We start from the raw sequence: 72,089 nt of genomic DNA on the forward strand, positions 1-72,089 counted from the left end.
ATCCGAACCCGGCAAAAAGAACGAATTAACAAATTCGGTACAGTTTATTACTTGAAATAAACTAAATTATTTGGAAAAACTCTTCGAAAATTAACGAAAATTACAATAAAATTAGAAAATTAGATCATGAAATCAGGTTTATTTGACAAGTTAATTAACATATGGAATAATTACTTTAATTATATCCTCAAGACTATTCTCGTAAAGTTTATTACAGTTTTTATGCTTTTTAATATTGATATAATCAATATTAAAATATCAATATATATAATCAAAAGATAATTAAGAAATTACAGGTAGAACCTTCGATAACGATCACCTCTCAACAACGGACACCTCTAAGAGCGACCATTTTCTTCAGATATTTGTTTTAGATAAATACATACAATAACCTCTGAAAACCGGCTTCCATCAGTGGCCGTTATTAAGAGGTTTTCCTGTATTTAGATTTACTTGTATATAAATCTATTCAACACAGTATATTTTGTATAGAGTGATACTGACTTGTGAGTTTTTATGCAAGAGATTGTGTCCTAGATCCAGTTATTGATTGAGGCCCTGTATATAATTCAACATTACAAACTAATAACGTCTAGATATAGCCATAAAATTATTTATAACATACAATTATAACGGTAAAATTGCTTTCTTTTATCCAATTTTGGGGTTCCCGACACCAAAGGCTCTAGGCACACGCCTTACGTGTCTAGTATTGACTTAACCCCTGTCAGACACTACTTTAATTATTTCCAACCGTCAACATAGAAGAAAATATTCAGGAGAAAACGAGGAAATTTTCAAATTTGCGTACAGAAAAAAGGAGCACACAGATGACCACAGACGTACAAAGCTTATGGGGCCTTTATATAACGGCCTCTTATGCTCTTTTTCAACAAATAAAATACTAGAATGTTCCTTTATTAATAAAAAGCAATGTCAGAGATTTTTTTATTAAAAATAATATTAATCTATACGGGACCAATAAGTTCCCCTATAGGTAGGGAAACTTAGGTGAAGCTGGACCTGATAAACGTGGGGATTTTTCCTCTGGAAGGTCCAGGGTAAAAACTCCCACTCAAAACCCTGCAGGTGGCTTATAACTAGTACTAATAGGGACTTTGTGTCTACTCTAGATGCGAGATAAATAAGCTGAAGACCTAATTTTTAAAATGATTTTTAAGGATAACTCACCTTTTCCCCTATTTAATGGCTGTTATTATTTATTTATTTACCACTATTATTTTTACTAATGACGTAATTGATGTCGAAATTTGTCACGTTAATTTCCATGACCTCTAGTTTCATCTTATCTCACAGTATGCATATTGTTTCCATTATAATTCGGACATATTTATGTATACCTACATTATATCTGTTATTATAGATATGTAGGCCACAACAAACCTGTAAAACTATACAATAAATACGAAAAGAGCTGAATATAAAATATATTTTAATAAAATATTTATAATTAATTTAGTAAATAATTTTAAAGTAATATAAAATTATAAAATAGTCAAATCTCGATAGAGTACCCTCTTAAACAGCATCACCCTGATATAACGCCAATGAACTTTTCTCTTAGGTATTAAATAGAGAATGCTTCAGCTTCTGTAAATTACTAAAAGTTCGGTTTTGCTTATAAAGGGCATTATTAACGCCAAATCACGTGACTTTAAACCCCCTAAAACCTCAAAATTGTCTTTAAAGTTCATTTTAAAAAAATATAATTCGTATTATTCCAGGTCCTTCGGTTTAGCGCCACATTCTATTTAGTAGCAATTTTCGAGGGAAGAAGTGTGGTGACGTTACATCGAGGTTTAACTATATTTTTACAGTTAATATATATATATATATATATATATAGGCTATATATATACATACACAGAATATACAGTCAAACCTGTAAACAACGGACAACGGCCACTGACGGAAACGGAAAAAATGCCCGTTGATTGGAGGTGGGCGTTGTTGAGGTTATTTTTTATAATTTTTAAAAAGAAACGATCCTGAACATGTCCGCCGTTCAGAGATAGTCGTTATTTGAGGTTTTTATACAAGTTACAAAGAAAAATAATTAATTATTCTTTACAATTAAAACCCAAAAGAAATCAAACATCACAGAAGCGCTTGACATTGAACCAATTTTAAATGGAAAACATGAAAAAGTTTGAGGAAATTATCCCTAAAGGATATTAATTGGCACATATTATCCGTTACAATTACCCAAATCTGAGTGTATTTTTTCACCTGATTTATTTATCCGTGCGAAGAAAGCACTTGTTCTTCTAGTTAATTATCTGACTGATAATGTGCTAATACTTCTTAAATAACAGAATGTATCCATTGTTTCATTTTGCTAACAGTTTTTTTCTCCCTCCCTTCTTATAACACATAAATCATCCTGTTAAAACACTTCAATTTTTTTAAATTTTAATAACAATTCCGTCTGTAGATGTATTAACCTATTTTTAATTTACATTTTTATCTTATTTCCTTTATAAGAATTCTTAATTAGCTGCAATTGTAAAAACGTCAGTCTACCGCTCTGGAGAACCTCGGGAATTTTTCGGATTGAGGTCCATCCCGGATATGTCGGGCCCACTCTTCGTCATGGGCCTTAGAGCCGAGAGGGTAAATGACGCATATTGGGGACCCTACATCAATAAGGAATAAGGAAGGAAAAGCCATGGTATCATTTTCTGGGGCCCGATCAATTAGCTTCTTTTGTCCCCTCTAGGTGGGTCTGAACGAATCCATTATGGGTTCCTAGATCCAGTTATTGATTGAGGCCCTGTATATAATTCAACATTACAAACTAATAACGTCTAGATATAGCCATAAAATTATTTATAACATACAATTATAACGGTAAAATTGCTTTCTTTTATCCAATTTTGGGGTTCCCGACACCAAAGGCTCTAGGCACACGCCTTACGTGTCTAGTATTGACTTAACCCCTGTCAGACACTACTTTAATTATTTCCAACCGTCAACATAGAAGAAAATATTCAGGAGAAAACGAGGAAATTTTCAAATTTGCGTACAGAAAAAAGGAGCACACAGATGACCACAGACGTACAAAGCTTATGGGGCCTTTATATAACGGCCTCTTATGCTCTTTTTCAACAAATAAAATACTAGAATGTTCCTTTATTAATAAAAAGCAATGTCAGAGATTTTTTTATTAAAAATAATATTAATCTATACGGGACCAATAAGTTCCCCTATAGGTAGGGGAACTTAGGTGAAGCTGGACCTGATAAACGTGGGGATTTTTCCTCTGGAAGGTCCAGGGTAAAAACTCCCACTCAAAACCCTGCAGGTGGCTTATAACTAGTACTAATAGGGACTTTGTGTCTACTCTAGATGCGAGATAAATAAGCTGAAGACCTAATTTTTAAAATGATTTTTAAGGATAACTCACCTTTTCCCCTATTTAATGGCTGTTATTATTTATTTATTTACCACTATTATTTTTACTAATGACGTAATTGATGTCGAAATTTGTCACGTTAATTTCCATGACCTCTAGTTTCATCTTATCTCACAGTATGCATATTGTTTCCATTATAATTCGGACATATTTATGTATACCTACATTATATCTGTTATTATAGATATGTAGGCCACAACAAACCTGTAAAACTATACAATAAATACGAAAAGAGCTGAATATAAAATATATTTTAATAAAATATTTATAATTAATTTAGTAAATAATTTTAAAGTAATATAAAATTATAAAATAGTCAAATCTCGATAGAGTACCCTCTTAAACAGCATCACCCTGATATAACGCCAATGAACTTTTCTCTTAGGTATTAAATAGAGAATGCTTCAGCTTCTGTAAATTACTAAAAGTTCGGTTTTGCTTATAAAGGGCATTATTAACGCCAAATCACGTGACTTTAAACCCCCTAAAACCTCAAAATTGTCTTTAAAGTTCATTTTAAAAAAATATAATTCGTATTATTCCAGGTCCTTCGGTTTAGCGCCACATTCTATTTAGTAGCAATTTTCGAGGGAAGAAGTGTGGTGACGTTACATCGAGGTTTAACTATATTTTTACAGTTAATATATATATATATATATATATATATACATACACAGAATTACAGTCAAACCTGTAAACACGGACAACGGCCACTGACGGAAACGGAAAAAATGCCCGTTGATTGGAGGTGGACGTTGTTGAGGTTATTTTTTATAATTTTTAAAAAGAAACGATCCTGAAAATGTCCGCCGTTCAGAGATGGTCGTTATTTGAGGTTTTTATACAAGTTACAAAGAAAAATAATTAATTATTCTTTACAATTAAAACCCAAAAGAAATCAAACATCACAGAAGCGCTTGACATTGAACCAATTTTAAATGGAAAACATGAAAAAGTTTGAGGAAATTATCCCTAAAGGATATTAATTGGCACATATTATCTGTTACAATTACCCAAATCTGAGTGTATTTTTTCACCTGATTTATTTATCCGTGCGAAGAAAGCACTTGTTCTTCTAGTTAATTATCTGACTGATAATGTGCTAATACTTCTTAAATAACAGAATGTATCCATTGTTTCATTTTGCTAACAGTTTTTTTCTCCCTCCCTTCTTATAACACATAAATCATCCTGTTAAAACACTTCAATTTTTTTAAATTTTAATAACAATTCCGTCTGTAGATGTATTAACCTATTTTTAATTTACATTTTTATCTTATTTCCTTTATAAGAATTCTTAATTAGCTGCAATTGTAAAAACGTCAGTCTACCGCTCTGGAGAACCTCGGGAATTTTTCGGATTGAGGTCCATCCCGGATATATCGGGCCCACTCTTCGTCATGGGCCTTAGAGCCGAGAGGGTAAATGACGCATATTGGGGACCCTACATCAATAAGGAATAAGGAAGGAAAAGCCATGGTATCATTTTCTGGGGCCCGATCAATTAGCTTCTTTTGTCCCCTCTAGGTGGGTCTGAACGAATCCATTATGGGTATGATTAAAAGGGCCCCGTGTTAGTGTCTCATAGAGTCGATTTCTACTCTTGTTTTATCTTGTATAATTGATGTAACACTTAAAACTCAGAAACTCAATTATTTACCTTCATATTAAACAGAAAATAATGTATATGAGAAGTTTATTTATTTATTTCTACTTCCACTTCTGTCTAAATCTATAGCCCCTAAACTCCTATTTTGTTTTCTGTAGATAAGTAAACTTCGTCACTTATCTAATTCTATATCTAAGAACATAAAAAATAACTGGTTTTTGTTGGTTTTAAATAGGAAAAATGATATTATCTTCTTACATAAATTAAAAAACGATGTACAGTACAAGTTATTTTACTTTGATTTTATGCAAGTAAAATTACTTTTTAAAGGAAGATGTAAGAGAAAATTGGTGCATTTTCTTTCACACAAAATGACTTCTGTTTGTACTAAAATCAGTTTGTTTCATCTTATTTTTCATGCTGTGTTCAATTTAATTTCAAATTTTCATTATTTAAATGAATAAAATCAAGTTTTAGATTTAGTAAATTAAAAGTACTCCAGTTAGAAGGACGATAGATGTGAATATCTCATTATAGGGCCCGGGGCCTTACAACCATTGTATTTTGAACAAATGAAATACATAAAATGTTTCTTAATTAATGAATGACAGGGTTAACGATTTAACGAGTTATCAAAAATAAAATTAATTTTATAGGGGATGGAGCCCAACCCAGTGGCGTGTTATTCTACAGGCAAAATGTCAATTACCTGAGGCCCATCAATAGGGGTCTCCAACCAATATTTTATAATAAAATATTTCCCCAGAAAAATTTCTGAAGTCAACACTGTACAGTACACGGGCCCTCGTAATTCAAATTCGCCCGAGCCCCACGAAGCCATAAAGAACCAATGCCCAGCCCCCAAGTACAAAAAAACTTCGTAAACTAATATCGTACAACTGTAAAAACGTAAAAGTGTAAAGTGTTATCAACAGTGGTGTTGTTGCGGTTACAATAAATGTGGGTTCGCACCGCGTGGATTATAGAAGTCGGTTTTACGTGACGTCGGTCACGCGTGTCCTCGTTATCTACCTTGACAACGATTCAGTTTATATCCGAAAGACGAGTATTAATGGAAACTCTGACGATCTTTCCTTTTCGATCAGTCGTACATAAATAGCCCGGGGGTTAGCAAACAGGTTTTAACCTGACGTCGATGTATCTGTACCTGTCGGTCAAGTTCAAGGTACGGTTCTCGTCTTCTTAGTTAGGTGTTCGTCTGATTCCGAGGTCGACGTGCCTCGTCGTATATCCGTAATGGTTCCTTCATCACTGTATTCTTGCCAAAAGCGTGCTCTCGTGCAGTGTCCGATGTGACAAGTATGCCTATACCTAGTCTATCGAATTTCATACCTTCTATAGTACCACTCGCTGCTATCATTTACCTACACGTGTCGGAATGGAGTGTACCTTTGAGCACCGAAACTTGGGATTATGAATACGATTATATAATTGGTAAGTGGTTTATTTATTTATTTAATTAAATTATAGTAAAGACTGGGAAGGTTTTTCGGCGTAATTCTAATTAAGGTGTTAATTATCGAACAGTTTTCGGAGGGCCGATGCATATTCGGGGTATAAATTGCCTGTTGTAGATTTAGTATTAAGTTTAAATGGAAAATATTTATGTTTTTATCATAAAAATCAATCCCGAGCTGTATAAAATTAAGAAAAATCACCCGAAAATGTATTTAAAAACTGCAAATATGTAGGTTAAATTCTACTTGGGAGGGTAGCAATCAATTGATGTAGGCACGTTCAATCGTTTTTTTTTAATTTTTTAAATAAATTTAGAAAGTAAAAACGAAACGAGACAGTTATTTTCATCAATAAAGTAAGGAAAATTATGAAATAAAATAGATTTTTAATTCGATTTAATGTATAATTTCCGTTCGGCTTCGTAGTTTAGGAAAGACGGTGAGAAATTCCACTTTCGTGACGTCACGTAAACGTTCACGCTTCCCAAGTACGCGCTCGCCGGTTATTTTTAACTTCGTTAAAGAAATTATCTAACGGAGTGAAAATCAGCCATTTGGAAAAAATGTAATTTAGATGATTGCTGCTGTTATAATTGTCAGTGACAAGCCTTTGTATAGAGAAGAATTACGATTTGTTCAATTCAAATTTGTATCAGAGCATTTTTCCCTTATGAAATGACCGGTTTTTGGAGTATTCTGGATAATTTAGTCACGACGTGAGCCCCAAAAAATGAGATAAACGAAGAGTTTTAGCCAAGGAGTAACCTGTGATAAGGGGTGGAGTAGCTTATACTAACACACGAAAATAGCGCACGTTGTAAGCATTATCAGTGAAAAAATTTACATATATTTTTTCTTTTAAGAGTGCTTATTTATTATCGTAACGCTACGTCATTAGTCGGTTACGTATATTTAATAGAGAATAATTTTTTTCGTCATAACGTGACTTACATGAACTTCTGTGTAAACTCTCTTCACGAAGTTCTTATAAAACCGGAATTTCCTCAAAGACACGAATATAATTTGCATTTTCCCATTTACGATCGATTCAAATGACGTTTTTTGTGAAGAAAAAATAATAATTTGTATACGTAATAATCGAGTGAAAACAGCGGAAGGGTAAATTTTTGCACGTGTTCTGCTTCGATCGTCGTAATTATGCTGGTGAAGGTCGCTATGACTTGACACACAAATGAAAATCAACGGGCGTAACTGCTCGATAATGTTTTTACTTATTACAAAGCCAAACGAAGGAAATAACGGAATGTTACGCTTGGAAAATGCATGGAAAATTTGCGAAGTAACGTTGCTCAATAGAAGTTTGTTAGCGAGCAGGAAGACAGTTTTTCCTATACGTTTCCTGTGTTTCTCGTTCCTCTACGATATAGGTTACTTGGAACCATTCTTCTTCTCATCCCTCTCGATTCCAGGTTATTAAAAAAATGCTATTTTTCAACGTTTATAAATTAAATTAGCCTACTACTACGAGAAAGTGTTATGATCTTTTTTTTAAGCGTTTCTCATACTTTCTTATGAAACTAACTTCAGTTTTGAAGCGGTAAGTTCAAAGTTTATTTAACAAATTTCTTCAAATGATAAAAGAAATTATTTTTTGTAGGGCCATTAATTAAATTTTCAACAATTTTCTGAAGTGTATTTACCTTTGCCATTGTTAGACAGAGAAATAAAATGCCACTTACTAGGCTAATTTTATATACTATTAGGCCTATACAAATACATTAATGTTTTTTTTCTTGCAGAACTATCAGAATTTTCAATAGATTAAAGAATATTTCTTTCTTTTTTTGGTAAAGAACTGCTATTGTTATTTTAGAGGATGCTTCAGAACGAAACCTCATTATTTCTTCAAGCAAACTAGTTCTTTCAACATAGTTATGTGATCACGAGTAGTTGATATTTCCGGATACAAAACATCATATTTAAATTATTCAACCTGAAAGCTAAAGTTTAAAAATGTTCTAATCAGATAATTAGTCTTAATTAAGATTATAATAAAATTAATTACGTATTACTTAAGAAAGTTAAACTTATATCATCAAGCAGAAACATACAGTTTGCCTTATACATCTTTTTCTGGGTAGTCCCTATACACCGTTATGTATCAAAGTATAAAGATGGATCAATAAGTAATCAGTCAAAAACGACAGCATGGCTGGTTGCCCCTGCTGATTACTTATTAATGCACCCTTATATGTTTGAATTACTCCAATATAAAAGACATAGGGTTAGATTTATGCATAAATCAAACAAACTATACCTTAGGGCCTCACATTTAATGGAAGAGGAAAGACTAGGCCACAAGTTATAATCTAGCTTCAAGTAGTGTTTTTTTACCATATCTTATCTTCCTCGTTGATAATGATGAGCATAATATGCTAAAGAGAGATAAAGCATATGGAAAAAAGATTACAACCATGCTACATTTTAATCTTGATTAAAGAAGTTCCTATCTGACTTAAACAATGAAAAATCTATTCATTGCATTTGTAAGCTAATAGAAAATACATAGAACAGAAATAAAAAATAAAAGAAATATATGTAAAGGTATGCTGTAGATGAGGTTAGTGAAGAAACTAATGACATTTAGGCGTATGTTTAATGTTATTCCATTATAAAAAGAGAGAGAGAGAGAGAGAGAGAGCATATCTCCGGCATTGAAAAATAGTACTGTAATTTGAATGTAATGAGAATTTACTGGTAAATTTGCTATATTATTAGGCCCATATACTGGGTGATTACAATTAATGTATTCGTATAGGCCTAAATATCTCTCTGGATAACATCAATGATGAGCCAAGATGAAGATCCAAAGATCGAAGTGCCACAATTCAAAAGTGCCACAGTGGCGAGTTTTGGCACTGTTCTGAAACTTCACCGTACTAAATTTCAGGACAGTATCAAAACTCATCACTATGACACTTTTCGCGATTTGTATCCGAAACACAATTGTAAATTTTAGCTCCGGCCGCATTTAAAGAGTGTGGTTTATCGAAGATATTTTGCAAATTTGGCAATCTTAAAAGACAATATCGCTCTGCACGTAAGAAACATCACAGAGAATTAATTACGGTTTGCCGTTGAACACATTGTTAATCGCCTTCAGGTTTTACACCTTTAGAATAGGAAACACATTGAGTATTATTCTCTGCATGGTTAAGATCTTTGTATACCACAAGTGTCTTGCACGGATAAAATGTTCTTTGCTAGCAGCTCCGAAAGTACTAAAATTGAGAGGTTTTGGTACTAATATGCTTTATATAATGCCCTGAAATGTCACTATATCAAATTTAGCTGCATTTTGACTCTCAAGACAGCGTTCAATAGGGGTATACATCAATTACCATCACCCGATATAAATTTAATTTATTCATGCAAGTACTGTACATTTCAAGTTAGGCTTTACATGAGTAAGTTACATATTTTTATTCATTTTCTTTTATTAAACAGTAGTTTATATTATAAAAGAAGCATGTTTGGTTTAGTTACATATAATATAAAACCCAACTAGCCTACAATTGTATAATATTGTGCTTAGAACTTACACATGATATATTCATTTAGAAACATGACAAAGTATTAAATTAATGGATCTATTTTTCGTCAAATTTAATCTCGAAGCAAAGAAAATCAGGCCAACAATGTAACTTTAAATACGGTTATTTTAGCTAATAACTGCGATAAGTTTATAGAAACGACTTGAAAGATTTATCGTTTCATTCAGTTTTAGAATATCGATGATAAAGGACTACAAAAATTATTGAAATTATGAGACTGAGAGGATCGAGAACAGCAGATGCCTTAGTTAACCATAATGAGATACAACCCCAAAACCTATAAATATTTATTTAGGCTCATAGTAATGTACAGTATTTAACAGTATAAAAATCTATAAAAGCGTTCGATTAAATCTTGGAAAAGTACACCTTACTGGTTTGTAGCCATAAAAACAAGTTGACATACAAACAATTAACATATTTGTTTTTGAATTAATAAATAAAAGTCTATCGTGACCTATCCCCATTACCTTGTAAATTGCCTACACCACGACTAGTTTTAAAATATACGACGACTACGACTAACCTCGATATAAACACTGTCATTGTGTCATGATTCTGGTTACTCGCGAATTATATTTTATAAATAAAATTACGGCTTTCAATAAAATTTAAAAGGGGTCTTTAAATGAAATTATATATAAACATTTATTTAATTTATGTATTAAATTTCAGAAAGTAATTTTGTTATTGTTTTCAAGAAAATGCGTGAAAAGAAGAAAAGAATTCTAATTTCCTCGCTAGAAATCCTCGTAGTGAATCTCGTAGAACAATCTACATATTTCTATATATATATTTACACTAGGGTTTTTTAAATTATACGCATTTTCATTATTGATTTGCCTGTTATTCTTACTTCAAGCCTTGTCCATTAGTGACAGAGCGAACCTACGACGTGAACAGTGCTCGTGGGTTTGCTCTTCGCCAACAGCTGGCCACGTGCAGTTTACATAGGAATCAGTTTCTCTCAGGAGGCATCCCTCTTGGCAAATTGCCCGTGTGTGGCCTTGTCTTATTCCATCAATTCTATTTGAAGCATGTTTACTTTCGTTATATTAATTAGGAACTTATCTTTAATTAATAATTAACTAAATAAACACTAAATAACGTACCAAAGAAAACAACTAAATCGGCTATTAATTAAATGTATTCAATTCTTAAAGCTCAGTTTTTAACTTATGAATGAATATATCTTTCATTAACAAGAAATCTGTATCTTAAATATTCAATAAATTATTTTAAATCTAGTTATTTATTATAAATTTTCAGACAAAAATTCAAATTTCATCGCTTGACTTCATAAGAATTTCAAAAATAAAAATAATAATATATAAATAAAAATTCATCAATTTCTTAGGAGAGTAAAAATTTTGAGAAGTTTCTTACAGTAAATATACTTAATTTTAAGATTTAAATCTTAAAATTTATAAATTATTAAAATATTTACACACTGGAAGAAAGATAAACGAATTTTCATGTAAACGAGTAAGTTTGTACGCGTGACACATCACAGTTCGATGGATTCACGTGGTCGTATGTCGCGCTCCACCAATCAACAGATTTGCTTGACCAAATACATATAAATTTCTAAAACTAATAATTGCAAATATGAATTTATAAAATCCTGTATGTTTAAACTTTATCTAGAAACAAAAATGAACATCTTATCGTTAATATGTTGGCCTGTATTCCGTCTGGTATGTTGTAAAATATATTTGTGAGATGCTACAATTATTAATCATATGCAATTCACTTTCTATTCCTGCTCTATGAGTAAGAATAGAAAATATATATTATACATACACACTTACTCAAACATAAATGCAAACAAACACATACATACACATATTTACATACCATTGGTACATATCATATACCAATGGTATATACTTTATACCATTGGTAACAGTACTTCAAAGACCTGTTTATAATAAGATTAAATTCGTTTTTTCTGAATTTTTCTAACTAATATAACAATTTTAAAATAATTATTCATAAGAAATTCTTCAAATATTTTATCGTTCTTGTCTTGTTAAGCGGTGGGGAAAATTACGGCCGCTAGAATAGTAAATGGCGCCGTTTACAATTGAGACAATTTTGGATATCTTCTGCTCATTGTATTTCGTCAACACTTCCCCTTTTACGTTTGTCAACGTCAATACTAGCTGACGTCAAGTGCATCACCCCAGAGGTCAGTCACACTATTTGCATCACTACTGTCTTTGAGGCTCACTTTCTTATCAAGTCACGTGTTTTGACACAGTTGACTCTCTTTCAGTCCCATCTATCAGTTCTTTAAACCCGTTTCCACCCCTCTTCCCTCATATTATGTCAACTTTCCATTTGTCTTTCCTATATTTATATACTATATATTTATCTACACTAAAATTAGGGAATATATTTTATATTAAATTAAATTTTTACTGTCTATGAATATTTATAATTTGATAGAACCGATAAATTATTATTTATTCTATGATGATTTCAAAATAGTTCAACATTCATCATTTTCTAAAATCGGTTTTATCAATAAAAAAAGCTGTAAATACGCATAAATAATAAAGAATAAATATTAAACTTTAATATAAAATTTATTATTATTATTATTTAATTTATTGGGAAAATATAGTGTAGCTTAAAAGTCAGTTAACTGCGTGTTCTAGGTGCAGTTGTAAATGTTAATCTTGAACTGAGTTAAGGACAATGTAACAAGTTTGTAACGAGGAAACACAAACGTATATTATTTAATTAATTAAGAGGACTATTTGGTTTTTGTAATGATTAACTGATTTTTAGAACACCCTCATGGACCATTCTAAAAAGAGATAATAATAATAATAATAATCTGAATTTTTAACTAATTACCTTCAGAAGGATTTCAGCAAACCTTTATATAGAAAGAGTTAAAAATAAAAAACCGCTCATAAAGCGCCAGTGAATAGTTATGAAGGAATCTTTCCCATAAATATTAGAGACCCTTTAGTAAATTAACTACTAAACTGTTTTACATTGCAAATAACGTCGTTATCACCAAAATCTCAAGCTTGAACTTTTTTTGTGTACTGTACTTTAGTTTAGTGCCACACTCGATTTAGTGTCAATTGTTGGCGGTAAATCGAAGTTAGATCGTAGTCATATTTTTAAAATTTTTACACGGTTTCTTAATTAAAAATTAAGAAATTATCAGAAAAATAAGCTTGTAACGATTGTAAATAGTGCATAAAATACCATTAAATATACGATTTTATGCCAATTTGTATACGTTTAATTCGTTCTAATTCTGTGGTCGAGATTCTTGAGCTTATCAAGGTTTATAAATCAACACCAGTTTGCATGGATGCAACACTTGATTTTTCAATTATTTGAGTATTTTTATTCTATTCAGGTTTATATGAAGAAGTCTAGCACATAATTTGGAGGTGTTTTGGACATAAAGAAACGTAAGATCTCCACTTTTTTATACCATATGACACGGAGGTTATAATGAAAAATCGGGAGTAAAAATTAACTATTCGTAAAATAAATATTCAAAAAATTAAATGTTTATATAGCTAAAGTCTGTATTTTTTAAATACGGATAATGTTAGACACGTAATCCTTTAAAACCCGGAGACTCCGGGTCAAACCTAGACAGGTGGCAACTCTAAAGAGGCCTGAAAATTTGCTATTTTATACAAAAACAAGTGATAAAAATTAAAATTACTGTTGAATAATGGTAAAAAAGTCTATTATTTATTTATTTACTGCTTGTCTTTATATATTTTTACTGCATTCAGAGAGGGGAGAGGTTTGTGATCCGCGCTCAATCTCACTTTTTTCATTCTCTACCCGTGCATAAAAGTTTTAAATATATCATAGAGAATATGCTTAAAATTGAAAATTATATGATTTTCAATCAAATTATTTCTTCCATTTGTAAAATTAAGTATAAAAATGTTGGGCCCGTCTTTCATCACCCGGAAATCCATTGTGGGCCTGCACAACCCACGATGGTCTTGGAGAAAGGCCTCACAGGGCGTAACGAGTATAAATAAATAAATAAAAATTGATGCATAAATGATCCACAAGAGTTGAAAAGAAGAGACTGAATATTTTAATAGTTTCTCATCTTAAAAGATATTCTTCCAGTGTAAGATTAGGGTTGGATTTAAATTAATGGGATATAGCAACGCAACACGTGGGCAATATGACAAGGAGGAGTGAGTTCCAGGACGACTTTGTATAGAAAATTGGCCCTATTTAGGTGTTAGACACGTCTTGGGAGATTTTATAGGGGAGGAAATTGCTGCCTATTTAGGTCTTAGGCACATGTATTATTTTGTTTTCCAGATACAGTTGTAAATAGCAATCATAAACTGAGCAATCATAAATAGCAATCATAATCATATACTCTACAATTTAATTTAATTAATTTAAATTTATAAACAAACTTGAGAAACATTAATACAAGCGCTCTTATAAGAAATTGTACTTGATAATTTTATTCTTCTATTTATTAGAAATTCTATTAATAGATGCATATTAAAAGAATTTTAATAATAAAATTGTATGCTTTATTGATTCTGAAGAAGTTTTCAGTTTTTTAACGTCTGGAAAGTCGTCTGTTTGTCTGTACGTATGAATAATTTGTAACCTGTTTTGTCTCTATCGTTTCATTCACAAGTTCATCTTTCTATATAAAAATTAAAAAATCTCTATTTATAAAAGGAATCTTGGTGATCTTCAGGCTTTTCTTCAATATGTTCATAATATCGTAAGTGCATTTTGTATGATATTATTCTATATTAATTCCTGCTAGTTTAACTCTTGAATGGACCTGCCTCTCATCGAAAAACTTCCTCCTTGGCAAATCCCCCATGTATTGAGTTGCCTTATCTCATCAATCTATCCATTCATCCTAAGCGATTAAGGCGTTAGCCTACTGCTCTACGGAATCTTGTTTCGAAAACCCCAAGTAAGGGTAATGAAGGAGAGTCCGTGGCTGGGCTAAGTGCCTAACCAGAAAAACTCGGCGTATTTCTTTTTTGGCGGCTAATTCGTGCTTCGGACTACCTCATCGTCTTCGAAGGAGTTGGAGCTTGGGACAGACGAGAGAGAGGTGAAGCTCCGGAAAGGGTAAGGTGGAAACGGGAACGGAGGGTCAGAAGAAACTGTGGGTCTTTTGTGAAGAAGATGGACTCTTGATTAATTTAGAAATCTTAAGCAGTGGGAAGAGTCTGTAGTGGATTTCAGAAGATATTCTAGATGGAGAACCTGGGTCCTCTCCAGCATGGTCTTCAAGCCTACTGAACTAACGTCACATCTCTTCTGCGTGACTTAGTTTTCAAGGTTCGGCACGGACATCAGTTAAGTGCGATGGAGTAGTTGTCACCTCTATAAATGATACATCGGTTCTGTATATAAATCTTCTCAGTTATTTGTTAATAAGCCATACAATATTTGTAATGTTATCATTTGGTGGAAACTTCCCGAAAAGAATACGCAGCACACATAGCACGAGAAGCTTTCGGCTGAACTTCAAATTTTTACTGCTTTAAAAATTTGGGTGAAGTTTCACTCAAATTTTTATTTTGGCCTCTCCTAAATTTTCAATGATGGATGTTCAGTAAAACTTTTCGGATGTTTAGAACCTCCTTCTCACCACCCGGGTTCGGCCAGGCAATGAGCCTGATAAAATACCTTCTTAGTGCTCATAGGACGAAAATAGTTTAGAAATAAATAAGTGCAGTTCTATGTTATATTATTTGAAGAGAATTAAGATCACTTGTGATTAACAAAGTTAAATATGTACAATTTTCTTCTTCATCATCAAGAATAAAATTTATCGCTTCCTCATTTTTTGATAATCATCTTCACAGTTTTATTGATACTTATTTTCATCTAAATAGTTCCTCATATAAGTAATTTGATCATTAAATTATTTATATCTTACTTGTTAGTTTATATCAGTTACTAGGACAATGTCATTAACATATTTTATACGGCTTACATATCTGTTGAACATATGATTCCATTCTTTACTAGTTATGTTACTGTTATAGTTTGTAAAAGGTGAAAAGATAGGATGATTTAAGCTACCCTTGAGTTATTTTACGAGTAATTACTTTGTTACACTATATTATTGCATAGTTTATGAGAAAATATTTGATTTCCGTGTCAAATAACTATTTGCATTAACATTCCGATTAACTTATCTCTATTAAAGAAATGAAAATTTTCCTTAAAATATGTAAAATAACAGCATAAATAGCATTAAGCTATTCTTTGAATTGTATAGTATTACTATTCTAAACTAAGATCCAGTAACTAAGAATCGTTCATAAGTTTATTCAATTTCATTTTGAATGGCCTGGGAGGATAATACCAGTGAACACACGCCTGGCAAAATGGCTGGCCACGCGGAGTTTTTCGGGCATTTTAAAGATTTGTAAAATATGAAAAATGTAATTAGCCTGTATTTTGTAAATACAAATTAATATCTTGTTTTCTAATTGCTATTAGTGCAGATTCGACCACTCTTAACAGAAATCTGTTAGAAAGTTGTCCCCACTTCTCTAGTGTTGTATATATTACTTATTTGCCAAACCACCTTAAGTTTACTTTGTTTATTTATTTTGTTTATTATATTATGTTGCATTTTATAACTTCTTAAATAATTTTATAAATTATCATTGTTTGAAATTCTAGCGTTATGACTATTGTTTCCAGCATGATAGACCCATCTATAAACGAGTACCAAACACGGGTAGTTTGGTCGCGGGTTCTTATCTGAGCAAGGATTGGCTAAGTGAAGTATTTTGGGTTTTCTTTAAGTCTCTATCACCTAAATAGAGGCTATTTTCTTATAGAAAGTCCTTCTGATAGGCACCCCTTCTTGGCAGATATCCATGTGTTGAATCCAAGAGGAGATACCCTCCTTTGCATGTGAGCATGTATTGCGTTATTACCTTTTTATTGATGTGTTGCAGCTTTTTTAAATTGGAGGTAAAACCTACATAGTCACTAGCATATCCCATATTCTCCAGGATTTTGAAGATATATGAATGCTATATATGAATACTCAAGGCAGATCCAAGGGGGACCAAGAAACGTGCCTCTTGCCGTTTATCACAGAATTTTACTCAATTACCTCAGAATTATAGTACTCTATAAAGCTTAAAGTGAAAATTATTCATATTTTTTAGCTTATTTATTAAATATTAGCAATAAATTCCCGAAAATTTAGTCAATTCGCACGTTTTCTACCTTGAAAAGAGAGGTTTTCGCTTGATAACATAGAATAAAATGAATGAATATTTTAATAAATCGATTTTTTTTATTTAGTAAATAATTATAATAATTTTATTTATAATCTTCTGAAAACTTGCATTATTTTTGTTTTTATTACTTTTTTTCATTGTATTTTAGGAACTATTAATGCACAAAAAACTCAGAAAATTGACCTACATAAGTAAATAAGCGTTAAATGATAATATAAATTTCAATGATATAATGGATATAGAATTTAAGATAATACCTATAATTATTTAAGAATGTTTACGCTAAATAATTTCAATTAACTTATATATTCGAAAACAAATGAAGAAAAAAGATGTGTAATTGTAAGAAATTGCATTATAATTTACTTATGTTTTTATTTATTTCTTGGAATTTCTTGGTATTTTTAACTATTATCTTCTAATACTTAAAAAAACACTGTAGACCCCAGTTTTACGACCACTTTCTTAAAATCTCCGCTTTACAACTAATATAAATTTTCGATTTTGCATTTAAATACTACTTTTGTCCATCTTAATGTGATATTGTTTAGTTTAAATTGCATAATCTCAATTTGAGACACGGAGAATATGAAAATATAAAAACTCGCTTTACGACGGTTTTCCAGAATGGTTTGATGGTATGTGGCAACGCAACACATGTGCATGTGTAATCTACCAAGAAGTTATTCCTCTCTAGAGGACTTTCTACAAGAATGTTGGCCTTATTTTGGCGAAAAAAACTCAAAAAATGTCGTCACTAGCTCGTTGGTTAGTGCACGAACCCGCGCATTTAGTGATTTTTTATCCACCCACTGATGGGAAGTTGTCCAGGATAGTTTGTACGCAAACTTAATTTATAATGTAAACAAATAATTTGCATATCCATTTTTATTATAGATTCATTTAATAATTTTAATATAAAAACAATGCCAGAAGGTAGTGCTATTACATAATCATAAGATCATCTGATTAAACCAACGAATGTATTTTTGGGTCAATAGGATGCCAATTTAACGAGATGGATATCGAGCAATTGATGTCAACATTAAATACATTTTCCACTTTAATAATCCAATTCGTTTCCTAGAAAACTCGTCGTAAATCGAGCCATTCCGCTTTTCGTGGACTGTGTTGTGTACTGTACATCGGTCGTAAAACGAGGGGTTTACTAGATAGGTCGAAGGAACCGCTCAAAGTTTTGCTTTTAACATATAAATAACTATATTTATAAAGAATTAAACTTGAAAATCATCATTAAAAGTTTAAAATTATTAATAAAGTGCATACACAATGATCCGAAACTATTGTATTTAACATAAGATTTGATTTGATGAAGATCTGACAAAGGGATGGATTTTGAGGAAATTCTTCTAAGGAAGCTGGCCCTTATTTATGTGTTAGACACGTGAAGAAATCCGAAAAGTTCACGTGATCACGCAACCAGCTGCCAGTGTTCAGTGGTTTATCCACTGTGTCATATTTCAGATAAGGAAGTCATAGCGAATTCCATTTTAGAATTTAAATGCTTGTATGTTTTTATGAAATGCTGTTTCAGAGATAAACAAGATAAATTTTGATGACTTTTATAAAATATGTGTAGTATATGCACGACTTTAACTGTTAAGAAGACGAAACACTGCTGAAGAGATTCAAAATAATTATTATATTTTATTTCAAATAATGCCTCGTGTAAGGGGGACATTCCGAATAAATATAGTAATTTTCTTCGCTTGCGTAAAGCACATAAATCATATAAACAGGAACTGTTTCCATCAGATTTTATGCAATTTTTCTTTTATTCTAGAACAGTCTTTTGTTAAAAAATATTATGATTATATACACGACGTTTGGGATTATCTGTGCTTATAATCTTTTTTGGGAATCATTTATATGCGTTTTAAATCTTCAATATTGCAAAAAAGAAAATTGAATCACATATAGAAAACAAGATATAGTCCTCTGGATATCTTGTTATATCACATTGATAATTAAATAGGCTGTCTTCAACTGATAACGAACATGGTTCCTCAAAAAACTTAGTATAACACCAATGTTTTAAGTGTGTTTTATATGGCACACTTTGAGACAAACATATTCGTAAAAATTACTTAATACTGTATGTATATTCCATGTAAAGAAATTGATTTAACTATGATAGAGAAGCCATGTAAAGATAAGGTTAAATTAGACATTTTGCTTTTAATAAAAATTAAACAAATTCTGTAATAACGTATGAAAGAAGACATTGAGGAATTTTTTATGTTCTACGACATGTAAAATTCAGGTTATGCTAAGATATACTAATAAGATACATTCAGTTAATTTGCAATATGTTTGATAAATGAAGAAGATAATAATAATTTTCATAAATGTATATAGTTATTAAAGTATATTTAAGGAAAGAAATTCCTCCCTCTTAGCAAAGATCCCAGGTATTGCAGTTATTGCAGTCTTATTCTATCGATCCAATCCAACTTTAGCCAGTGTTTTTAAATAAATAAACATCGATATAGTTTCAAAAATTATAACTATTAATAATAATGATCCGTTATATATAATTTTAAAAATTATTCTAAACCTTAAATTAAATTCCTTCAAAGATGCCACAACCTTAAACCTATCAACAAATGTTGCGGGTTCGTTTCCTATAAAGTAAAAGTTTCTATAAAATCTGATCGAACTTTTAATTAAAATTCGTATATTTGTATGTTTAAATATGCTTTTAATATAGTCTCTATAATTTTCTTCTGTAGTATAAAGTCAACTCCCAAAAGAACCAGTTAAGGACCAACCGCTCGTAGTCAGTATCCGTACTCAAAAGAAATATTCATTAATCTTTTGTAAAAATCTCCCTATTTATCAATATTAAAAAATGTTATTTTTAGTCTTGGTTTCATCTATGCAATTGCCACTGTTCTATAGTTTGCTTAATGTGTAGATTCGAATGGAGTGGTGGTATAAGGTAAAGCAACACTTAAGCGATCTTCCAGAGGGAGGTACCTCCCGACAGAACTTTTATGAGAAAGTGTTGCCTATTTAGGTGTTAGTTGATAAGTTATGGCAACGCAACACTTGGACGATCTGCCTAGGGTGATGCCTTCCGGGAAGTTTTTTAAGGGAAACTGGTCCCTATTTAGGCGTTACAGACATGGAAAAAACCCGGAAAACTCCATGCGGCCAGCCCGTCCGAGTGAGGTGCGAACCCACGACCGAACTCCCAGTGTTCAAGGTACAAAGACCGCTTGGCCACTGGTGGCGCGCGTTTAAATGTTAGACACGTAAAGAAAATTCAGAAAACTTCAGGTGGCCAGCCGGATGATCAGGAGCAAACGCGCCTCCAAATAGCAGTGTTTGAAGGCTTTTATTCGCTTGGCCACTGGTGGGGTACTCTGCTGCAACGTGTTTAAAATTACTGTATTCCAATCGACACTATAAACTCTCAGGTCTTCTATAAATTTATTGCACCGTTATTTGTGTCATTTATTAGAATATACTTAATCATAATCTTGAAGAGTCAAAAGCCTTACATTCTAATTAATTGAGCTGTTATATAAAAATTGAAACAATTCACAACACTGCAAAGGATTTTTATTCTCTTATCAATTCAAATAACATACAAATATATGTTTTATAGAATTATTTAAGCTGGAAGATCTCGTCATTTCCAAAAATTATATTTTTTAATCACTTGGTCAGTAGAAGCGAATTAACCTTATAATGTAATACCTGTAACTTTAGGCGGTTAGAGTTTGTACTTTTAAATATGCTTTTGTATGACTAAACACGTACTTGTTTATGTAATAAATGCAATTAGAATTTAATAAAAGGAATTAATAATTGTTATAATAATACACAAGCAATTCATTTTAAATCGTTATTTGAGCTGAAAAAATATAATTTCGTTTAATGCCACCAGAGGGCGATTGTTCGATAGTTCTGTACATTCTTGTTTTTAATTCTATAGCTTTGTTAGCATTTTCACCACCAGAGACCATACTATATGAAATTTTATATCTATTGTTATAATTAATAGAAACTTTTAATTTATTGATTTATTTAATAATTTTTACATTGAAAATAACTAAATTCATTTTTTATTCTAAATTTTTAATATAAAATTAACAATGTTAAATTTATATTTATTTAAGCAATTACGTGATAACTGAAGCCATTTTGAAAAGTGTCCCTTCTGAGAAATCTATAAAAATTACATTAAAAAAAGTATTTTAAATTATTTGCTATTTTTATATTAAATAAAATATTTTATTAAAATTTAAAAATTCATTTACTGAGGCGGGTCCCACATTAATTAATTAATTACGCGTGCAGTTTAAAGGGGGCGTGAAAGTACATCGTTGAACACGATGGGGAGGAAGGAGGAGCCATTGTTTACGTAGACTTTTTCTTTAGAGCAGTTTTAGTAGTGGCATATTATATGTCTATTTAATAGTCGTGTGAGCAAATATGCAGAAAATTTTTGCCATGTTTTTCAATGTCGGGGGAGTCTATGAACTAGCGTACACGTAATTAAAGGGGAGGAAGTTTGCTAAAATTACATCATTATGAGTAAACAGTGAGGGAGGTGGCTCAAATTCCGTATACTTAATTAATGAACGGCCCCTATTGGCAATAAATTAATCAATGATTTAAACTAAATTTATTGAAAATACTAAAAAGAGAAACGTATTTAATGGATTAATTTTCCCAGAATTTTCAATTTTAAAAACGATATTTTATTCCTGATATTAAATCCTTGTCTTACATCTTTGTTAATGTATACGTTAATAAAATGCAGGTCGCCCGGATGCTGTGCAGCGAAGCGTTGGTTAGAATGCGCCTTGGGGAGATCCGGGTTGAATTTATCCTTTACTTCATAATTTATCGTGGATAGTAAGAATCGGGCATCGTTTTCAATTCTTCACTTATGCTGATGGATTCCATTGCGGGTCACGCGCTCGTAATGGATATAATTGTGGCCTGCCATAACTCACTAGGACTAGTGTAATTGTGCTGGCCACAATTACTACTGTACATTCATGCCTATTTTTGCTAAATTTTAATAGAAAGTTGATCGACGTTTAGATACTGTAGTACTGCCTTTAATGAAGGTCAAATACAGGTGTATTTCTAGTGAAATTGTCTGCTCATAAGAGAAACAAGCGGAACACAGGTCAAGAGTAGTCAGCACCCATAATAGAGCCTCCACAGTAGAATACAACGACGAGTAAGTAGGTTACGAGCCCTTCCCATTAGAGTAATGAAAACTGTACACATGTGAAGTTTTAAATGTTATAACTACTGTACAGTACATAAATACAGCCAAACTGGCGAGAACATAAAAAAATTGCCGTTATTTAGAAATAATTTTGTATGTATTTCAAAAAGAAACATTCCTGAAAAAATTTCCGCCGTTTAGAGATGGCCGTCATTGAATGTTTGACTATGATAACATATAAAAACTTAGCCATATAAATGACCTTTGACCAATTCAGTAATAGAGATTTTTATTTTATTGTTGTGTAACCTCATTTTAATGGCCATTATAGAAACAAAGGTTTTACTTACACGTCACGTTCGTAGCAACATTTGGCAAATAATTCTCACATATTATCACATGACCTATTCATTGTAAACTATATTTCAGGGTGTGGCTTAGATATGTCTAACCATCAACTTTGAATGCGTAATTTACAAAAACAGCAACTGTAATTTGTATAAAATTGCAAATAAAAAATTAAATAGAATCATATTTTTTTCAACTATGAGTTGTTACATTTATTTCTGCGAATCTTTTTAAAATGGAGTCTAAGTTATAACAGAATTTTATATAAATATATATTTAATAATAAAAACACTGACCACAAGTAATTTGTTTTTTTACAACGCTAATTTATTGAATTCCAGTAAAAAGGGATGTGATGGAGGGTCACTTGTACTGTAATTTTTGCTATCTTTTAATATTTTTTATTACATTTTGCATGTAATTTATATCTTTATACAGAAATGTTGTCTCCTATTAATTTTTCTCTTTTAACTTCTATAAATAAACTACTCTTTATAAAATATCTAAAAAATAAGAAAATTGTATCTAAATATAATTATTTTCTTTTGTTCAAATTAATTTAAAATAAGTAATAAATGCAGAAATTATATATATATTTAATACACATTGAGTTGACGTTATCAGCTCAATAAAAATAAGTTTTTAAAATTGTGAGAACATTTTACTGAACTCAACTCTATATTAGGGAAAAATAATTGTTTAGTTACTAAATTTACTCTTTTCGTTTATCTCAGTTAATATAGATTTAAGGAAATAAAGCCAATAGAAATATATTTTTCCAATTTTAGAAATGTAATAAGATAAAATATGAAAATGTATATCATATAACTCCCATGGTACCTTCAATTGTATTGCATCCTGCACTGGCATATATTAGAAAACAAGGAAAGGTATTAATTCTTTTTTAATTTTTTAATCCTTTTAACTAAACTATTAGGTGTTAACATACACACAGTAGCCGAGTGAATAAAACCACTTCACGCTATAAGTTGGTGGCGTGCTCGCGCCTGGCTAATGAGCTAGCCAAGTAGAGTTTTCCAAATTTCTTCACGTGTCTAACAATTAAAGAGGAGCTAATTTTCCATAGAAAGTCCTCCTGGAAGGCATAAATTCATCCCCTTGATAAATTAACCACGTGTTATATTATATTCCCCATCACTCTTCTTAACATTTGTAATTTCTTATGAATTGATCTAGAAACGTTATAAACTTTATTTAACCTTNTATTTATAGGTGATATTTATAAAATAATTTATGTAACTAATGTCCTATACATGGGTTTTTTAAATTCGCTATATACCTACGAATAAACTGATACCAATTTTTCTTTTAGACACAAATACTGAGTTGAGACATATCGACCTGAATACCTCTAACTTCTAGTAATTACGAAGAAAATGACGAGATTGTAAAATTGAATGCTTTCTTACGAACCAAGTTATTCAAAAATAAAACAATTAATGATTGAATTATATTCCTAATGTAACACTTAAAATTGCAATATATGTGCATACATATCCACGTGAAAATTTCAGTTACATGCACTGCTATATGCAATATTGGACTTTCAATTTGAAATAATTGTAGGCTTATAAATTTCCACTGTCGTCCGTTCGTCTGTTTGTCTTTCCATAATCTCAAGAACTGAGTTAGAAAGATGAAAGACGAGACCAAATGTGGAAAGCTTAGGAGCAGAAGGACCCGATTAGCTATATAAGAACTTCCAATACAAATTGGAAATCAGGTTATTTATTTCAAATCTTCCCCTGAAAGCAGTTAATAGATGACCGGCACGACTCTATTGTTAAAGAAAAAGTATTCTATATAGAGACAATCCACTACTAATTTGAGATGGAGAGCATATATTTTAAATGAAATGATTTAAAAATATGATTAAAAATTGAAGTTCGGCTTTTGTGACGATGTTACAATAAATATATGCTCGTATATCATTACAAATGAGTAAACGCTTTTATTAATTAATTATATATTTAATGTGGAAGTTGATAGAAATGTTTCGTTCCCAACTGATTTCATGAACTCTGCTATATTGGCACATTTTGATGCTTCATGGGTTCCAAGAGAATTTGAATTAGGGGGCTCTATGTATAGTGTTGACTTGACTTCAGACATTTTTTTGGGGGGAAATGTTTTTGGAAAAATATTTTTTTTTTAAATAAAAGATTGGTTTGCGACCCCAAGAAATTTTTATCCTTTTTGCCCATAGGATAATGCGTTACTATATAAAGGAATCTTTTCTGAGCATCATTTTTAAAAAGTATTTAAAATATACATTATTGAACAACCTTAATTTGAATCAAAATCGAATTTATATCGAGATTCCAACAGGAACCTCGATATAAATACGATTTGGCATTCCATATCATGGCATTTAAGAAAAAAAGATCTTGCATGGACATACAAATCCTTTCCTTAATAATTAAAAAAATGGTAAAAGAAATTGTCTTAGCTTAACGAGTTATATAACTATAAATTGCATGTTTAGACGGGAAAAGAAACAATGACCCAGACGAAAAAATCCGCTGAACCCGAATTTTTTTTTGTTTGGTTCATTGTTTCTTTGTACTTTTGTTGTGTCTGTTGGCTCCGGGTAAGAAAGGAACTCACGTCTTTCAAATTCATGTCGAACACATTAGCCGTTTATACTACCAGCATTTCCTCTCATCTTTTAAAAAAGTATTTAACCTTGCCTTAGGAAACTTAATGTTAATCATATATGTTCAACAACCTAACCTAGTAGAACCTGTGCATTCCTTGTCGTGATGCTTCTTNCAAATTCATGTCGAACACATTAGCCGTTTATACTACCAGCATTTCCTCTCATCTTTTAAAAAAGTATTTAACCTTGCCTTAGGAAACTTAATGTTAATCATATATGTTCAACAACCTAACCTAGTAGAACCTGTGCATTCCTTGTCGTGAGGCTTCTTTTAAAAGTTAATTTCCACGTAATTACTCCGTAAAAATATTTAAAAAAATTTTTTTGTGTTGAAAATAAGTTAACATGACGACATAATTTCATTATATTCATAAAGGAACAAAATTAAAATAACAGACAATTAATTCTTAAAATTAATGAATTTTGACCGTTCTATTAAGAAAATAACTAAAAATGTTTGCGACACAATACATATGTAAGGAATTGATTGGATTGGATTGAGGAATTAAAGCAATGATTCACTTGGGGGATCTGTCAGGAGAAGATGCCTCACCGAGGGGGGAATTTCTATGGGAAACTGGCCCATATTTAGGTGTATTGTTGTGAAGCAAAGTAGGAAAACTCTAGTGTCCCAGCCATTGGTTAGGTGCGAACTCACGAACTACTAAGTATTCAGCGATTTTATCCACTTGATCTCTGGTGGATCTCCCTGAGATGAGAAACTTCTGCAAGATATTTGATTTGGAGAATAAATACTTTCTTTAATTAAACTTTTTAAATTTTTTCCGCAATTTTCATTCTTTAAAAACACTGAAATCCTAATAAAATCGTACCAATATCAAATTTAAAGGTATAATTATGTACTTTTTATAATGAGCAATGAACATGTACGATTTTTTTTTCTTGATCGCTTCAGTTGTATGTAAATATTGACTAAAATACAGGTTAGAAATAGAATGGCCTTATTTTCTTAAATAGAAAAAACAAATTTTTTATGGGGTGAGGAAATGAGAATTAAAGGAAACCTCTGATGTATTCAGAATGTTCAGTGGAAAAATTGCAAAGATCGTTATGGAATCGAAACGAATATGCTCAAAGGATGAAAGGAATTGAAGACCTAAAAGAATATCTAAAATATTATTTTTATATCATTCATGTAATTTTATACTCTTTTTTATTAAGATAACCAATAAATGAAATGGAAAATGTAATTGAAAAATAATATCCTGAATGTTTCCAAGTTTCATTTTGTATTGATGTGTATTTAAGTTACTGCAAGTGTTAAACGTCATTGTAGATATTCATCAATTTATATTTATCTTTCTTTGTACTTCTATTTGTTTTATTAATAGAATTATATAACATGATACGCATGGACGTCCGTAGGAAATTTTCCAGAGGATAAACTTGGAGACAAATAATTACATCAATAAATTTTTATTCTTATTACTTGAATTTTTTTCACAAGTAGATTATAGAATATAATATTGCGTCAAAGCGTCCCACGGTTGAGGGTGTAAGGTTACTTTTACTATTATCATTTGTGGAATATTGTACTCGATTCTAGTGGAGAAAAGGTGCCCGAAAAATTACTCCAAATCAAATATATTATTCAGAAAAACTGTTAGAACATTCTGAGAGTGGACTCTTGCCATTTAATGTCTTCTCTAGGTATTAAAGATTAGGTTTATTTTTACGGCAACAGGACACACGGGTGATCTGCCGAAAAGAGATGCCTCCCGGAGCACTTCCTTTGGGAAATTGGCCCCTATTTAGGTGTTACAAACGTAAATAAAACACGGAAACCACGTGATCTGATCGTTGACGAGGAGCAAACCTGCGAACCCACGACCATTGTTCAGTGGTTTCATCTACTCGGCCGAGTGGATAAATTTCTGAACACTGGTGGTCCTCTAAGTATTAAAGAATTCATTTATAATTACAATTAGCCCAAATCCAATACAACATGCTACTAATTTATATTAAAACAATGAGAAAATACATTAACATAATGACATTTTGATAAAGCTTCGTGTTTGTTTTACAGCGCAAATTGGTGTTTTAAGTAATTAAATTTTCTTTTTAGTTGGAGGAGGTTCTGCAGGAGCTGTTCTAGCCAACCGCCTCTCTGAAGATAAAGATGTCACTGTACTACTACTAGAAGCAGGGACTAATGAGAATTACGTTACGGACATTCCAGTACTTGCTGCCTTTCTACAACTATCACCATTAGATTGGGGATATGAAACTGTAACTCAGGAAGCCTCTTGTTTTGGGTTACTTGGAAGAGTACGTATCGAACAAAAGTATATATTTTTTCCATTTATGGATATTTATAGTCGTCATAAATAACCTCAATATTCTATATTGCAGAAAAGTCGATGGCCCAGAGGAAAAGTACTCGGTGGAAGCAGCGTATTAAATTATATGTTATATATCAGAGGAAATAGATATGATTACGATATTTGGGCTGCAAATGGTGCAACTGGTTGGAGTTGGAAAGATGTATATCCGTATTTCTTAAAATCAGAAGATAACAGAGATCCTTCTGTAGTCAGAAATGGTACATTTCATAATGAATTTAATACAAACTCTCTCATTAAAAACATAATTTGCAGAATTGTAACTGTGGACTATCTTTTAAATACAGGATTCCACAACACAGGAGGATACTTGACGGTGTCCACACCACCTTATGCAACACCGTTAGCTCATGCTTTTGTAGATGCTGGAAAAGCTATGGGCTATCATAATGTAGATCCCAATGGTGCTTTTCAAACCGGTATTTGACATTTTCACATTTTTTCTCTATGATGTATTCAGAAAAATGTATGAAAATGGACCAAATTTTCATTATGTAATTAGATTAAAGAATGCAATCTGAATTTTCAGGATTCACTATACCTCAGGGCACTCTACGAAGAGGGGCACGATGTAGTACTGCCAAAGCTTTTCTCAGGCCAGCCAAAAAACGAAAAAATTTAGATATCGTCAATCAAGCATTTGTCACTAAAGTAAGATTTTTAAATTCTTTGTTGAAAGAAATATAACGCATTTTAAAATATTTTAAACGCTGTTTTAAATTTTTCAGATCCATTTTGATAAATGGAAACGAGCCAGAGCTGTCGAGTTCGATCGAGTCGGTTTAACTCATATCGTAAAAAGTCGGATAGAAATCATTGTCTCGGCAGGAGCCATCAATTCTCCTCAACTTTTAATGCTATCTGGCATCGGTCCTAAACATCATTTAAGAGAAATGGGAGTAAGTAGTTACGTGAATATCGTAGCGAGTCTTTGTTATGATAGGCGCCAAGATTCTGTTTATGAGTAATCGAGTTTAAATGCCACTCAAATTTTATTTTAATAAATTAATAAAAAGAAATATTTCACATTTTACATCACTGCTTCATAAAAGATCTTTTTTGGACTTTCCGCTCTGTGAGGGTCTTCTAACAGGCTCATTAAAGATGGCCCGTAATGGGTTGCCGGATGGTCAGGAACGGGGTCCGAAATATTTATGAAAATTATTAGGTCTGGATTCGAACTCACACCTAGAGCCTCAGGCCTCGGCCATCTTTAATTAAAAAAACTGTTTTATTGGAGAATTTCAATCTTTTATAGATAAAAATTACTTTAATTTAATAGAGATATTCTGTCTTAAATTATATTTGAAGGAAAAGTTGTACTTTATAATTTTAAGTAGAAAAAATAAAGCGTTTTGGTTGATTGCACGGAAATATTTCACCGTTAAGTTGTCCATTTCTCATGATTATCGCATTGGCCTCAAGCGATTCAATGCAAACAACTGACTATTACTGTCAATATAAGACACTGTAATGACATCGTATAATATAAAATAAGGATATTGTCATTTCGTTTTATCATCTCAATCTTATTTCATTATGCTGCCGTGATTTATTTTCTTATTTTATTCCTAATAAATAAAAATTCACATAAAATTGCAACCATTGTCAACTGCATTAAAATTTATCGATTGTGTTATTGCACGATTGTATTCGCATCCGTAAGGGAATTAGAACCAAACAATAGCCACAAGTAACTTTATAGTTCGCCACTATTAAGAAAAATAAGCGTTAGCTTGGGGCCTGAGCATAAGAATTTCCAAATAGAATAGTGATAATTGTATGCAAATTATAAAGATAATCGGATTACCGAGATGAGATATGTATGAGCTTGTTACTTTGCAGGATCCAGGTTCGAGGTCGATTTCATAGGCGAATTCTTCCAGATATATTGGGTCTTTTCCGCTTGACAACAGATGGTTTATTGTGGGTCTTACCGAATCATGATGAGCGTTGATAAATATATCTTAATGCACACATTAGCGAAAAGAATTTTTAAAAATAGAGCAAGAAAGTTTAAGAGATCCTGAGATTACTTAGTTGATAAGTGTAGGAATTCTCTCAAAGGTACGTCCACCAATGAAAAGTGGATGAAACCATTAAAAACTGGAAGTTAGTCGCGGGTTCGCACGTGGCCACGTGGAGTCTTCCGGGTTTTCTTCACATATCTATCATCTAAACAGAGGCCAATTTCCCACAGAAAGTCCTGCAAAGAGGCATCTCTCTCCTTGGCAAATACCCATGTATTGCGTTGCTTATCCCATTAATCCAATCCAATCCTCTGGTTGTTACTTGTAATTCTTTGTTGTTTTTTTATTTTAGGTAAGAAGTTATTATTGACAATAATTATAAGATTAATTTTTGTTATCAATGATTTGTGGATTTATTCATGGAAAAAGTCTTTCCTTGAAAATTACAATCTACTAATCAGTGTGATCTAGTCATAAAGCATGCGGTTGATAAGAAACCTGGTAGAAAATTAATTATTTTTGGATTTTTATTTTATGTAAATTTTCCTTTTAGGCCAAATTATGAAGGGCATCGAAGAATTGTTATCTTTCAAAATACTAATCATTTTTATTTTTCACGAAATTATAGAGTGAAATAAATTTTATTTCCTATCAAATCAGATCAGATGTAAAATAATTGCTTTAAATTTTTTCGGAATAACTTTTAAATTTTAGAAACCTTTTTTTTTCTGTTGTACTACAACAGTAAAAACCTACTTTTTGTACTACAAAATTTAATTATTCTAATTAAAAAACTGGAATAATTAAATATATTGACATTTACTATCGTTCTTAGTCAGGTCAATGAACGTACAGTACAAGAAATATGGGGCCCACCAGTGGCAGAGTGGATAAAACCACAGAATACTGGTAGTCGGTCACTGATTGACCAATGGGCCTGCCACGTGGAGTATACTGGTTTTGTTCACGTGTCTAGCGCCTAAATTTGGGTCAGATTCTAGGTCCTTTCGGGCACCACCTTGACAGATTGTCCATGTGTTTACTTGGAGATTACTCTGTATTTTTTAGATTTTTTTAATTGTTAGAATCAGTTTCAGTTAGAAAACCTGACATTTTTAGCATCTGGAAATCCAAACCTCACTGTTTTCTGATCAAATATTTGCTCTCAGTTTATTGTGTACAGTACAGGTTTACATTACTGAATAGTTATATAATAGTTTTAAGAACAGGTTTAATTACAGAAACATTTTTACTCTGCATTAAACCTTACACATATAATCGTCTTACAAATAAGTCCTAATATAACGCCAGTGATGAAATCTGGGAATTTGGTATTCGAATTAAGCGTTATACCAAGTACAGTATAAAGAAATACAATGTGTTTTAATTATAGGAATTTGAAAGATTGCGATCGTGTTCTATAAAGCAATGTTATATCGAATCAACATTGTATTTAGATTGAAGTTATTAAACCCATAATATTTTAACTGATAACATTTTGATATCATCATAGAGTTTGTTTCATATAAAATAAATCGATATTCGATTTGAAATTTTAATTAAATAGGTTAATACTTTCTATAAATGTCACGCCTTAGTTATTAATGTTCATCTGTTATCATCAATAATTACTTGATTTCCAAGCGTTTTACAGTATTATTTATATATCTTATTGTGNGGAGCTAAATGAAGTTCCTGTACCAAAGGCAATCAGAAGCTAATGAAATTCCTGTAACAAAGCAATCAGGAGCAAATGAAATCACTGTAACAAAAACAATCCAGGAGAAATAAGAATTAGTAGCAAATCAAAATATCTTTCTACCTGTTACATATCATGTTCACACGTTCTAAAATTTCATTAGGATTCATGTTCATAGCTCCTGATTGCCTTTGCTACAGGAACTTCATTTAGCTCTTGATTGCTTAGTTACAGGGATTTCATTAGCTCCTGATTGCTTTGTTACAGGGATTTCATTAGCTACCTGAAATACATGAAGCACGGTTAACTGACTTTTGGGATACTTTTTTATATTTAAAGTGATAATTTAAACAGATATTAATTAGTCTTTACAAAGAAATATATACGAGTAACAATTTCTGATACATTATTTTTAGAAATAATAAATACAGGTAAATAGCACAAGTTAAAACAGGATTTTGTTTAATTTGTAAAATAAATATTTTCATTAGCAACAGTTTGTTTCTGGAAACTGGTTGCTAATTAACTGATTAAAATACATTAGCTTAGTTTTTTTCCTGTTTCTAACTTGTCAATAACTAGAGACAATTCATTCTCTTGTTCTTTACATTTTACATTAGAGGAAAGGTCATTCAATTTTCTATGGCACAAAGGAATGTGATTACAAGTTTATCTAAAGTCAAATTCGAATACAGTAAATTGGAAATTGGATTAAGATGAAAGAATTTATAAATAGAACATCTAAAAAAATAAATTTTCCTTAAAATGCCAAAGAATATTTAAATGCATTTTTTCGAAGAGGATAAATCTATTCATAAGAATTTTTTGATTTACATTTATTTACAATTATGAAAAAAGTATTATGTAAGTTTTTTATCGATTTAATTTTATAATGCAAGCATTTATAACTTTACCTTTTGTATCACTACGGGGTAAATTATCTTTTCTATCTACTATACTTGTCAAAAATACTTTTACCTTGTTAGGGTTTGTGAAAATGCTTTTGGTTTGTTGCTTAAAATAGTAAGTAGATTACACAAACTGGGAATGTTTAGCATCACTCACGTTACTTCGCCTCTGTAATTAACTTAAAAATGTTTTTATTTAAACCGTAAATCAAATAGATGCCCTTTAATCATGCTTCTAATTGACCAGGCCCTTAATTGAACTGGCCGGCTAAGAGGAGAGGGCATTTTAATCGTGCTTCTAATTGAATAGACTCATAATGGAATTGGCAGGATAATAGGAGATGAATCTCTTAATCTGATTCTAATTGACAGGCCCATAAGGAATTGGCCAGGTAAGGGGAGAGAGGCCTTTAAACCGTGCTTCTAATTGATAGGTCCATATTGGTATTGGCCGGGTAAGGAAAGAAGGTCTTTTAATCATTTAATTGAGCAAGTCCATAATAGAAGTGACCAGGTGAGAGAGAAGTGGTGTTTAATTTGAAATTAGGGGAAACAAATTCCTTTACTCGATGCGGTAAAGGCTCGGCTTTCCTGAAAGTGGCAAACTGGTACGTTTACCAACTCGGCTATCAAATAATTTTTTTATATTAATAAATATAGAAGAGGTTCCTCTAGCGCTGAATTTTCCTTTCGATTTCAAACTATACACATGATATTTATATACTAGAAAGCAACGACACAGGAGTAATAGGACTAGTTAAGAATGAACAGAAAGGAAAAAAAAAGAGACTATTTCTCATATCAGATCCTATCACGATTCTTATAATAAAAGGGATAATATGTGGCCATTTCTAAAATTAGGAGCGTAGATACATATTAAAATAACTTTCGTAGTATTTAAAATGGGAATGGATAGAATAATAAATGCATTTAAAGAGATTAAAACATCACAGCAAATTGTTTTGTATGATAAACATAGCTCCGATATCACGACTACAGAAAAAAACAAGATCAAAGATAGAATGTAAATAGATACATTCAGGCAATAACTTAATAAAAAAGAAAACAAAACAGGATAAGAAAAAGAATTATACTCAGGAAAATCTATGACTTATCTGAAAGATTTCATTCGAATTAGGTTTTAGGAAGTACGAAGCATCAGGAAAAACTAACTAAAAAGAAATAAAACAGATTTTTCTGTTTATAAAATGGATAATCCTTATTTACATCCTACGAAATAATAGGAACGAAGTTTAGATCAGTGATTCCTAAATTGAGCGCTGCACCCTCCTCTTGAGGACGATAGAAGACTCAACGGAGTGCTGGAAGGGACAGTAGGGAGTAATTTTTGCCCCCTTGTCTTCCAATGTCGAAGATAAGGGGGCAAAAATTCATTTTAAAAGTAAAATATATAAGAAACATGGAAGTAGCTGGAAAAGTTTGGGAAACATTGGCGTAGATAATGTTTAATCAATTAATAAAAATTATAAATTTGTGTATGACAGTTAATTAATGTAGGCCCTAAATTAAATTGATATTCGACGGAGCCGTTCATTATTGAAATTAAGTTATCATCACGTAGAACCTGGGAAAGGAACTGATGAGGAAAGAGGCGTCACTGAAGCGTAAATTTAGTAACACTCACATTGAAAGTAATTTTAGAGTAAAATGCAATGGACTATAGCGCCGGTTTATGAGGCCGATGTTATTAAATTAATTGTAGATAATTAAAATTATAAAGTAACGTGATTTTTTTTAACTGAAGATTGTTGGAATGCGTTATTTGCTGTCAGTTTTAAGTATTAAATTAACACAATTTAATCGAATTTTTTTAAGATTTTAGTATATAAGATTTTATTAAAGTTTTAAAAAATTATTTGAAATTAATTAAGTTATTAAAAGCCTACCATCATGGTTTTCGAGAATTTGTATGGAGCCCGAAGTAGGACAGGCCTTTTAAGAATTTTTCTAACACGTAAAGTACATAGAACGTTTCTTTATAAACTTAATTAATAGAAGTAGTTTTAAGTATTTTATTTTTTTGTCGGTAAAATAACACTAATTTATATAGATAATCTCCAGTCCAACTTTCGATGACCTTGCCTACCAATGATCGTGGGTTGGTCCCTGACCAACAGGGTTTCCACGTGGTGTTTTCCGGGTTTTCTTCACGTGTTTAACACCTACATAGGGATTATTTCCCGTAGAAAGTCCTCCTGGTAGGCATTTCCTGTGCAGATCATTCAAGTGTTGAGTTTCCGTATCCCATCAAACCAAACCAAACGCAACGGACCATTTATCAATAGCTGTAATTGTATTATACTTTTCTATATTTATATTAGCCAATTTATCAGTAGATTAATTCCTATAAATTCATGTTTCATCAACCTTCAAACCAATTTTTTTTTTAAATGTTAACATGGCGTTAGTATTGTTCCTTCGACTTAATGTCCTGTTAAAATCAACAGGGTTACAACTAAATGGTACAATTACTCACTCCAACGAATTTGTTTCTAAAGTTACCGCTTAATCCAGGAAAATTATATTTTACTAACTTAACTTCCCGATATATAATTAGTAAATTACAAATTAAAATATTCATTAGACAACTGATTTTATTGTAACAGAAATATTTATTTAGTAAAGTCAAAGCCGGGTTTACGTATAAGCTAACAGAGAGAGGCCCTAAGCAGTAGCTTGTTTAATTACTGCTTAGAGCCTCATGCAACGAAGGGACTCTCTCTGTTCTCGAAGACAGTTAATACGTATTTCCCATTTTTATTTGATGAAGGGGGAGGCCTCTTGTATGTTGTAAGCATAGGGCTGCAAGTGTAAATTAGACTCTGAGTAAAATACGATTACATTACGCAGTGAATAAGTTTCTGACGAATAATACAGTAATAAACACTAAATTTATATTAAAAAAATAAATTATTGGCGAAATATTTAAAAACAATTTTAAATATTTTCTTATGGTAGAGGAACATTTAGGTCTATATAAATTAATTCAACAACCTAACCTAGTAGAACCTGTGCATTCAAAGAGGTGAGGAAGGTTGGAAAATTAAGGGTCCATATTTGCTTAACAGAAGATCTGTTTAACGTTTCTCATTACTATATCTTTTGTCCTTTCTCATCTTTCCCCCCTTTCCCCAAATTTGGGTCTATAATCCTTTGAGTCACAACTCCAGCTTTATTTAGTAATCCTTCCGCATTCACACATCTCCAAGTATTTGAAAATATTTTCTTTCCACTCAAAAATAAAATATGAATAAACGTTTACGGCTTTATGAAACTTTTTTTGAGTTTATGCCGTTGAAATAAATAAATAATAAAAAAATTAAAACATTTGTCGGTTTTGTTTACACGTTTATTGGACCGCATTGGAACTTGCCTTAGGCCGCGGGTTGGACATCCCTGGATTAAAGGTTTAAAAAGTGTATACGAGATAAAATGGTTTGGATGGATGGAATAGAGCAAAGCAACATGGGCAATCCACCAATGAGATGCCTCTCTAGAGACATCTCATTAGTGGATATTCTATGGAAAACTGCGAGGCATTTCAGATATCAGTCTACTGCTCTGGGAAATCCGAGATCAATTCCAGGAGATCGAGAAACTCCAGAAATTTTTCAGAGGGTAGTTTGTCTCAGATATATTAGTGCCCATCACTCATCACCCGGTCATCCTCTTACGGATTTGTCAGAAATTAATAATGTATATATATATTGAATAAATGCCTTTATTTACGGAATAAATTGCGTCGATAAACTTTCTATTATTCTATTAAAAACTATTTTTTGCATACGTAATTGTTAATGTTCACATGATTTTGGTATAATTAGTAAGGACTGGATTTATATGCGTTTAAATAATTTAGAAAAATATCTTACCCCAATGTAAAATTTCAACTTTTTCACATGTGATATTTTCAGATTTTATAAATAATTATAATCTGAAAATATCACCTATAAATAATTTATATTTATAGGTGATATTTATAAAATAATTTATGTAACTAATGTCCTATACATGGGTTTTTTAAATTCGCTATATACCTACGAATAAACTGATACCAATTTTTCTTTTAGACACAAATACTGAGTTGAGACATATCGACCTGAATACCTCTAACTTCTAGTAATTACGAAGAAAATGACGAGATTGTAAAATTGAATGCTTTCTTACGAACCAAGTTATTCAAAAATAAAACAATTAATGATTGAATTATATTCCTAATGTAACACTTAAAATTGCAATATATGTGCATACATATCCACGTGAAAATTTCAGTTACATGCACTGCTATATGCAATATTGGACTTTCAATTTGAAATAATTGTAGGCTTATAAATTTCCACTGTCGTCCGTTCGTCTGTTTGTCTTTCCATAATCTCAAGAACTGAGTTAGAAAGATGAAAGACGAGACCAAATGTGGAAAGCTTAGGAGCAGAAGGACCCGATTAGCTATATAAGAACTTCCAATACAAATTGGAAATCAGGTTATTTATTTCAAATCTTCCCCTGAAAGCAGTTAATAGATGACCGGCACGACTCTATTGTTAAAGAAAAAGTATTCTATATAGAGACAATCCACTACTAATTTGAGATGGAGAGCATATATTTTAAATGAAATGATTTAAAAATATGATTAAAAATTGAAGTTCGGCTTTTGTGACGATGTTACAATAAATATATGCTCGTATATCATTACAAATGAGTAAACGCTTTTATTAATTAATTATATATTTAATGTGGAAGTTGATAGAAATGTTTCGTTCCCAACTGATTTCATGAACTCTGCTATATTGGCACATTTTGATGCTTCATGGGTTCCAAGAGAATTTGAATTAGGGGGCTCTATGTATAGTGTTGACTTGACTTCAGACATTTTTTTGGGGGGAAATGTTTTTGGAAAAATATTTTTTTTTTAAATAAAAGATTGGTTTGCGACCCCAAGAAATTTTTATCCTTTTTGCCCATAGGATAATGCGTTACTATATAAAGGAATCTTTTCTGAGCATCATTTTTAAAAAGTATTTAAAATATACATTATTGAACAACCTTAATTTGAATCAAAATCGAATTTATATCGAGATTCCAACAGGAACCTCGATATAAATACGATTTGGCATTCCATATCATGGCATTTAAGAAAAAAAGATCTTGCATGGACATACAAATCCTTTCCTTAATAATTAAAAAAATGGTAAAAGAAATTGTCTTAGCTTAACGAGTTATATAACTATAAATTGCATGTTTAGACGGGAAAAGAAACAATGACCCAGACGAAAAAATCCGCTGAACCCGAATTTTTTTTTGTTTGGTTCATTGTTTCTTTGTACTTTTGTTGTGTCTGTTGGCTCCGGGTAAGAAAGGAACTCACGTCTTTCAAATTCATGTCGAACACATTAGCCGTTTATACTACCAGCATTTCCTCTCATCTTTTAAAAAAGTATTTAACCTTGCCTTAGGAAACTTAATGTTAATCATATATGTTCAACAACCTAACCTAGTAGAACCTGTGCATTCCTTGTCGTGATGCTTCTTTTAAAAGTTAATTTCCACGTAATTACTCCGTAAAAATATTAAAAAAAATTTTTTTGTATTGAAAATAAGTTAACATGACGACATAATTTCATTATATTTATAAAATAAAGAGACAAAATTAAAATAACACAATTAATTCTTAAAATTAATGAATTTTGATCGTTCTATTAAGAAAATAACTAAAAATGTTTGCGACACAATACATATGTAAGGAATTGATTGGATTGAGGAATTAAAGCAATGATTCACTTGGGGGATCTGTCAGGAGAAGATGCCTCACCGAGGGGGGAATTTCTATGGGAAACTGGCCCATATTTAGGTGTATTGTTGTGAAGCAAAGTAGGAAAACTCTAGTGTCCCAGCCATTGGTTAGGTGCGAACTCACGAACTACTAAGTATTCAGCGATTTTATCCACTTGATCTCTGGTGGATCTCCCTGAGATGAGAAACTTCTGCAAGATATTTGATTTGGAGAATAAATACTTTCTTTAATTAAACTTCTTAAACTTTTTTCGCAATTTTCATTTTTTAAAAACACTGAAATCCTAATAAAATCGTACCAATATCAAATTTAAAGGTATAATTATGTACTTTTTATAATGAGCAATGGACATGTACGATTTTTTTTTCTTGATCGCTTCAGTTGTATGTAAATATTGACTAAAATACAGGTTAGAAATAGAATGGCCTTACTTTCTTAAATAGAAAAAACAAATTTTTTATGGGGTGAGGAAATGAGAATTAAAGGAAACCTCTGATGTATTCAGAATGTTCAGTGGAAAAATTGCAAAGATCGTTATGGAATCGAAACGAATATGCTCAAAGGATGAAAGGAATTGAAGACCTAAAAGAATATCTAAAATATTATTTTTATATCATTCATGTAATTTTATACTCTTTTTTATTAAGATAACCAATAAATGAAATGGAAAATGTAATTGAAAAATAATATCCTGAATGTTTCCAAGTTTCATTTTGTATTGATGTGTATTTAAGTTACTGCAAGTGTTAAACGTCATTGTAGATATTCATCAATTTATATTTATCTTTCTTTGTACTTCTATTTGTTTTATTAATAGAATTATATAACATGATACGCATGGACGTCCGTAGGAAATTTTCCAGAGGATAAACTTGGAGACAAATAATTACATCAATAAATTTTTANTATTTCTGCGAATCTTTTTAAAATGGAGTCTAAGTTATAACAGAATTTTATATAAATATATATTTAATAATAAAAACACTGACCACAAGTAATTTGTTTTTTTACAACGCTAATTTATTGAATTCCAGTAAAAAGGGATGTGATGGAGGGTCACTTGTACTGTAATTTTTGCTATCTTTTAATATTTTTTATTACATTTTGCATGTAATTTATATCTTTATACAGAAATGTTGTCTCCTATTAATTTTTCTCTTTTAACTTCTATAAATAAACTACTCTTTATAAAATATCTAAAAAATAAGAAAATTGTATCTAAATATAATTATTTTCTTTTGTTCAAATTAATTTAAAATAAGTAATAAATGCAGAAATTATATATATATTTAATACACATTGAGTTGACGTTATCAGCTCAATAAAAATAAGTTTTTAAAATTGTGAGAACATTTTACTGAACTCAACTCTATATTAGGGAAAAATAATTGTTTAGTTACTAAATTTACTCTTTTCGTTTATCTCAGTTAATATAGATTTAAGGAAATAAAGCCAATAGAAATATATTTTTCCAATTTTAGAAATGTAATAAGATAAAATATGAAAATGTATATCATATAACTCCCATGGTACCTTCAATTGTATTGCATCCTGCACTGGCATATATTAGAAAACAAGGAAAGGTATTAATTCTTTTTTAATTTTTTAATCCTTTTAACTAAACTATTAGGTGTTAACATACACACAGTAGCCGAGTGAATAAAACCACTTCACGCTATAAGTTGGTGGCGTGCTCGCGCCTGGCTAATGAGCTAGCCAAGTAGAGTTTTCCAAATTTCTTCACGTGTCTAACAATTAAAGAGGAGCTAATTTTCCATAGAAAGTCCTCCTGGAAGGCATAAATTCATCCCCTTGAAAAATTAACCACGTGTTATATTATATTCCCCATCACTCTTCTTAACATTTGTAATTTCTTATGAATTGATCTAGAAACGTTATAAACTTTATTTAACCTTAATATTTATGATAATAAAATTAATTTTATTAATTATTAATTGTTCTACAATATAATCAAAGGTAAATTTCTTAATATTTTTAATGTCATTTAACAATAGATTATTTTTATATTCTATTAAAAATATTGCAAAATCAATGTCTAGATTATTATTAATTTTGTAATATTATCTTTACTAGTATTATTTTTTGTCCTAGAACACAAATAGACCATTTCATAAGCTTGACAATTGAAAAAATATTGTTTAATTCAGATCTTGAACGATGTCTCCATTTGCCCTCCAATAAACTTTGATTGAACACACCATCCGAAACGGATTTTATTTATTAAGCGATACTAAAATTAATATATGTATCATACGAATAATTTTATATGCCAAATATGACGAGTAAATTTCTATTATATTAAGACAGATTCTTCAATTTATATAGTGCAGAAAAACGCGCATTTCAACAGAGTTCTATGGTTCAGAGATTTCATAGTAATCTATACCGCCATCTGTCGTCAAGAAAGCTAACCTATTCGTTTATTAAATAGTATTTTATTTTATCGATGAAAAAATACTTTAAAATTAATTATTTTATATTAAAACAAGATTTTTTAAGATAAATTAGAACTTTATACAGTTAGATTTTAATATGATGTAGCGTTAGAATTCAGTTTAAAAATTTAGAATTTTTAACAGAAAATTTTAAGGAAAAATTTCTTATTGTGGGTTCTAAGCCTTAGAAGGGCTTAGAAAAGTCATATATTTTCATCCAATTTCGAGTTTGATTTCTTAAAATAAATTACTTTAAATTTACAATAGAAATGATTGGAGTGACGTCGCGGAAAGGAATAGCTTAAGTTTACTCCAGTCAGTACGCCTTAATTCACAATATTAACACTGCATAACAGTTATAAGTGTGTTGTCAATTGTGTGAAGAATCTAAAATAGTTATTAATTGTTGATAAGCACGATAAATTGTCACTTACTTCTATATACATAACTTTATATAAGTGCAATTTTGATTACGAATCACGAATCTGTCAAGCATATGAATATATATTTATAACTATACACGAAAAGGTGAGGTTGATAACACAATAAATGTATTTATTAATGAATACATTTCACTGAAATCGTGATCCTGAATATGAAAAAACAGGAAGAATATAAATTTACTTTACTTTCACTCGTGAAAAATTGAGGATATTTATTCACTAAATCATTATTTTTTTTCTTATGTTAGATAAGTAATTCACGTTTATATTAATTAGTTTATACTTTTGACTAAAGACATGTCAACATTTTTAAGTTTTAAATGTAATATTGTAGAACATCTTAACACAATCTTAATAATAATTAATTCACTCGTCGCAGACAGGAATATTTATTTAAAGAATTAAATTATACAACATTAACTTGCAATAATCTATTAATACACTGCTCTACAGCATCGTTTCTCTATTTAATTTTTCTTTAACAATTAAACTTTCTCTTTCATGGATAATGCATAAACATATTCAATTTTCCCATATGGAAAGGTTTATATATAATTTTATTGGTTAGGTTTATTATAAAGTTACCGTTTTATCTAGCCTTCAAGGTCTGGTGGGATTGGATCTAAATGGGGATGGAATTGGGGTCTTCTACGAGACAAAATGTTTAATCGTTTTGTAAACAATATTACATTGGTTCCCCAAAGAACCTAAACACTCTAATGCAGGTCACTTGAATAAAAGTTACTTGAATGGGTTTATTAAGGATTTATAGACATTAATTTAGGACATTATATGACTTTTGCAAGTTTTAATGTATAATGCACACTGAGGAGAAAAACTGTAATATTTTGCTAGAAAAGCTATGTAAAATCTGGCCGTGACATTTGTATTGTCAGCTGAATTTTTCTTGGATGCATGTTATACAACGTACAGTTTTTGAAGCATCGACAACACCCAGTTTAGCAGGACCTTCTGTACTTGTAAGCATAAATTCATTTAATTTTACGATCATAGATTTTATGAGTGCTTGCTTGGACTACTTTAGGGGAGGAATTTCTAACCTTTAGGGGGAAGTCTTTCCCGAGATGCCCTACATAAAACTATGTATAAACTACACATATAGAATAATAATAGATATATTCGTATTATATAGCCTACTTATTATTAAACAGTTCTGTGAAATCATTCTTCTTATTTATACTATTTTTGAGCTAATAAAACCTCATTTTTTTACCATTTCTAACTTATACTTGATTAAAAAAAATGTGATAATTGGTTTTATTATTTGGCACGCTATCTGATAACAGTAAGCCTATATAAATCTATTTTGAAAGTAGTTGACAGAGAACCTATCCTTTAATGTGCATTGAAAATTAGCAAACAAACAAAAAAAAGATGTAGGTTCAGTGGTAAAAAATGTTCTGTCACGAATATACAACTGTGTTTTTTTGTTTTTTCCTTTTCCCACTGTCATACATACAGTTCACTTATATCAATATACTTTAGGGAAATTTCTAACCTTTATAGGTAATATTATGGGGTGTTATTTGTGTATAAATAAGTTTACACTCCAATTTTAACGTGAGAACGTTTAAGATCTCTTCACATCGATAGATTAACCTATATACAATACTTCGAAGTTTAAGTTTGAAAAGTTAATGAACTAGATACTTCTTCTGGGCATATTTAGAATTACATTCTTTATTGCCACAGGTGTATTTCTGTCAATAGAGGGCGTTTGTTTTAAAATCAGAGTTCGATATACTGTCCTCGTTACTTTCCTGAATACGTCATCAATTTCCTCACCAAGCACCTCTGCCATCTAGTTGTCGAAACGCTAACTATGACATACAGGAAACTTGCATCAGTTTATTTTTAAAAATTTCGATCTTTTAAATTCTGTCAATATCTAAAAATAAAAAAATAAATTATGCATTATTTTTATGACGTGATTTAAAATTATTGGAATAAATATTTTTAAAAAAGGCCACGGGCGTGTAAACAGGTAAATTCAATTCGAGAAAAAAGCGGAAAACAAACGAAAACTTGACATCCTTTATAAAAATTTGTCCTTTATGAAATTATAACAGGAAAGCTCTGATAACCCTATTGTTGTTAATAACGGATGTCGTCATAAATTAAAATCTTATCAGATAACATTTTCCTATGTGCTAAGTTTATGTTCTATGCTAATCTCTTTAACAGGCAATTCTAAAATCACTTTTTCATATAGTGAGGTAATCTGAAAAAAATTGTCTTATATTGGGTTGTCCATTAATTACGTATACAGTTTTCGAGCCGTTTTTAACAACCTCTCCTTATTTATGCACAATGATGTAATTTGGCAAACTCCCTCTCCTTAATAACGTGAACAATAGTGCACGGACCACCCTGGCATTGAACAAATAACTTAAAAAATGTTCTGAAAATATTTTCTGATAATTTATTCACATGATAAGTAAGTAGGCTTGTAAGAACAAATTCGTATGCCGCTAACAGTACTAAAAAGTAGATCTTATCTTTTTTCCTTTCGTGTATAATGATGTACAATACTTTTCACCACCCTCTTTTTTAAACTGTAGAAATGTGGCCTTACATAATGAATAAAAGACTCTAGTTTTAATACAATATTCATAAGAGTGTCTGTTAACAAATACAAGAAGTTGTTGTTGTATTGAGAGAGCTGAGATGGAGCCTAACCAATCTAGAGGGGTGCCATTGCTTCCTCTAAGCTTCATTGTTAAATTCCTTTCTCCTATGGCACTACGAGGCTCCTCGTAGTGCCATTGCGTATTCACCCAAAATGGGGTGCCCAGGTGGTGAGGGACAGGATCTAACGTACCTGGGACAGACCATTCTCCTCATATTTGACAGGCTTGAACCTTTTCGGCCATCAGACGGCCCATTGTTTTGATTAGAAATTATATCTGTTTATTTAACATTATTTACCACCGAATACTGGTAGTTGGTTGCGGGTTCCCGCCTCACCAACAGGCTGGCCACGTGAAAATTTTTTCAGGTTTTCTTCACGCGCCCTGAACCAAAATATAGGCCAGTTTCCTACAGAATTTCTCTCGGGAGGCATTCACCTTTGGCAGATCACCCACGTAGGTTGATTGGATAGGATTCATCAATCTTATCCAATCAACCTACGTGGGTGATCTGCCAAAGGTGAATCTATCCTAACATAATTTATGTTCTTAATTAATCATTAGCATATATTTCCTTCTTTTAATAAGTATTTTTAATTCTTTCCTTCATTATAAATGAATTGTCTGAAGAATCAATTTATATCTTCATACAACGAGCCATTTCCTTAATACACTTATACTTTATATTGTATAGAAAAACAGTTAACGAGACAATATCCTTTGCTCTATAATTTTACAAATGTTTATTATTAAGTCAAGATAATGATGGATTATCGAGATTCATTGAAATTATTCAATACATCAATACCTCATTAGAAAATATAGATTCAATAAAAGATAATATTTAAGAAGTTATTTCGGACTTATTTTTATAGATATAAATTATTTTATAGCGTATATTCAATTTTACTTCTTCCAAATAGTTTTTTAAACTGTCACGTGCAAACGACACTTATTTTAGTGATTTTAAAGCCCCCCATGAAACTCTGGCACTAAAAAATCCCCATTTAAATCAAGTAAATTGAAACATCCTTGCTCATAGCAGGATTTAAACTGGCGATTTATTACAACTCAGCCAATAAGCTGGCCACGTGACGTCTTCCGGGTTTTATTCATGTGTCTAAACCTAAGTAGGAAGTTCACCCGAGAGGCTTTCATATTGGAAGATCACCCACGTGTTGCATTATCTTATCCCATTGACCCAAACTACTCTCCTTTCACTTTCATGTTTTGGGGTTCATGTTTTGTCTATCTTTTCCATTCTTTCTATCCACCTCTTTCTTAATCCACGCTTTATAGTATCATTTTTTATTGTTTGTTCTTTTCTATTCTTTTGTCTTCATTCATTAGGTTTTCAATGATTGAAGATGAAAGGGATAAAGATACTTATAAGTAATTTACGTAAAACAATGTGTGGTTTTCGACTTTCTGATATTCGTATTTCGGACATAATACCTTTAATTCGCTTTTTATACGCCATGTTCTTACTTTCGTACATTTTTCAGCGGATAAACAAAATTTTAGAGCTTTCGTGGTGGCTCTTTCTGCTTAGTTCCGTTAATACCACTTGTAAAAATTAAGTTTTATTGCCCGTTTTATGTTTAATTTATGTTTTAAGTGAAATTTTAATTAAAGTTTGATATTTTTTTACATATTAACTGAAAAAACACTAAAGTTTTCTTTATAGCCCTTTGGGAATTGAACCGTCTTCTAACGAGTAACTCATTATTCATCATTAAGTCCGAAAGCCGGACGAATGCCTATAACATCAAGAAAAATACAAAATTCTTACCAATTATTTTAAGGGTTTTGATTTAATGCACTTAAATTTTACCAAAATAAATCGTGATGCTATAGGGATTGGACTGATGGAATAAAATGACGCAACACATGGACAATCTACTAAGAGTCTATCTGGAGGACTTTCTACGTAAAACTAGTCCTTTTTAGGTGTTGGACACGTAAAAATCCCAGAGAAAAAGCACGTGATTACTCTGTTGATCAGACTCGAACTCACACCAGTGTTAAGTGGTGTTATTCGCATCTCGCGCTGATATAAGGAATGTTCTATTGTTGTGATAGGTCATAGGTCGATTTCGACCATGATGCTCACAAATTTTTAAAAATAATTTACGAATAAACTTTCTATTTTATCACTTATCCCTCTTTTTGATCTTATTTAGAATCAAAATTGCTTCTATCAGGCAAAATCAAACAGAACAGGCAGATTTGTTGAAGCTTCGAGGTACTGTACAAATAAACAACTTTTCATAACAGTCCGTAATTATTGACGTATTGAAATTTTTATAGTAAGATTAAAGCTATAAAATTTTTCGTTNTAACATTTTGATATCATCATAGAGTTTGTTTCATATAAAATAAATCGATATTCGATTTGAAATTTTAATTAAATAGGTTAATACTTTCTATAAATAAAATGTAGGAAAAATTTAAATTAGAGAATATAAAAATATTCCATAATTTAGAATTTTTTTTAGATTTTAACATAGTTTTTAAGTTATATCAAGATATATTAAGAATTAAAAGGCTATTAAACCATATACTTAAATGCCTTTCTATTAATTTGCAATTCTAATAATTACTTTTGCATTAATTATATTTACTTTTTACTGTTCCGATGTTAAACACAAGAAGGAAACCCGGTTAACTCTACGTGACCAGTTCGTAGGTGAGGCGCAGTGTTCAAAGATTTTATTCACTCGGCCACTGGTGGACAAATTTAACAGAGGAATAATTTATTAGTAAATGTGGACATTTTATACAGAAGTTGACAGAGAGGGTTTTTAACTCTGAATTCGCTGACTTAAGCGCTCTGGCAGACTCGGGTTCGAATTCGAGCAGTCAGAGAATCTAGGGAATTTTTAGGGGTGTTCCACGCGGATATGTTAGGATCCGTCCCTCAACAATCGGCTGACCATTGTGGGCCTGGCCAAATTCATGATAGGTATAATTAAAGGCTCTCCTTAATGCTCATATGCCCCCAAAAAAAATCCAACTTAGACTTAGTTTGCGCGCTCCAAAAACATCACTTATACGAATTTTTATTTAAATTTTTTCATTTTTATCAAGAATATATAATTTATTTTATAGATCCCAGTGATAGCCGATCTTCCAGTAGGTTACAATCTTCAAGATCATATATATCCAGGTGGAGTTCATTTTCTAGTAGACGAACCTGTATCTGCTGTCCAATCTAGAATATTTAATTTATACGACATTACTAAGTACCTGACATTTGGAAAAGGTAAAAAAAAAACAATGTTTTAAAATTAGACTCTACATATTCAATCCGTTAAACACGATAAAATAAATAGATATTAATAAAATTTAAGCAGGATAATTTTTAAATTGAAAACGTTTAAGAATTTCACTATATAGGCACGTTATACAGTTCTAAGACCTTTAATACACACACAAATTTTCCTGTTATATAAACACGATTATGTTATTTTTATTATTTAGGACTTATAAAATTAATCTCACGTATTTGTAATTATATTTAGTAGTGTTAAGAATAAGGATAAAGTTAAAATTATAAATAATTTTTAGGACCATTAACGATGTTGGGTGGTCTCGAAGGACTAGGCTTTGTAAATACCAAATATGCCAACAAGTCCATCGATTTTCCCGATATTGAAATACACTTTATATCAGGATCTCCATCTTCTGATGGAGGGCAAACTTTCCACCGTGTTCAAGGCATAACTGATGAGGTAAGTGTTCATTTCCTATTTTTCTTTACGTAAAAAAATGGGATTTGTAAATGAAAATTACATCAATTTCAGCTCTGGGATAAGATATATCGACCTTTCCTTTTTTGGGACACCTTCTCTTTTTATCCAGTTCTTCTAAGGCCTAAAAGTCGTGGATTTTTAAAACTTCGTTCGAAAGATCCCTACGAATATCCCCATATAGATCCACGTTACTTGACTCATCCTGATGATATCAACGTTATGGTCGATTGTATGTAACTTTCTGTTATAAATTTATCAAATTAATGATTTTTATCACGGTAGCACGCACTTAAACATTTATAAAAGTATAAACAAGTTTAGATTTATATAAAAATTACGCTTAATCACGGATAACCGGTATTGAAAATTGATAATGGTAATAATTGGTAATTTATTGACATATATTTAATATATGACTGATAATAATTTAAATTAACGAGTGTTATTTCGGTGATTACGATTTATTTAGTATAATTTAATAATTTTTCTGATAAAAAATACTATTAAATCATCAGACTTTTATAGTCGAGATGGAAGATAAGCAGGAAAAAATTGCCATAAAACTGTATGTTTTCCCCTTAAAAAATTTTTATATCCTTAAATTTCGAAGGAAAGAGAAGGAAAATTTGGTAAATAAAATATAATAGTTCATTTAGCGTTTAAATTTGAGTTAAAAGGAGTGTAATTAGGACAGATAGATGACCGAGGAACTACCGCTGTAGGGCTTCCAAGATCGAATTCAGAAGAGCAATCTCAGAAAGTTTTCGTGGATAGGTCGGGCCCCATTTTCTAAAACCTGTCTCCATTGTGATCCTGGAGAAATGCACTGTTCCTCACCATCCATCCGCTCCATTGGGGTCTTGGGAGAATTCACGATGGATACGAGAAAAATTACAAAATGTAATTACATTCGTTTTTTTTATTATTGTTTTTTCCATACCTGTGGACAGTAAGAGGGCCTTTTCCTCAAATCCATCGTGGATTACTTCAGATCCACACTGGATATGGGGATAAAGGCCCTCTTACTGCCCACAGGGAGAAAAGATACAACAATAAAAAAGGAATGTAATTAAATTCTGTACTTGACCTTATATTAATATTTATTAAGAGTTAATTTATACAAGTCACCCTGAAATATATTAGAAAAAGTTTTTATCGATTTTAATTATAGGCATTAATTTTAAGTAGGATAAAATTGTTTGAGTGCGTGTCACGAAAGTAAAAAAAAAAACTTATTTAACTTTCCTTGTTATTGTTATTGTTATTACCGAATTAGTAATTTTATGCTTTTATTGTTTGCAGCTATGAAATTTTCTTTAAAATTAGGTGAGAGCAAACCGTTCAAAGCGTACGGTTCTCGAATGTTTCCAGTAAAATTTCCGGGATGCGAACATTTCAAAATGCTCTCCGATGAGTATTTAGCTTGTGTGGCACGCGTGTACACTTGTACCATTTACCATCCTGTGGGAACTTGCAAAATGGGATCTGCGCACGATCCTACTACCGTGGTTGATTTAGAATTACGGTAAGTAGAATTACGGTATATTTATATAATAAATGCTTATGAGGTTCTCATCTTTCCAATTTGCAGAGTGAAAGGGGTATACGGTTTGCGAGTTGTGGACGCATCCGTTATGCCAACGATAATTTCTGGAAATACCAATGCTCCCACCATAATGATAGCAGAGAAAGCATCTGACATGATTAAGGCCTGGAGGAAGCATCATTATCGAAGAAAGATCAGACGGTGACATAAATTATTAGGTGATGGCATCAATTTACGTATCGAGAGTGGCCAAGTGTGACAAATTCTGTATATTAACAAGTCACTGCCAAAGTCCAGTCGTCACTTAAAGCTGTCGTTGCCAATGAATGTGATCAGTTAGGCGCAAATTCGACAAAAAAAACTCCATATGCAGTATGTATATATGCCAAAAAAGATGAGAAGGTGTCTTGTATGGTTAACTGTTTAAAATACCATAATGCTCAACATTATTTATTTAAAATAAAATTAATTGTAAACTTAAAAACGACTTCTCTTTACTGTAAATGCACCCCTTTTATATAAAATTATTAATAATCCTCGACTTAAAATAATGCCTTTTAGATATATAATTTTATAATTTTAAGAAAATATTTGTATAAATCGTTTGTTTCAAATGATATTAACTTATAGTTCTATAAATTCCTTATTTATTAAGTTATATGTGCTCAAGAACAATCTTTAACTATGTTATAATAATAAATATATTAAAAAGTGTCAAATGATACATTTTCGGTTATATTTATCAGAAAAACACACATTTTCCACTTTTTCCATGGTATAAGGTTCTATATATCGTTTTGAATCACGTTGCCTGAATTGTAATTGTTACGATTGGCACCCTATTAAGTTTCTTTAGTGGTGGAAATGTCCTATGGTAATGCAACTGTTGTCCATCCACGTGACGAATATATCATAACTGCTACTTACTTAATGGATATCTTCATAAACCATAACACAGGAATTTAATGAGATAATCCTCTGCTCGTATACGTCCGCAGACCAGAACAGGAACATTAACTATTTGGTCTACTTTCTTCCTGGAATTGACAATAATAGACAATCTGTGTCGTCACTCAGAAGGTCACGGAGAATGGACTCTCTGAGGAGGAATGTGATTATGCGCACTCCCTCATCGCAAGACGAGCAACAAGGTTGACATTTTCATGCCAGAACAATGGTATCACGCAGAAAGAACAGGCAAAGGTGAAGAGAACTGAAGAGAAATCAGAAGAGAAAGTGAACTGACTAAAGATTAACTGGCTGCAATAGAGAAAAAATGACCTAGACGTAATTTTCGTCAAGTATGAATAAGATAACATTTTTCACAGCATTCTTATAACAAAGAAAAAATTAGATCTCATTCCGTAGGCATTTCTAGCAGCTCACCATTTGTACGGCAATCCTTTTGCCTATTAGTAAGGCAAAAGATGAGCTGATGGAACTTTGCAAAAACAAAATCATTCTTTTGCATATCAAGCTTTTTGAGGCATTGAAAACAAGCTGTAACCAATGTCCGTCAGCGATAATTGAATAAATACGAAAGTAAAAGTTTCATGATTATGCCAAGGAATAATGGTTACAGCTATCAACATAATTTCTTGGATTTATGATATTTATACTAAACTATTGTAATTAAGATTAATAAATTTTGAATTTTCATGCAAGATCTTTAAAATTTCTTCCGGAAAAGTTAAGAAATCTGACTCAGGACGGTTGTCCTCTACTGCGAAATAATACACCTGTATATACGGTATCTAATAGTTTACATCCACAGTTGTACAGGAGTTACTTATATGCTGTTTTATATACATAAAATAGAAGTTCGTTTATTCGATACCAGATTATGAGAAATGTTCGGTAATCCGGTACTTTTGAAAATTAATCAATAATCTGGTACTTTGCTAATCAAAACTTGTTTGGACACGTGGTGCTCTGGAAGACTCTCCGACGGAAACACGATACACGATTGAAAAATAAATATATGCACACGAGTCATTGTACAATGAAGTGTTCACTAACGTTTTTTCAGGTTTTTCAATCAATCATAACACAGTATAGTCACACACTACATCATCTGCAGACCGATTAAAGAGCGTGCGTTAAGAAATCGTGCATACAGAAGCGTGCGTTAGGTCAATGTCTGTAACCTTCATATCACATATCTTATCGAATTATGTGAAAATACAACAAGGCCGGTAAATTGACATTTTCGATAAGCCTTCGCCATTTTGGTTCGTACGTGCCCGATTAACGAACTTCTGTATGGATATTTACTCATTATTCAAAATCTACGGTGTATGTTAGACGAATTTGTGGTTTATTCATATACGTAAATATTTAGACAACATAAATAAACATTTATGTAAAAACCGTTATTTTACCTAAGTGCTTGTTATAAATTAATTTCCCACCTGTTATACAAGAGGGAAAGTATGGGGTCAAAACATGTAAAACTCTTGGAGATCAAAAAGACAATAATTTTTAACTTTTTCTACCCTTTAAGATTTTTACACTTTTGGACTCATGGGACCTTAGCATGTCAAGATACACAAAAACTTGGGAGTTTTTCTGTATTGGTGTATGGGTATGGGTGAACACGATTTTCTTCACCAACTTTGAAGCTCAATAACTCCTGTTTTTTCTGTCGAAAATTTTTGAAATTTTGCAGTAAGATTTGTGTATTAAAGAGAAATGTTTTAAGAAATTTTCAGAAAAATCGAACCACTGTTTCGGGAGATATAGCCTCACCCTCTTAATATCCCCCAAACCAATCTATATAATTACAAAGGTAATGGTAACAATTATTAGGGATGAAAACAAATAAAGAATGATGAAAAAGTTTATAAACTGTGTTGCCAGCTTATTTTTAATCTTTTCTTTAAATATAGAAAGTGAAATGAATTCCGGAAATTAAAAATATTTCATCGAACGAAAGAAATTATTATATTAAAATAATTATATTTTGGAAAAAACGAGCCCTTTATAGGGCAGAGAATTTTCTATAATTATCAGCAAAAGAAAAATAAAAGAAGCAACTTTAAATGTAAAAAAAGGGCGTCTCCATTCATTAACGGGTTTGTCGAGATTAGACCGTGAAGAGCAATGCTAAAACCGGGACATATTTCTTGAATTTTTTGCTAATAATAGTATTCGATTGTCTATTCTGTAGAAACGACGCCAACGAACTTCTTGTAGTCAATTAATGTAATTATTTTTGCTAATAAATCTATCTGCATAGGTAACTTTTCTAGTTCAGGCACTCTCTCCCTCCCTCGCTCTCTCTCTCTCTCACAGGAAAATATTCAGACCATGAAGAAAATTCGATTTTCTACTTCCACGTGTTGTTATTATAAATAATAGGAAAATAAGATGGTTGTAACAACACCATTTTGAACATTCTTAAGCGTAAATTAAAAGTGGGTCGGACTTAATATCCAACAATTTTGCTATGGTTCTCAATCTCGGTCTACCTTACAGCTATAATTTCATTTGTACAGCTATAATTGAAATAATTTCAACAGAGTTCAATACCGCAAGACCGGAATTTCGTATAATAAATTACAAAAAAAACGTGTTTTAGATGAAGTTTATGTATTAATTTCAATTTTTTATGCAGCTATATTACCGTAGTTGTTTCCTTACTGTAATCAACTATGGTTCTAACTGTGGTACTATGTTAGCATAGTTGAAAACCTTACTACTGTTTCCTGGCCTACCGTTCTGGAGGATCCGGGTTCGAATCTGGGAGATCAGAAATGTGGGCTTTGTCTTTTACCACTTGTGTGTCTAGCCGAATCCACGATGGGTATGATTAAAAAGCCCTCTTAGTAATGCCTACAGAACGGGGAGAGAACGAAAATTGCTGAGTTTTTGGAAATTCCATATAAAATAGACATAAATTAGCCTAAAATATAACAGAACTTTATGCCTGAAAGTTAAGGAAAAGAACTGAAAAAATCAGTTATTGATAACAGTTTGATTTTGAAAAAAATAAGATTAATATGTTCAAGTTCAATAACTCTACGAGCGATATTTAATTTTCCTGTAACGAATTGATAAAAATAATGGAAAAAGGCACGAAAAGAAATGTGATTTTCGTATTTTACCATATCGATAATCTGTCAAAATTAAACATCAATCAGCGAATTAAGAGGAGCAACGACCGATAAAATTCGATGAAATCATCAAAATTTAATTACTCATGGAAATCTGACCTTCTAATTTCAAATTAAAAAGGGAAAAAATAAGATTATTAACGAAGAAATCAGGTCCTGTCCGACTGATCTCCAATAAGTCATTAATAACGTTATTAAAACAATTTACATAGTAAGACACGGCTGAAAAAATTCCCGATAAGGTTAATCATGTTTACTTTAATGTTTACATAAATAGGAAATGATTATTATGATTATTTTCGGGTTTTTTTTTCATTGGTACGATGCTCTACGGTTCCCACGAGATCGAGTGGTTCTTTTCACTTTTGTTGGTATCGCCCATATCTCTTATTTAATTGAAGAAGTAGAACACGTTCTATTTTCAAGTAGGGGGAATTTAATATTATAAGTATATATGTATTTAAAGATCTACACGTAAAACTTTAGGAAGCTATAACGCTATATCTCTACAATAAGTTGACTATGACAATAAAAAATATGGGTCAATTCTTAAAATAACTTTTTAAAAAGTCGAACCGTACTTAGTGGGTGTGTTTTGTACTTTAACTACGTAATTAATGCGTAAAAAGTCGATTTATTTTTTAAATATGTGAATAAATAAATAATTAGAAATTGCAAATGATTTTAAATTGTTTTTAAAATATGATATGTAGTTGGAAAATGGTCTTTTTGCGTGTCTATAATTTAGAGAAATGAAGCAAAAAAAGTTTCTATGAATAGTGATAAATCGTCGAAAAATTCTTTTATGAGGTAGTTAAAATATTGTTATGTAGTGCTATGTTATCAGTAGGGTCGAATTAATATACTTATGGGCCTTACATATTAGGCACCATAGAGCCTTGCACAATAGAAATTTACCTGTGGACCTACTTATTTACGACTCATGAGACATTGCACCAAAGAAATTTACTTGTGGGTCCTACATAATCGAGATTCGTGAGCCATAGAAACTTAGTAGATTCTCTAGATTAGGGATTCGTGAGCCATTGCACAATGGAAACTTATGTGTAAAAGTCTTATAGAGAACATCTTATAATAAGGTGTTCTCTATAAGATTAGGACATACTAACAAAAATCTAATTATTTTAAAGAGAGAATAGAGTCGTCTCGTTACGAGCCCTTTCTATCTAAGAGCCCTACATAGTTACGTATTTACGTAAGGATTAATGCAGCCAACTTTATTAATTTATACTTATTCCAAAAAAATATTCCATAAAATCTTATCATCCTTTAATTTCCATAAACTTTCAACAACTTTTTCCATAAAATAAAAAAACTAATTAAATACGAAACGTGCCTTTCATTCTAATTATTTTTTATATTTTTATATTTTATTTTTTTTACATCGAAATTATAATTTTTGTAATTTTAAAATTTAGGTTATCGCATTAAATACCAGCCTTAGGTGATCTCTTATAACAAAATTAGCATGCTATTTTTTTAGAATTAGGTCTTTAATATTATTATTAATCAAGTGAAGTAGCATGCTACATGACCTTATGAATATTCTTTACTTTCATAGCCATGCTTTGAACCTTTCTACTTCAGAATAATTATCACTGCGATCTTCAAAGAATATAAAATTAGATCTATAATCTTCAATGTATTCATTTATTTTTTTCTTTTTAAATTTTTAAGCAAGAGAAGAACAATGAGAATCAAGTTTCATGATGTAAAAGTCTGGTTAACTTGATATTCATGTAGCAAGAAGTGGTACCGATCATCTCAGTTCGATACCAGCAAGTTTTTTTCTAAATTTATAAATAAATTAAGTTACATATAGTAATAATTTCTTTAAATATAAATTTAATTGTGTTTACGACTCCATAGAAATTAATAGGGTTCATTGACTCACTTCACCATGGGGAAACCACTGAATACTTTCTATAAATGTCACGCCTTAGTTATTAATGTTCATCTGTTATCATCAATAATTACTTGATTTCCAAGCGTTTTACAGTATTATTTATATATCTTATTGTGAATTATTCTAAAAAACGTATTAATTAATTCTTTAATCACGGTTAAATTGGGGAGGAGAATGAATTTTTGAGCGGTTATGTGTTTGAAGTAGGCATCGGGTACACACATTTTTATAATGTACAGGAAACATAAATAATGGTTATCGTGTTATCACTGTCATATTTACATATCCGGAATTAATTTTCGCCCTTAAAAATACTTTTCACTGATTTCTTCCTGACCTTATGGGTAAAAAACCATCCGGAACTTACATTCAATTTCCGGGTATAGTTGCCCTATTTAACTTTCTATCTGTGAAACTTTTTTATTTGTTTCACTTAAGCCTGGGTGGTTTATGTGAAAAATCTTTGAAAAAATAAAGAATTATAAAGAAAAGAGTCGAGACTTTTCACCTTTCTTCACACTTTTCATGTCAGGACAAAAGAAAGATGTTTTTTTTTTTTTGCACCTAAAAGGGGGAAAACAAGTAACTTTACGCATGTTGCACTCATTAATTATGAAAGAGAAATCTACACGCTAATAATAACAATATATATATTTTGTTATTTTTAATTTATTATTATTATCGCACTTTTTTCGCATTGAATCTTAGATTCTTCCTCTCTCCTTTGGGAATGGAGGAAAATGCCATTTTCACTCAAATAGGGGCTGATTATAATCTGTGACGACTCCACCCATATTGTTCTTCAGACCATGAAAATCAGCCAACTAACTTACCTTTCGTGCAATTTCACATATTAAAATAACTTGGAAAGGACGAGAATATGATTTTGCTTAAGGCAACAGCGATACAATAACCGAATAAAAATTCACAATAAAAAGTAAATTAATAAAACAAAAAATAGGAGACGGAGAGGATCGTGTTTTTAAATACATGATTATAGCAGGAGAATAAGGAGGAAGTTGCAGTTAAACGGTACAGGTTTATACGTAAGTTGCACCTGTTGAAAGCATGGATTCTTGCAGGGGAGAGAACTATTTTATAGTCTCTACAGTGAGGAATTTAGACGTATCTTTCACAATCGATACGTCTACGAACCTTTCATACTATTGTTTTCGTATTGAAAATCAGATAAATATGACTCCAACTGATAAAGATCCACAATATATTCTGATAAAAGTGGATTCCTTATACGTGTCCGATGACCTACTTAAAAATTTACTACTTCTCATGAAAAATATTAAAGAAATTGAACGGAATTCTTATGAAAATAATAGATTTTTCTAAGAGATAAAGTAATCTCGTATAATGCTAGAGGTTAAGATTAGGATTTCAGGACGAATTCAGGAGCGCTTGCTTTTCTACTCATGTTGTCCTGCATCCAATATTTTGTAGGTCAGAAATCTACTAAAGAATTGAAGTTCAAATCGTGATGTCGGCACTATTTACTCGTCTAGCCAGGCTGACATATTTTTAGAAAAATGAATTTTATCCCCGAAAGCGGCATACGAAGAATCCATTTCCTTTTATTACCGATATTGTTTACTGGTTCGGTATATTAAATTATCTTTCGAATTTTATCCGCAAATTTATAGCCCTAAGACGAAAATCCATTTGCGTGACATCGAAAAAAAGTTTTTTGTGTATCCACCATAGCGTTAAGGAATGCTTATTGTATGCAATTTACTAGAATAATTCGATTTTCTTTCTCAATCAATAAGGTTGCGTATAGAACAGATAGGTTTCTATGCGTTACAAACAATATGGGGAAGTAATTGATAGAATTAAATATAAGTAAACATATGAAAAAACAAAATATTTGATTTATATATTTGATAATGATAAAGAAAAGGATGAGACGAGAGCAAAAATATCTTCTCTGATTCTCCCGTTCTCTGATACTAGGAAGGAAAAACTGCTATGAAATTCATGTTAATTAACTCAAATACTTTCAAATATTATTATTTATATATAAAAACTGTCTCTGTTTCTAAATATATTCACTCACACATACGTAAAATTACTTTAAAGACTAATTAACTCACTTTATCACCATCACAAATCATTAGCACAATTGCAACTTAGTATTCCTGAGATGCTTTTTTGTTTTGACATTAAATAAAGTCGGTGTTCCCAAATTATACAACAAAAAATTGCACTTTACACTCTTCATTTTTAATAGGAGGATATATTATTATTATATTTAAAATATTAAATATATGCAGAATTGTTAGTGAATGAAATTAAAATATGAGTAAATGGTAAAAGGTTCTGATTCTGATCAGATTTCAAGCAAACATATTATATTTTCAATATTTAATCGGAATCAGCAGGAAGATCCAAAGGAAGAGAGTCAGAAAAATCAGTTTGTTTCAACTCAACCTGAGTTGGAGTAAACTGGCAGGAATAGTTTCAAAATTTAATATTTTTATATAAAAAATATATAATACGAAACCGATACAAATTAAAATTTCATTTCATAAGTGGTAAAAGACGTGTTTTTTATTTTTCCCATTGATTTTATTTACATATTTTTAAGATTTTCGAAGAGAATGAGAACCTATATTCATGACTAGCACAGATCTCATCTCTTAGACCCTTTTAGTGAGTGAGTATTTTTTAATTATTAAAATACAGTGTTTAAGAATTGTGATAAGAAAGTATATATTCATATAATCATATTAGCTCTTTATGAAAATGGAATGGGGTGAGAAAATACCAAAGAAATATAATGGGAGGGAAGGACGTTCCATGGAAATTGGCCCGCTGTTTAGGTGTTAGACGTGAAGAAACCCCGGAACACTCTACAGTGAGGGGCGAATCCACGACAATACTCAGTAGTTTCATTAAGCCGGTCATATTTACATAAGTAACAAAGATTTTTTGTATATTTTACGAAAATATAAGCAAAATATTAAGGTTGTTTTCTAAATATAACACTCTCATTATAAATACAAGTTTCTCCGTGTTTTAGGCTAATTATATCATGTTATTATATATTGTGAAATAAATGTATAACATATGTATCAGTAGAGTAATGGTTTTTACTTTAATTTATTCAGTAGTTTACCTTTAAATAAAAAGGGAAATTTTTTTCGCTTACAGCAAATATGACATCATTGAGGGATTCAAGTTTCATTTAAAGTTATGGTTCGATAATTAAATTTCAAATGATTTGAATCCGGAGAAAATAATAAGGGCGTAAATAGAATAGGCCTATATCCAATATTTCGGAAACTAGAGTAATCATAATCGATCAGGCGATAAGTCATCCATGCATGAAATTACCAGCAGAAATTTTAGAAAGTCTCCTTTACCAATTGCTCTACCGGATTTTGATGTAATCACCAGAAAAAAAACAACAAGTAACGATCCATTTTTAATGGTTTTTATGAGTTTTATACCCTAAGGATGTTAGGAAAAGTTATGATTGCTCATACAGCTGATAAAAATCATCCGGCCTGCAGCGAATGAGATCTCGTACGATCTTCTCCAAAACGGAATAACCGGAAAAGGAATTTGTCATTTTATTTTGGAATATCGAAACTTAAGTCCTTAACCTTGTTCAATTATTAAAAAGCAAGCAATCTATTAAGTTCGATGCGCGAAACGGATAAAAATAGTATAGTTTTTCATTGGATAACTGGTTATCCAATGGGAGATAAGGCATCCGCTGACCTACTGTTCCTTAATAATACAGTTTTCTTACTAATAGATCATTTAATAAACTCAGCCAGTTCTTTATTCGCTCAGTATTTAAGTATAGTGTGTAAATTTCGGTTCGTTTTTGTACTCTCTCTCCTCCTCCATCATGGTGCAAGGAGTGAATTTACTAAAAACTATCTTCCCCATCCTTGCCATGACGCTCCAAATGTCTAACAGAGGAACGGATTTATTAATGAAAAAATTCGATAAGGTGTATGATTATATAATTGGTAAGCGATATTTTTACGTTCATTCTTGCTGGCAGATAACGTTGCAACATGCTAATTTCGTGGTTATATCTTCCTCCTTGCTGTTCTATTTTTGATTTTTTCTCGAGATGCTCTTCGTTTTATGTTCTATTATTCATGAATATAACATAAAACGAAACAGTTTTGTTAACTTAATTAGAATTTTTCTTATTTTCTGACATACATTTTAGGTCAAAATAATAATTTACGATAACAAACGAGAACGTGGATTTTTTTATTTTATTATTTTTCTTCTATTTTGTAAGCAGAAATTGGTAAATTACAAATCGAAGAGTCGTTAAAATAACCAGGATTTTTAAACATAGACTAAAATTACATAACTATAAACGAGTTTAAACTTCGGATATTTATAGAGTTGCTTTATACTTTGGTGTTTAGAGAGATTTAAAAGTTGGCCTTCATGCAAACCGGGATTGGTCTAGTTACGCGAATATCCCGTGTTGCGTGAAAATTTAATATGACTAATTTGATACTAGCATTAAAATTAGAAATAAAAGTTTAATGGGAATAAATTATTGTTTCCTTTAAAACACTTAAACTTAAGTAAGAAATTACTGAAGAACCTTGTGGCAAGGCGATTGTTTCTGTTCGGTTATCAGAAATCGGTTTAGAATAAAGAAAGTGCTGATGATTACTCAACTGAAGCCAATGAAAGGACACTCTAGCTAAATACTTGAAGTAGAACTGTATTAAAAAAAACTGTACTTGAGCCTCTATTAAATTTATTGTTTAATCACTTTTCCAACGAACTGTTCGATGTCAATTATCGATTATATTTATAGGATAAAGCAAAACGTTTCCTCCTCCATATTTATGGATTTAAAAGATAATATATCGTAATTTTTTCATTTTTTTCCCATAATTTTAGATATAAAATACGGTTAATTTGCTACGGCTTTAATGTAAAAGCTGATTCATACAGAGGGAAAAATATAAAAAAAAATCAGATCAAACTTCCTTCTATCAATAATAATATTTTTTCTTTTTACTTTAATTTTGCGTATCGAATAATTTCATTTTATTTTCTCAATTTTTATTTATGTTTCAATCGGTGTCATTGGTATTTTTTTGTGGGGAAAATTTAAGATTTCATAAATTATTTTCTCATCACAATAGTAATAAGCATCGACCCGAGGCGTTATCACCAACTAACAAAGAACGAAAGAAGAGCTTTTGTTTTCTAATTACCCGTTTATATCATAGAATCTGGCTAAAAGAAACCACAAAGGGTTCCTATTTGCGTGCACAGTTCAGTGATATTAGTTGCAAAGCAGAAATGGGTCATCCAACACCCTCTTTTTATCGGGGTATATGGGAATATTTCTAAAAAAGTTCTAAGATTACCATCTGGGTATGACACTTAACGCTCTCGTTATTTGTTAAAGGAATGAATTAACTGTTCTGTGTACTGTAGAAACTTTGGAACAATTCTCTATCGATGTTCAAGTGTCAAAATCTCTTTAAAATCTGATAAAGTATCTCCATTCGAAGATAAGAATTACACTACTCTAGTACACGCGTTTATAGAGTTAATTTTGTAGTCTTAATAGTCATTTGCGAGTACTTTATAGTGGAGAGATAGGACCATAGTCAATTTCCGCTGTATTTTATAAAAGTGGGTCAAAAGAAAAATATAGAGCGGTAACTTCTTTATGCAAATAAAATGGACAACTACTTATAGAAGTGATCATTACTATAAAAAGGAACACATGTCCAACAGGCATAAATCGTTTTTCATAATATTATGTTTTGCTTTATATAAATGTAAGTATCAAGAAATGTTTAAAAAACATATATATATTTATTTTTTAACGAAAATATCAATTTATTTTTAACAAGTTTAGAAGAGTTTCAAGGAAGATATTACTTCCCTCTCATAATAAAAAACCCCCTTAATTAATAATACATTTCTTAAAATTTAAGCAGAAATAAAGCAAGGAAAATTAATTAAAAAAATGTATTAAATTTCAATTTGTACTACTTTGCTCTTGCCAGTTTTTTAATTAATCAAGAAATCGTATTGATAATCGTTAAGAAATCGAATTTCCTATAGAAAAAGTCGTCACCTTTCTCTCGTCCTATTTATAATCAATCGAGGTCGAAATGATCTCCTTTATATAAGAACACTTGTAGAAAAAAAAGCCTATACACGTGAATATACCAACCGGAAGAAGGCCTTAATTAGGTAAAGTTAATTATAGGAAACGCTTCTTTTGAGCAAGGAAATGCAGCAGAATATTTAAGAAAAACTTCCGGTTTGATGATAACATTTATAGGTTATTACATTATACGTATAGTTTTTTAGATTATCAAATATAATTAAACCTTATGGGAGTTTTAGTGTCATTATATACGTTAAAGACGTTACGAGTTTCAGAAATTAATTTGATTTGGAATAAGTAAAAAATAAGAAAGACAAAATCATAAAGAAAATTACGATTTTTATATATATAAAATATAAGCGGATCCAGAAATATTTAGAGAGGGATACATAAAAGAAACAATATGACTTATCTGAGGTACTCGGCTTACTCTGGTAAAAACCCCTAGAAGGGGATGAAACTGCGGCCTGTGTAATCCCTAAATCCACCCACCACACATATATGTATATAGTTATATATATATATATATATATACACACACACATACATACATATACGTACTGTACATATTATGTGTGGAGGGCGGATTTAGGGGATACACAGAGATACATATGATATGAGCATATACAATACACATAGATAATACACATTATGTTATGTTGTTTGTACTTTGGAATAGTATTAAACAGGAGGTGAAGATGACGATGATGACATAATACATATATAAATATTGCCTGTATGTAGGCTAACCACGTACACACACGTCCCACATATAAAGATTTATATAACACAATTTATATAATTTATATAAGACTTTGAACTTAAAACATTTTCTTTATATGAGACTTGAATTAATCAGATTGAATTTTTGTAAAAATGTACAAAAAATAATTTGTTATAAGTCAAATATCTAAGTATAATAAAAACAACTTACTACAGGCCAACAACTTATGCAATATGTGTTACACCAGATTTTTCAAGACCGTCTTTTCTGTTCTTGACCGAATTATAAGAATTATTAAAAATATATTTTGTATCATTAGNAAAATATATGTGAGATTAATAATAGTGGCTTAATAAAGAAATCCTTAAGCACCGAAGAGGATTCTGGTTCGAATTCCGTAGAAAATGTTGATTTTGACCGCAGTATCTGTTTATTGTTAATATTTTAAATGCCATTATACAGCGAGGGACCAGGAATTCCTGGCTCCCCAATCTTTGTTAATAAATAAAGAAACAATCAAATAATTACAAGAAAACGATTTTAATGTGAAAAACGCACTTAAACGTATATACAATATCTAAGAATATGCTCTTCATTCATAGCGCTAGTGGCTATGCCACATTGGTACAAAGTTTAGACGTTCTACTTTGAGTTCTCAATATCAGTTCTAGTTGCTGTCTTTATATTTGATTGGCTTTTGAATATGAATGAAAAGATTTGGGAAAAATAACGGAGATGGAGTTTTAGAGTTTTATTCTTTACTATTGGAATGTGTTGGACCAGTAAAGCCTATAGTATACGTAAAACCGTGCTATGATATCAGTAAAATTATGGTGTTTTGTCAGTAAAACCCCATTATTGTGCCAATAAAACCATGCTTATTATTCATTCAATATCTATTAAATATAACTTTTTACCGATAATTTTAAGATGTTTACTAACTATTACATTCTACAAAAATTAAATGAATAAATTTCAAAATAATTTTTTTGTAAAAATGTACAAAAAATAATTTGTTATAAGTCAAATATCTAAGTATAATAAAAACAACTTACTACAGGCCAACAACTTATGCAATATGTGTTACACCAGATTTTTCAAGATCGTCTTTTCTGTTCTTGACCGAATTATAAGAATTATTAAAAATATATTTTGTATCATTAGATTCACACAATTTATAATTACATAAACAATTATAAATTGTGTTAATCTAATAAGCGAATTAGAGTTAACAAAATGTTGAAACCTTTAAAAAGTTATATCTGTTTCGGCGTATCTTTTAATATAATTCTTCCATTAAAAAATTAATTTCTAGTTCATAAAATATAAGAAAATTTTAAAAAGTGAGTAATTATTCTTAAAAAGACTCGAATTACTTGAACTTTAGTCTGATTAATACATATGCATGACATAAACGTGTTAAAGTAAACTAGTTTCTGGTGTTGTAAGTTCACTGACATATCATGAATTGGCTTGAGGCTATATTGTTAAATTACATGATTTCATTAGTATTTTTAACGTGGCATACTTCTAAAATTGTGATCGTGTTTGATTTCGGTCTTTCCAGGCTAATAATGTCAGGTTTTCCATTGATGTCAATGTCAATGACAATGATGGTATCGTTCTATCCAAATCGAATGTAGGTTAGGAACTTTAAAAAAATGAGTAAATTGTAATCTTTAAATTGATACGTACAGTACGTCATTTACTCGCCTTATCTGAAATTAATACTCATTGATGGGTTATTGAAAAATAAAGACAAAGATCTTCCACTGTTTTAAATTGAAAAAATGTTACTTGTAAATTAGCAAGTTATCTTATTTACTCGCACTACATGATAATAATGGGTAATAAAAAACGAGGAAAATTAGAATCTGTTTTGTTAAAGTAATAAAGCCTATCAGTCAGGGGTAGCCGGAATCAAATTCGGGCTAAGAACACTCGGTAAGATTCCGTTATTGCGATCCCGTCCCTCACCGAGTGGCTTTCATTGTGGGCCTGGCTAAGATAGCCTTTTTTCATACACGTAGTGGGTTCCCTTGTGGATGAAAAAAAGACCTCTTAGTGCTCAGAACAGAAAGGGCCAAAAATGAAAAAAAATGGTAGAAACAATAAATAAAATTAGCTAGATACAGATTACAATGTTTTTATACAAATGATTCAATAATCCTTACCAATATAATAAAGGTGTTTTAAAAAATATTAAGTTGTAAGGATTGGATTGGATTTATGAGATAAGGCAACGCAACACTTACAGTTAGACGATTAGCCAGGGAGGATGCTTTCTGAGAAAATTTTCTACATGAAACTGGCATCTATTTAGTTGTAGATACGTGAAGAGGACTCGAAAAAACTTCACGTAGTCATGAGCGAACGTGCAGCTAACTCAATGCTCAAAGGTTTTTATCCATTCGGAATATTATAAAGAAAGAGATAAAAATATCTGCCTTAAGCAGTCCGGCCATCCGACCGCCAGTAATAATTAAGTAAAACTGTAATAGTGTCTACTTACTTTTTTATATTTTTGTTGAATGTCTATATAGCTGTTTGCAGCAAAATTATGTAAATAAATAGCTTTATAAATTTTATAATGTGGGAGATTTTTAGATTAAATTTTGTCACTTAAAGAGTGAGTGATATGCATTTAAACTATGCTCGAGTTTACTTCTATTCAATTAAGAAGAACGTATTACATGTTCATTAATTACGTCAAAATCCTTTAGTTAAAACGACAGTAATGAATATTTAACACACTTTCATTGTCTGAAGACATCTCTGGCGTATTTGAAATGCGTATCACGCAATCAAAAGTGAAGTGAAAAAAATCAATCTTTTGGAAAGGTGAAATTAAAAAAGAGTTTATTTTTTAAACATTCATATCCAAATTTTAATTCATTTCCATTTCTGATCGAAGCATCAGTTCGTGGAATCTAAAATAATCATGAAATTCTTATAAGAAATTTCTTATTATCAGTATTGGCCACAATTCTGGATGTTTCACTATGTTTTTAATGCTAATAAAAGTATTAAAAATTTAAATTAGAGAGTAATTTTCTTATTCTTTTGTAGTTATTATCTAAAACTTCTCTGTGTTCATTGATAATTTAATGGATAATGTCCGAAAGATGTTCGTGCCACTTGTGGCCAATTAGATGAAACCACTGAAAACTTGTGGTTGGTAGAAGGTTCACTCCTGGCCGAAACTCCACGTGGAGTTTTATGGGTCTTTCTCCACGTGTCCAACAATAGGAGCCAGTTATTTAAAGAAAGTCCTTCTCTTATTAGATCTGCCCAAGTGACCTACCTTATCCCATAGATCCTATCTCTAAGATAAGCAATAAAAAAGTTACTAAAATTACTGCTAATAACAGGAATATCACAATACAAACGAGCGTATTTTATAAATATTTTAGAATTAATTATCGAAGAATACATTATTCATTCATAAATAAACCAATATTAAAAAATAAATTCTACAATCATTTACGTTAGAGGAAATATAAAATTTATATCTAAATCTAAGCATTATTTAAGTAGAAAAATATCAAAATAACACTATTTTTATGATAAATCCTTAGATATAATAACAATTCACACGATAAATTTGTACACATGACAATAATTCTCACGATATGCCTCGAGATATAACAATATTCACGAGCTGTCAATAGCCATATAATAACATTCACCGAGATAAACACTTTTATACATTGCCTTAAGTCATAAGCACAATAAAAAAGAATTAAAATAAAAAAACTAATTTTTAATATTAGTTTAAATAGGTTTAAATCATAGAAAAACTAACTTGAAACTAGGACTTTAACTGTCACCAATTTCATAATTTCTTCAAGAATTAAGTAAACTTTTAAAAATAAATTTATAAAAATTTTTTATAGTAAAAAAATACTAATAAAAAGAGTTTAAAACAGAGAAACGTCCTATATTGGGCTTAATTTATTATTAATGATAGGATATATTTATTAATACAACTAGAAACAAATCGTTATCAAGAAAGGTGTCATTATATATTTATTAAATCTTAAATAATGATTTGATTTAAATCTGTTAATAATATGGACCTAGAAAAATTCACATCGAGAAGCTCATTTAAGTTTAAAGTAAATGTATAAACTATTTTTAAAGAGATTATAATTAGATTAATACGTGAAATTATTTTAAATCCAGTTTAAGTGAGTGATTTATTTGAATTTTAAACAGTTTTAACTGGTAAATAAACTATAAACTTTTCCTGTTGTCATTATAAAATGCCGTTTTTTTATTTAATGAATATACAAGTTTTAATTTATAAATATAATTCATTGTTAGGTTATTTTAAGAGATAACATGCTGATAATGACAATAAATTAGAATTTGATTTAAGATAATTGACGTTTTAAAGATTTTAATGTATTTATAGAATAATATGAAGAGAAAATATTTTAATTATGACTACAATTTATTTAATTTTTCTTGTTGTCGTGCTGCATTGATTTTTATTTGAATTTTAAGGAATATTTTATTTTTTCGAGAGGATTTAACAGGAAAACTTAAGTTTTTTCTGTTGACGATTACTATTTTTTATTCTAAACGTATAATATACAGTTTTACAAAGGTTGGGAACATTCATACCACGTCTTATGAGGGTCAAGATGAGTTAAATGTCCTAGTAAATGAGTGATTGAGAACGAATCGTTCTCGAATCACAAGTAGTTTTAACTGGTTTTATTTCGAATGCAGTGAAAATACAATGAATTTTGCATTATTTTTATTTTTGACATTCTCCTGTGAGCACTAAGAGGGCCTCACGTCTTTTGCACTAAACGGGATGAGCACTAAGAGGGATGTAATCATGCCCCTCGTCAGTTTTGCCAGGCCCACAATGGCGTGAGAACGGGCCTCGAAATATCTTGAAGAGATTACCCCGAAAAATTATAGAGATTTTTTCTGATTCCAAGAGTTAGGCTGACACTTTTACTGCCATTCGAACAATAGTGCATTCAGAAATCTTTAGTGGGGATTCAGAAAAGAAGCAATACAGAATTTTTTATTACCTGAAGTAGCCGGAGAAAAACCCCAAATGTACAGTACCTCCTAAATCCATTTCTGCAACCGGAAATCATTATCTGTGCATTAATTATAAATAAAATATATTATAAACGCCGAATTTCTAAAAAAATATCTTAAATGTTACAAAAATTGTTTAACATGTCCCCTGCTTGTTTTCACACATACCTAATTGATGTAGGTCTACTTTACCAAAACTTCTGCCAGTTTTTGTACCGAATTGAAGTCTTCTTCTATCTTTTTAAAGGGTTGTTATTGATATAAACCTAAATCCTTCATACTCATCAGATGAAAAATACGCTTTTCACGAAATATAAGTTAATTCGGGAACAGTTCGTTCATAAGCACGCGTTTACTGGGACTTCGCTGTTTATGTTGACCTTCTTAAACGTGAAATGAATTATTCTCAACGTTTTATAACATGCTTTATAGTATATCTCCGTTCTACCACCGATTTCTTGTAGAACGCCTACTTTACGACTGGTGTGCATTTTCGGTTTTGCGTGTACGAAATATATTTTTAGGCCATGTCAGAGTTATTATGTAGTCAAATTTTCCAAGAATATAATTTCAATTTAAGACATTGACATTGTGAGAAATAGGACGACCTCAGGAACCAGTCAAGTAGTAAAAAGTGCAGATTTATTGTATACATATGTTTATATATATATATGTGTGTTTGTATGTGTATGAAACTATTTTTCTATCAAAATATTTCGATGAAAATAAATTCTGAGGTCAAAAAAGCTACTTAAAATGACCAAACTGTGTTAAAAATTAATGTTTGTCCGTTTGTCTGTCCTTTCTTAATCTCGAGAACGGAGTCAGATAGATGGAAATCGAGACCAGATATGGAAAACTTAGGAGCCTGCGGCCCCTATTAATTGTATTAGAACATCTAGAGTCACGTGATTTGTTTTAATATAATTAAAATTTTAGCCCGGATTTGTGACGATATCACAATAAGTTTGCTGCAATAATTTAGTAGCAATTACTTAATTGCTATTAAATTATTGCAGCAAAATTATTTAATTTATCTCGGTTTATCAGTTTTTAAATAATTTAATATTTGAAAAATAGTTTATTAAAAAGTTGAATTAATTTTTGTGTGTGTTGTTTCCTTGTTTTTACTTCAAGTTATTAAAGAAGGCATCGAACTTTTGTATTTATCTTTACGTTAATTTGACGAGAAAAAAATTTTTAGACTGGTATGCAGATTTTAATATCTTTATCCTATTCGACATCGTAGGCAATGAACTTTTTATTAAAATCTTGGAAAAAGTAGTTTATATAATTTCTATAATTTTTCCTATTTTTATAAGTAAATGCAGGAAAATAGGTCTATAGTAAATTTTGTGGATTGATCGTGGGTTTGCACCTGACTAATGAGCTAGTTTGGTTTGATTTATTTAGTTAAGGCAATAAGACACATGGACGATCTGTCGAGGGGAACGCCTTCTGGAGGGCTTTCATGGAAAACTGGCCCCTATTAGATGTTACACACGTGAAGGAAATCTTGAAAATTTCACGACTAACTACCAGTTTTCACAGATTTTATCCACTTGGCCACTGGTGGGCAAGATAATGGGCTGGCCACGTGCAGTTTTCTGGGTTTTCAAACATTTAAATATAGACCAGTTTCCCATAGAAAGTGCACTAGAAAATAGACAAATACTTATTTATCTATTTTCTAATTTTAATACTATAGACAAAACTTGTCTGAAACGGAACCTGAATAAAACGGAAACCCGCCTAAACGGGAAAAATTCCGGAACGAAGCGATTCCGGTTTACACAGGTTTACCGTATAAAATTACATTAAACTTTATCAAAAAGCTATATTTATAATTTGCTTAATAAAAGCCATATTTATTATTAATCTCACATATATTTTACTGGTGCTTTCTTCAGATCTGAGAAACTTTTTGTCTTTAATTTTTTTATCGTGGCAGTAAAGGAAGATTTTTTATATATTCTAATTCTTTTTACTGCTACGACAAAGAAATTAAGGACAAAAAGTTTCTCAAATCTGAAGAAAGCACCAGTAAAATATATGTGAGATTAATAATAGTGGCTTAATAAAGAAATCCTTAAGCACCGAAGAGGATTCTGGTTCGAATTCCGTAGAAAATGTTGATTTTGACCGCAGTATCTGTTTATTGTTAATATTTTAAATGCCATTATACAGCGAGGGACCAGGAATTCCTGGCTCCCCAATCTTTGTTAATAAATAAAGAAACAATCAAATAATTACAAGAAAACGATTTTAATGTGAAAAACGCACTTAAACGTATATACAATATCTAAGAATATGCTCTTCATTCATAGCGCTAGTGGCTATGCCACATTGGTACAAAGTTTAGACGTTCTACTTTGAGTTCTCAATATCAGTTCTAGTTGCTGTCTTTATATTTGATTGGCTTTTGAATATGAATGAAAAGATTTGGGAAAAATAACGGAGATGGAGTTTTAGAGTTTTATTCTTTACTATTGGAATGTGTTGGACCAGTAAAGCCTATAGTATACGTAAAACCGTGCTATGATATCAGTAAAATTATGGTGTTTTGTCAGTAAAACCCCATTATTGTGCCAATAAAACCATGCTTATTATTCATTCAATATCTATTAAATATAACTTTTTACCGATAATTTTAAGATGTTTACTAACTATTACATTCTACAAAAATTAAATGAATAAATTTCAAAATAATTTTCTACATAATCTTAATTAATTAATTAATTAAAATCACTTTTTATTTTTTATTTTTTCAAATTCATAAACATGGAAAGTTTACATCTGATAGCTTTATATAATTTATTTTAAAAAGAATTAAGTTGTTAACTATTTTACATTCTTGACATTTAAGTAAACATAATAACATAGAATTATATAAATTCTTAACATAATTTTAAAATAATTTGCTAATTGGCATAATAATAAGAAATTTTATCTGTGTTCTACAGTAAATTTGAACGAATTTTATATTTCTTTGTTTCTGCTTTAATTAATTTCACTTTTTGTACAGGATAACAAATAAAATAAATAGGAAAATTCAAAGAAATATATATAATATTACATATTTTTCTACTGACCCGAATCGTATCTTCTCAATTTTATAATTAAAATCGTTAGATTTTCAGACGTTACGCTAAATTTACTTCAAATTTCAACTCTCTCACTGTCTATTTTTTGTCTGTCTTCCTTTTGTCTACCTATAAAATTTAATAGAAGATTCTTTTTTCACACGACACTATTATAATTTATAACGTTAAATATTTACTTAAGAGCAGTTATTAACTGAATAAAGATAATTTTATATCGTATTTTATGTAGTTAAGTATAATATAGAATAATTACACATGTGTATACTGAGTTTCTACAACAAAAAATTTACGTGGTATATTCTTGTTGTAGAAACTCAGCATATAGATGCATTTGTGCTGGACAAGACAACATAACTTTGGGCAATCTGCCAAGAGGTTTACAACCCAAGAGGGTTTTCTATACGGAAAGTGTCCTTTATTTAGGGGACAGTTTCCACGTGACCAACCCGTTGGTGAGGACTAAACCAGTGACCAACTTTAGTATTCAGTTGTTTTATCCACTCGGCCACTGGTGGGCTGTCTGCTATTGATGAAAATCTCTGCTAATCTGGGAATGCAAGATTGAATTTAATGAAATTTTGAAGAAATTTCCGTCGATAACTTAATTCGGGTCATCGTCAATCTTATTTCATTACTGTCATAAAAGAAGCCACGATGAATGTGTAAAACGACTTCTTAATACATTTCTCAATGAAAGATTTTAATGAGTAGATTAAATATAATAAAAGAATAGTATTTTAACTGCTCTATTTTTATATATTTGCAGTTGGTGCGGGTTCGGCAGGATGTGTTCTAGCTAATCGTTTATCTGAAGATCCTACAGCTACAGTTTTACTAGTAGAAGCAGGAGGTCTTCCAGATCTTCAGTCAGAAGTACCACTTATGGCATCCCATTTACAAAAGGAAAAGAATGATTGGCAGTATAAAATAGAACCTCAATCGCTTTCTTGTTTTGGAATAAAGGACAGAGTGCGTATATTTTGATTTTTTAATTTAACTTGAGAAGATAGAATGAATTCAAAATGATATTTTTCAATTTATAGAGAATGCCTTGGCCAAGAGGAAAAGTATTGGGGGGTAGTAGTGTATTGAATTATATGTTGTACGTACGAGGCAACAAAAGAGATTTCAACAATTGGGCCCACAAGAAAGGATTGGTCGATTGGAGCTGGGAAAATGTCTATCCTTATTTCTTAAAATCTGAAGGAAATAAAGATCCTAGATTTTTAGCTAATGGTAATTATTTCGGAAACTTATCTTAACACAGACAAATTTATTTAAATACTATGACTTTTCTAATGTTCTACTCTTTAATTTTAGGTTTTCATAATAGCGAGGGAGAACTCACTATTGAATCTCCTAAATATCAGACCACACTAGCTTACGACTTCGTAGAAGCAGGAAAGTATTTAGGATACCACAATGTCGATCATAATGGACCTATTATGTCAGGCAAGTACTCTGAGTTGAATGATTCTTAATTGAAAATTTAATTTCCATTTTCGAATAATCATTACTTTTTAAAATATTTTCTTTAGGCTTTTCAATTCCTCAAGGAACAATTCGACGAGGTGCTAGATGCAGTACAGGAAAAGCATTTTTGTTACCAATCATCAAACGTCCCAATGTTAAAATCCTCCATTCGGCATTTGTCACCAAAGTAAAAATAATTTGTTATCATCAACAATATATATATTTAATTACAATTAAATAATTTTAAATGATTTTTTAGATTCTCTTCGATGAATTTAAACACGCTCGAGGGATTCACTTTGACTATTTTAATCGCAGTCACATTGTTTTGGCTAGAAGAGAAATT

At 30.9% G+C, this 72,089-nt stretch overlaps 2 protein-coding genes across 2 annotated transcripts in view; both read left to right on the forward strand.

The window, feature by feature from the left end:
* The first annotated feature begins 6,247 nt into the window (after positions 1-6,247).
* LOC111635202 (glucose dehydrogenase [FAD, quinone]-like) lies at positions 6,248-49,582 on the forward strand. Its single transcript, XM_023380100.1, has 11 exons — positions 6,248-6,500; positions 27,687-27,889; positions 27,974-28,163; positions 28,251-28,382; positions 28,493-28,614; positions 28,692-28,862; positions 47,014-47,167; positions 47,473-47,636; positions 47,709-47,886; positions 48,960-49,182; positions 49,249-49,582. Exons 1-11 carry the CDS (start codon positions 6,368-6,370, stop codon positions 49,406-49,408), a joined length of 1,830 nt encoding a protein of 609 aa, XP_023235868.1. The 5' UTR covers positions 6,248-6,367; the 3' UTR covers positions 49,409-49,582.
* Positions 49,583-59,113: 9,531 nt separating this feature from the next.
* The window catches only part of LOC111635209 (glucose dehydrogenase [FAD, quinone]-like), a 15,976-nt gene continuing 3,000 nt past the window's right edge, over positions 59,114-72,089 (forward strand). The window contains exons 1-6 of the mRNA XM_023380106.1: positions 59,114-59,237; positions 71,037-71,239; positions 71,314-71,506; positions 71,591-71,722; positions 71,809-71,930; positions 72,003-72,089. The exon at positions 72,003-72,089 is cut by the window's right edge and continues 84 nt beyond it. Of these exons, the coding sequence (XP_023235874.1) occupies positions 59,114-59,237; positions 71,037-71,239; positions 71,314-71,506; positions 71,591-71,722; positions 71,809-71,930; positions 72,003-72,089 (861 nt within the window). The remainder of the gene's footprint in view (positions 59,238-71,036; positions 71,240-71,313; positions 71,507-71,590; positions 71,723-71,808; positions 71,931-72,002) is intronic.

The sequence above is a fragment of the Centruroides sculpturatus genome, unplaced genomic scaffold (genome assembly GCF_000671375.1).
Source record: "Centruroides sculpturatus isolate CEXI.00-Female unplaced genomic scaffold, Cexi_2.0 scaffold902, whole genome shotgun sequence".
Classification (NCBI taxonomy): domain Eukaryota; kingdom Metazoa; phylum Arthropoda; class Arachnida; order Scorpiones; family Buthidae; genus Centruroides; species Centruroides sculpturatus.

Bases quoted from the DNA above. Each gene is read 5' to 3' on its own strand.
- LOC111635202 (XM_023380100.1), top strand. From the start codon at position 6,368: ATGCCTATACCTAGTCTATCGAATTTCATACCTTCTATAGTACCACTC. The intron at 6,501-27,686 runs GTAAGTGGTTTA...TTTTCTTTTTAG, and splicing joins TGAATACGATTATATAATTG to TTGGAGGAGGTTCTGCAGGA. The intron at 49,183-49,248 runs GTAAGTAGAATT...TCCAATTTGCAG, and splicing joins GTGGTTGATTTAGAATTACG to AGTGAAAGGGGTATACGGTT.